The sequence below is a fragment of the Triplophysa rosa genome, linkage group LG3, assembly GCF_024868665.1.
Source record: "Triplophysa rosa linkage group LG3, Trosa_1v2, whole genome shotgun sequence".
Taxonomy (NCBI): Eukaryota; Metazoa; Chordata; class Actinopteri; order Cypriniformes; family Nemacheilidae; genus Triplophysa; species Triplophysa rosa.
This window is the reverse complement of record NC_079892.1, coordinates 13,984,079-14,056,167: the sequence shown is the minus strand read 5'-3', so window position 1 is coordinate 14,056,167 and position 72,089 is coordinate 13,984,079. Positions and strand designations below refer to the sequence as shown.

The following is a 72,089-nucleotide window of genomic DNA, read 5'->3' as shown; positions in this document are numbered from 1 at the left end:
TTTCTGTTTATATGTACAGTATATTCAGGAATACAAGTATGCTTAAAAGTTTAAGTGTATGAAACTTTGACCTGGGCAGTTCCAGCGTTATAGATGTGACATTTTTAGTCAATACCGGAAATATAAATTCTTAGAGAATGCATTTGTATTTATTCATGTACTTTTAAAAGGAATATGGACCGTTATGGATGTGACAATTCACTTACCTGACTATGGAAAAGTATGATTTAAAAACACACAAAAAATGCTTTAAAAACTTTGAGACTTCACATGAGTATGTAAACCACCAAATATTGACATCTGACCTATCAGTACGTGAAAGCCTTTAGTAAAAACTGGATTCTTTCATCTTAAGGTTGACAATGACATTTGCATGGAATTGCCCACCTGCAAATTTGTGTTTGCTGTCGTTGTTGTCTTTTAATATTTTTTTATCATTTTTAATATTTTCAGCTCATTAACATGACAAAATTGACCGATGACATCAAAGATCAGGCAGAGGACATGATGGATCAAATGAATCAGTCTAAAGACAGATTTGAGAAGGAAAAGACTAACACCAAGAAACTTCTAGAGAATATCAAGAACTACCTGACAGGTAATAAAAGTGCACTGTACATTTTTTTTAAGAACAATTAACAGGTTTTACAAGGCATTGCTACTTTTTTATAAATTATGTCAACACATCAAAATAAGTTAAGCAATTTCAACTTATTTTTCAAGTTATATCAACTCAATTTCAAGTTATATCAACTGGCCAAAACTGAAAAAAGCTGAAAGGACTTGTAAAGCCAAGTTACTTAAAAATTCAAGGCAGCAAATAATTTTTTGTAGTCTAACTGCGCATTTGGTGAAGTATATTTTGGTTAAGAGATTTACCCATAGAATGGCAAGTCTGTCATCATTTTTTAAGTCTCTAGAATTGTTTTCTTTGAAGTCACATTGTATTAAAGAAAATGTACATGCAGGGTTTGTGTCAATTTCTTTTTCAAAGACAGAATGGAGGTCTGATTGCACTGTACCTTAACAGATGAGCTGGTGAAGCCGGAGGACATTGAGAAACTGGCCAAAGCTGTGTTGTCAATTCAGCTGCCCAAGTCCCCTGATGACATCAAGAAGATGATCGAGGATATCAAGAACATCCTGGCAAACGTCACGGGCTTCAATGAAGATCTTGAACGCTTGGAGAAAGAAGCCAAAATAGCTGAAGACATGAAAGAGAGGGCGAAAGACATTTTGTGAGACCGTAGTAATCTCTTTTTTCAGTAGCAGTCAATATTTTTATAAAAATAAGCATGTGATCACCAGCTTTACGAAACTTTTTATTTATTGTTGTACAAAACAGAGACAGAACAAAGCCAATTGACGTGAAAGATATTGAGAAAGCGTTGAATGATACAGCCGAGCTTCACGAAAAGATTGTCAAAGATCTGGCCAAGGCAGAAGACAACAATGACATCATCAATGAAAAACTTAATGAAGTAATAAGTTCATTTTGCTCAAGACCGTGTGCATAATAACGCTAAATTGCATTCTTTTGTAGGTCAAAGTCTTAAAATTTCTCAATAAACCGATTTATAATGGCGTTTTCTCTTTTAACCAGACTACTCCTAAACTGGAAAGAATTGAGGATAATTTAAATTCAACCCGAACAAAAGAATTACTAGACGAAATGGAGGCCTTAAATGGCAAAACAGAAATGAACAGAGTTCAGGGGAAAGAGGCCAAGGATGCAGCCGATGTTGCCCTCAACAGCGCCGAAGACGCCAATAAGGTTAGCTTCATAAGAGCACGTAGGCTACATACATTTAGTGTAAATGTACATATTCAGTTTACTGTTTTGGCAGGATCTTGAGGAGCTGAAGGAGCAGTTTGAGAAATTAAAATCAAACAACAAGAACCAGAGCGTTAATGATGAGGCCAGTGAACGTCTGAAGAACATTACAATGGAGACAGAAAAGCTGGCTAAAGACGTTGAAGATAAAATGAAGCAAATTGAAGGTACAATATCAAAAATTCACATCGGCCACACAGTTCACCCAAAAATGAAAATTCTTTCATCATTTACTCATTTACTCTTTTCATTGCAAACCTGTACGACTTTATTTCTTCCGCAGAACACAAAAGAAGTTATTCTGAAGAATGATGGTAACTGAACAACGGTGGTACCCATTCACTTGCGTTGTATCATACAACAGAAGTGAATGGGTACCGCTATCGTTCAATTATTAACATTCTTCAAAATATCTTCTTTTGTGTTCTGCAGAAGAAAGAAAGTCGTACAGGTTTGAAATGACAAGAGGGTGAGTAAATGCTGACAGATTTTCATCTGTTTTGGCGCTTTAAAGTTAAAAATACTTTTTTATCACTGTCATGTCAGACTTGGAGAAGAGGATTCTAGATGCAGCCCAAAGAAAAGAAGAGAAGATGAAAGATTTGGAGGACCTCCAGAAGGAGGCAAACGATTTGAAGAACTTCATTGTTGACAAAGTGGAAAAATACGGGCTGTGCTCCACATAGAGGCTTCCCATCTTTAAAATTCAAGGAAGTTTTACCATTGGACAGTGCTGAAGGCAATGCTCTGCAAAGGATAAGGGGATCAGTTCCTTTACGGGTTGGCTTGCTGACTTTTTGCTTAAAATGTTTTGCAACAAACGGGTCCTCATCAACTACCAGGAATGGTTCTGTTTTAAACGACTACAGATGTTTAATATTCCATATTTAATATACACGTATAATTTCATTATACATTTTTTATTGTATTTAGTAACATCACAAACTAGAGGCAAGTTCTATTTTGAAATGTATGATCTTGCATGTCCACAGGGGGGCTCAAGAGATAAACCAAAAAAGCCCAACCCACAAAGCATACATGTTTTGTCTATGTTTAAGAAAGGCTCTGGTCCTTTGTGAAGCATGCAACTAGACTGAAAAATAGGATTTACATGGGCAAAGATGTTATATAATGCTTTTAAAGTTATTCCAAATTGTGTGTGCACTTTTTCCTCAATTTAGCATCATGCAAGAATAAGCAGCTCACCCAGGCGTTTAACATTTTGCTTGTTTTTGTTTGCTGCCTAATGAATAAGCTATGAAAACTTAAGGTTTCAGAGTGAAGCTTTACAGCTGCCTCAGTCAGTCAAGTTTACATAGGACGCCTGCTGCTTTTGGAATGTGTGCGTTTATCTCTCACAGGATGGCGTCTCTTTTGTGATGCGGTGTTAACAGCCTCTCCATTTACTTTTGACTTGCAAACCCAAAGGTATTTTACCGAGTTCTGTTGATCGTTACTTCATTGATCTCCCTGAGTGGATCTCCCACCCCCCTTCAGCTGCTTCAGTGCTGGGACACTTTTCGTCTGAGATGATTATAAAGTCACCAAAATCTAAGACAAAGGGAAACATCTAAAGCAGATAAAGCTATATAATGTGTGTGTCTACAACAATAAAATTGATTTTAGCCTTTTAGCGTGTCTTCTATTTTTTGAGAGGATTTCTTTACAGGGCCATATACAGTCTAGCCGACTGATTAGTTGACTGATTGTGTATTAGTTATGATAAACAGATTAGTTATGTCACCTCAGTCTGTCACTGATGACTTTACAGATAAAACTATAGATCAATGAATGTAAAGATGCGTTAAAGGATACTAGCAGGGGTTTTCTTCATTTAAAAACCCCTGCTGTTATAAAAGCTCACCACTGCAAAATATGTAATAGTAAAGAACATTTAAATCATTAAATTGTAATTATGTATAAACCAAAAACTCATCTGATGTACTTGCGTCTGAGCTCACAGGATACTCTGTTTTCTCTGCTTGCCAATTTGGATTATCACACTCATTTAGCTCCGTCTGGATAAGCACAATGTTCAGTTCCACACGAACCTCCTGCCCTTTGACTCACCTCCAACAGTCTCATTACTGAGGAATTCCACAGTAATTGTAGGCTGTTTAACTGATCACAGGTCAGTTCACTCCAGGTTGTAATTTTTGGAAGTAAGAATAACTGTTCACAAAACTGTTGTTAGCGTTTTGTAATCGTTTTCCGTGGGAAACTACACTTGAATATGTAAAAAAATGGGGTTTTTTGTCTTAGAAACAACAGAAACATAAAAACTAAGAGTATATGTGAATGTGAATGCATGAAAACGTATTTAAGTCCCATCTTTTTATCTGATACATCATTTGACTTTACTTACTGCCATACAACTTCATCCTTGTGGAAATTAACCATGGTTGTATGTAAGGATAGTTTAACTATGGTATCTGTTGTAAAAACATACACATTTAGCATTGTCTCAAAGAACCACAATCATACCATGATATCTGTGCTAAATAATGGTAATACAAATGGCAAAAATACCCTGATTTATATATACTTCACTGTAAAAAAATGCATTTTGTTATCTGAAGAATACAGGGCAAAAGACGACTACATTGTTTAAATTAAAGCTAACTTTAAATGTTGGTCTTAACACAGATTTGTTTTAGTCATTTGCGTTGAGGGGGTGGGGAAGAGTAGCCTACCTTTCCTCCATTTAATTCCGTTAAATTGCATGATGTCTCCACTGTATTCAAAAGTTGCAGTTTACTTACCATTTGTGAATATATGTCATTTAAATTGAAAAATGACGCATTTCAATCTAACTTGGCACGAAATTTACCTCAAGAAGAGCACCTTGATGAAATGGGGCGAGTCGACCGGTCGTTGTGCGCATGCGCGGAAGATGTACCGCTGCGCAGAAAAAGTTTCTCGGAACTCGAGCAGCTTCATTTACAGAGGTGAAGTCCGCTGTTGCTGACATCAGACTCACATCTGCAGTTTCCAGGAATACTGCACTGAATCTGGAAAATATGCTGTTACATCTCACATCTATTTTATGTAAGTTATTTTTTTTGTTCTGTTGAGGTAGTTTGCTGTTGTAGAGATTTGATGTGATGTAGTGAGCTCTTCTTTCGTTTTGAATGAACATCTAAAGTGCAGTTTCCATGTTGCTAAGAAAACGTTAAACGTTTCTTAAAAGTCTGAAATCTCTTTAAATAACTAGTTTGATCTCTTTCTTTTGAAAAAGAGCACGGGTTACCAAACTTTTGGTCAGCTAAACCCAGTGAGATATTTTAATTATTAAATTCTGCCCCATGTTTGTTAACTTCTCAGCATATAATGAATATAATTCGGTCGTTTGATGTTTGCTAGTAAAGCAATTGTTACTTTTTTAAGGGTCAGGGTTATTTTTTATTTTTTTTACAATTTACTTCAAAATACATTTTCATAACATTGACTGTTAATTTCTTATTTAACTTATATCAAAACATCTTATACTCTTTTGTTTAACTCATTTCTGTCACATTGCAAAAACCTATACTTTCCTCACAAACTGAGTCAATTGCATTTAATTTATGCAAACATGTATTTAACATTTCATATTGTGGTAGATCTTGAGCTGATCAAAAACTTTTAAGGGCTTTTGAATGCAAAGGCTATAATAATATAATGAATGTGTATATTCTTATTCCACACAGGTCTATGGTCATGGGCTCTTGCCGATGTACCTGGGTTTGGAGATGTTTGCACGGAAGGAAGCTGTTATCCAGCAACAGGAGATCTTCTCATTGGAAGAGCTCACCAACTGTCCGCCACCTCAACGTGTGGACTTCTGAGGCCTGAACCGTTCTGTATCGTCAGTCATTTGCAGGTAATGTTCAACATTCAAAGTCAAAGACATTCCTACATTTTGCATAAAAACATTTGTTAGTTACTTACTTTTGAATTAAATGTTTTGCAGCGGGATAACTACTTTTGGGGGTTATAAAAAGTTAAGGGCATTATTAAAGTCCCAGTGAAATAAAAAATAACAATGCCTATTTTTTCATAAAATATTGCAGCGTTTATTGTAAATAGTATATCAATGTGGGTCATTCTCTTTTTAAAATATGTGTGCCATCATAATCTATATATTTAAAATCTGAAAATGCACTTCCTTCCTGTAATGAAAATCCATCTTAAATGATGTATGTTAGACGGCTTTGGCGGAGCATCCGTTAAAGGGGTCATATGGCGCGAATACGTGTATTTCTGTGTCTTTGGTGTGTTATAAGTTGCCCATGCATGTATTAGACACGTACAATTGCAAAAATGTAAGTGTCAGAACAAAAGATGCATTCTATCTAAAAGAGAATGCTCACCCAGACCTGCCTGAAACGCCTCGTGTATCCATACCCAAACAAATCTGTCAGTTCGTGGTATGATTTGACTAAGACCGCCCAAATGTATACGCAAGTATTGTGAGCGTACCTGTTAGCACAATTTCTTTGGAACCTGATGTAAAAAATCCACGCGTTTCAGAGAGGCGGGGCATAGAGGAGATACAAACATGCACGGTATGTGAAAAATACAGCGTTTTTGAACCTTAAATCGTGTATACACATTGCATTACATATAAAATGCCGTGTCATATGACCCCTTTAATCCCTCCCCTTCAACTGTCAGTCTACTGCCAGTTCCATTTCAAAATGCAATGGCTGTTTTTTATACATCCAATCAAATCGCAGAGAAAGACGAAAGCCACGGCCACTATTTTTCTCATTAGAAATTCCATTTTACTCGGAAATGCGTCAAAATACTGAAGTAAAAAAACTATCGCAACTTCCGGTTCACGGTGACTTTAACATAAATCACAAAGGTTCATCGGACACCCATGTCAATATTGTTTGTTCTAGTAATTATATTATAATACCACAATTGATGTTTTATGTGTTAAAGGGTTGTTTCCTGTGTGTGGGATTTTTCCCAACACCCCCTAGGCTTTTATCTTGAACTTGCTGAAACAGCTTTAATGCAGCCGTTGTATTGCACGTGGGTGTTTTGGGAACATGAAAACTTTGTTTTTCTATGTTTGCCTGTGACCTTTGGATGTCTAGACTACATCCTTGTTGACAAAACCCTCTTTAATGTTGTACATAGTACGACTGGAAATGTTATATGAGCCCTCTGAATCTCCAAAGATCGGCCTGGATCGTGATAATCACTCACGCCAGACCATAACAGAGAGATAGCTGCTTTTTAGTTTTGACGTAGTTCGCCAAAGAATTTTACTTTACATCCTTGTATCAGTTTCTTTGATCAAGACTATATTGTGCTCTCTCTCCTTTTAACAATCGAATGATGACATCAAACCGACGTTTGTTTTAATGTATGAAGCTGCACACTACCCCACTAATCTCATTTCCCTTAAAAATAACTAAATTGCTTTAACAGGTTTTTAATTAAATGCCGAAACATTTAATTTGTACATCTGGACAGCACATGAGACTAACGCAGAGACTTTGAAACAGCTGCTTCATGTTAATCAGACCGCCATCTCAGCCTCGGCCATTCATTTTATGTGGCGAAATGTGTAATCGCAAGAAGGCAATTGACATTTTCTGCTTTTACCCTCTTCCATCTCAGGAACAGAAGAAGTGCTTTGTGTGCGATTCCAGGAAGTCCTACAATGAGAGCGCACGCCCAATCACTGGCCACAGAATTGAGAATGTCGTGACCACGTTCGCCCCTAACCGCCTCAAGACCTGGTGGCAGTCGGAAAATGGTGAGTTTTGTTTCGGTTTCAAACAAGACAACACTTTTCTTTTATTTCCTCCTTTTCTATTGTTCAGTCACAGATATAAAAAACTACAGCCACCTTAAAGTTCTCATGGGAAGATAGGAAGGCCTTGAAAGGTCTTATTAGAGGGAACTCTCTCGCCGTAGTTTGTGCGTAAGTTCCTCTATAATCAGACCAGTGGTTGGGCTTACAACTTCAAAGCAGTTGGCTAATCGCTGACCAGTTAAAATAATGACCCGTCTTTAATATGTGGAATGGTCATGTTTTTTCTCTTGAGAAAGGGTTTTCTACACGCCTTCAGGCTACTACCTGTCGAAGAGTCTATTATGCTGTGGAAAACAAAAGCATATTTTATTTGAGAAACCCAAGATTGGAAATATTTCGTTTGACCTGATCTGAAGACATTTGCTGTGATCTGAAGCCACAACATTTTGTGGTGAAACATTTTTTATCAATAGTTAGTTGATATGGGATTTCCAGGTGTCTAGCCAACAGGGTGTCGGTATCCCGTGATCAGCGCCGTTATCAGCGGGAGGAAACTAGGGTTGCTTTCTCAGACCCTGTAATGGTGGGGTTATAGGCCCATAACATTTTGACCAAGGCTTTCAGAATCATGCAGAAAATAACTGAAATTAAATGGACACTTACCCTGAAATTCACAAAATAATTCACTTTAGTTGCCGAAAGTGTTGACTAGGGGGGAGGGCGGTGGAATATTTGCTTTTAACGCCCCCACACGTTAAACCATCAGGCGTATGGTACACAATAGACAGAACACAACATTTGTAATATATTAATGGAACAAAATTATTTGGCATGTCAAGGAATATGTATTTTATTTATTATACAAAAAGCTCATCGAAAATAAAGCAAACAATAAGTGTAATTGTTATCGTTTCATGTAGTAATACATTCTCCTGGGCCTTGACTTAATATATTTTGTACATGTGTTGTGTAATTTTTTGCCAAGCCTCCTTAAATTCTTCTCAAAGCTGAGCTTCAGTTGACACTCCAAGAACAGCTATGCAACACAAATACAAACGTTTTTATACATTGTTAATAATAAAGGGAGGACATTAAGTTTCCAAGGCTTGAAATCACTTTTGGCCATAAATGTATGTATTTAATATTCAAAAAGAAAAAATGACAGCCAGCGAGATGAGAAAAATCTACATGAGCTGAGTGGTAGAAATTGAATGTTTAGGTAGAATTTAACATTTCTCACCCCACTGGGAGATATTTTTATATCAAGTATAAACTTGATTTTTTTTCTGAACGCTTTTTTGCTTCTCAAATAAATATATCTAAGAATGTTTAGGTATTTATGCTGGAAATAGGACAAAAAGTCTGTTTTTGTTAATTAGCCGAAATGACCTGTGAAACCAGACTGACTAATATATATATATAGAGTATATAGCTGTGTCGAATCTTTAAGCAACCAGTCCAGCTGTAACATGACATACAGTATGTTCCTCAATAAAACAAGCAGAGCAAAGGGAAATCCAGAGATTATTGCATCAGGGGAGTGTGAATGCACAGGGACAGGAAACGAGCGCAACCAGAGAATCCTGTGAATGTATAGTTGAGAGAGAAAGTTTTGTGTGGGAGGACATAGAAGCAGTAACTCATCAGCCAACTGGACCGGCAAGCCTGGGAATGACGGCAGCCTTCTGCTTACTAAAAGATATGCTCTGTTTATTGTCAGTGTAAGTTTATGGACCCAGAAAGCAGTTTTTTACTGAATAGCAGATGTTGAGTGTAACTGTATAGCATATACGATCCACAGTACAACTAGAGCATGTAATGTACAAGCTGCAGATGTTCATGTGAAAATCTTCCTTTTAGTGTTGTCAAAAATATCGATATTTCGATACGTATCGATACTGAAAACTCTGAAACGGTTCCAACGTCCCACGTATCAATACCATGCTGTTTCCCATGTTTACCATAGCGCTCTATGTATGTGCACTGATCAATAATTTCATCCACTCGTTTCATTTGCCTTGGTTAAACATTGTTTATGTTAGAAAGATGGCCAGTACAGAGTCTCCGCAACAGTTCTCTTGTTTAATGCACGCGTTTCTGTCTTTATTTGCGCTCATCAATGATTTCATCCACTCGTCTCATTCACTCCAGTTAAACGTTGTTAAAAGCCAAATAATTGTTTTAATCATATAAATGTAGGTATTAACATGAATGAGCAATACATTTGTTCAAGTATTTATTAAAGTCTTTAATCTCTTTTTTAATCTCTAAACTATTTATGTAAACTTTGGTCCATTAATACTGACAAATACAACTTTGATTTTAAATAGTAAATGTATTAGTAAAATTTACATTAGATTAACAATTAATAAAGAATGTAAATATATACCTCATTGTCTAGTCTTGTCCAATTTAACTATAAATAAAAGTAAAAAAATGTAGGGCCTTATTGTTAGGGCAGTTTTTTCCCCGTGGTATCGAATATCAATATTTTTTTTAGGTATTGAATCAAAGTTAGAAATTCCAGTATCGTGACAACACTACTTCCTTTACAGTTCTTTACAGTTTAACAGAATTCTCATAGATCAGAAAAAAACATGAAAAGATCTGAATTGTTTTTTTTAGACAGTTTATTTACCAAGTATACAAAGTGGACAACGTTGCCAAACTTTTCAGATGTTTCTCCTGAGAAAATTCCTGTAGAGTTTCAGAATAGATCTTGATTATTTTTCAAGTCTGCTATTAAGTCAAATATTTTAATGTAAATTCTAAAATCAAATTCTTTAAAAAAAAAATTATCTGAGCAAATCTAGCCATAGGTTTATAGTTCTGTCTTACTCAGTTGACGTTCCTTTTTATTTCCTCCCACTTCTTACATTTTAATTATTTTTTTCCATTTTAAAAATATATTCAGATTTTCGATATTTTACTTTTTCTTTGTCTCATACCTTTACCTTATATTTTTGTATAAGATTATACACTTACAGTATATAACTGTGTGTGACAAACAAAATCTTAAATCTTCAGCATCACTATTGGTCTATCTGTGTCTATTTAAATGTAGAAATAATAAGAATATGTTGCTACTTTAACGAAACACAACTGAACTCAGTTAAATCTCTTAAGACGCAAAAAGCACAACCTCTGGGCATAAAAATGTGGTTTTAGATGCTGTGTCTGAACTACAGTTTCTCAATCAGTTGAACTGACATTCTTTCAAATGTAACAACTGCAAAATATCTCTTGTAGGCTTATCTAGAAGAACAGAGGACAATTTGTGTCGGCCGAGAATCCGGTGTAGAGGCAAAATGTTAAAAGCACTCTTATTTTGCTTTGGATAAAAGTGTCTGCTAAGTGAATTAAAATAATGTCTATATCAGAATCAGAATCAGAAGAGCTTTTATTGCCAAGTGTGCTTGCACACACAAGGAATTTTCTTTGGTGTTGGAAGCTTCTAGTACAGACATTCAACACAATGACAATACAATATAATACGATTTACAGTCTAAAAGATTCTAAATTGTGCATATATAAAATAAAGACTATTTTACAGAAAATGGGGGATAATAACATATAAGAGACATTGTACAGGGTAGTATATAGTAGAATAAACATATTAACAGATTGTATGTACACTTGTGCAAATGGATAATTTAGTAAGTGGAGGTAGTATTATATACATGTATACATAAGATGTAGATATAATAAGGCACTATAGTGCACACTATAGGAGTAGTGGAAGTGGAATATTGCTCTTAAGGAGCAGTTATCTGTTTAGGAGGGATTATGTTAATGATAAAGAAAAATGTATGAATAGAATCTCAGCATTGGCATGAAGAAACGCTGCTCCGTGTCTTTAATCCATGTCTTTCCGTCAGGTGTGGAGAACGTCACAGTCCAGTTGAACCTTGAGGCCGAGTTCCACTTCACCCACCTCATCATGACCTTTAAGGTAAGTGTTGACGGGACACAGTCCTTTGGTGGTGTTGTGGTTATGGGGAAGGTGTCGGCACGGCCTCAAGCTGGGGTGAGATTTGAGGCCGTTAAGAGAGAATGTGTGTGTAACGGGGGAGTGGATTTGCTGGGGGAAGTGTTGTTTAGTGTGTGGAAGCTGTGGGAGGTCTGGTATAAACCCAGCTGTGCAGCCGACTGAGAGGGCTGGAATGCTTTGGATAAAAATTAGATTTCAGCAGGATCTCAATGTAGCAGTGCGGTTACAAGAAATCAGAAAGCACGTAATAAATGTACAGCGTCAAGAAAACTGTAAGACCCTTGTGATTACATTGATGACATTTTGTAATATGATGAAGTTTAAAATAAACTTTATTGCCATTTCACTCAAAAAAAAATTAACCCTGGGTTATTTTTAATCTTAATCTAATCCTGGATTACCTTGTTCCATGTTTCACACGGACGGTATTATGATATAGGGTTAGGAATTAATCGTAACTTTGTCTAAAAAGTGATCTAGACATGGGTTTAAAAAAATGTTAAAGGTGTCCTGAACTGGCCTTCTTAATTGGTTTATACTGTTGTATGAGGTCTACTTATGACATTCGCGAAGTAAATGGAATGGAATTGGAAGTAAATGCCCGCTTCTAAGATTGGATAGCAGTTTGCGTAGTAAACTTAGTTGGAGCCTTCTTTGAATTTGGTAAGACACGTAACGTAACATTATCAGGACATATCAAGCGAACTCTAACAAAGCAATAGTGACGCATAGTACAAATATGTTTTACTCACATAAGATTGATGCGCCATTCCTGTCGGATCCAATATTGATGGCACAGCACTGCTTTTTAATTATAGTCTCTCCGCAAATCCAGCATCAAACTGTGCCTTGTTCACAAAGGAATCCACGGAGAAATGAAGCGAACAAACGCTCAATGCTTTACTTATGTAAACTGGAACGTCTTTAAAAATAAACTTCAACCACGCATTACTAATGTCTAGGGATGGGTATCGTTAAGATTTTATCGATACCGATATCGATACTGCTTATTGATACCGGTACTTATCAATACTGTTATCGATACTACGCTCTATAATTTGATGCAAAAACACATGATGTGAAAAGATGTTAAACATTTTAAGTTTCTTTATTACAGCTAAGCTTTAGAACGGCAGTTTACAAATACTTCTGAGCAAACAGAAAATGCCACATAACAAAACGTGTGTGTGTTCTTTAGCATATCACTTAGCATGTGCATAGGAGCACATCATAATGTAATTCAACATATTTACTTTACATCACTATGGTTATTTGGCTGGTAGACCGTATTTCTTTTTTCCTGTCTGGTTTTAGGTCTACATAAATTTAAGTACTATTTTCTAAGCACGTAATATTTTTTTAAGTATATGTACTATTTTTTATCATTTTACTAGCACATTTACTTCAATTTACTAAAGTAAGTAAATATACTCCGTGGCCGAATTATTAAAAACAATGTTATAACTTGTTCTCAAATAAAGGACTTTTATTTTGACGGGTTTCAGCAAAGGGGTGTTTGACAGAAGCTTCCTCATTGTGAAACGCGGACGCTGAAAGCTCCACAAGCGCAACCATGCCACTCTTTCACTAAAAAACACGCAAAACAAGCAGATTACAAATACATCACGGAAATCATATGGCCCTAGATATCACACATATGTCAATCAAACTTCGGCCATTCGGACATCATTCAGGGATGGAAAATGACAGGCAGCAGCCTCTAATTCGCCATTTAACACCCGAATACACGGAGATAAAACAACGCAAGTATCGATAACACTATCGTTTGTCATGAATCTTATCGATACTCTGGTATCGACCCAATTATGTACCGGTCCAAAAAAGTGCAGGTTCTCAGTACCCATCCCTACTAATGTTGGAATCCAAAGGAAGGTTATGCAGCGACTGTGTTCTTCCACAACCAGGCACTGACTGAACACTATTTTGCGATCTTTAACGGCATGTTTATTGCTTGCTCGCTCTATCTGGTTCCAGTGGGTGGGGCTAGAGAAGTAGTCGTTGATATTCTTCTGTGGAGGCGGTTTCAACCTATCTATGATAGGTGCATTCCAGGACCTGCCTCAATAACAGTTGTAATTTCAGTAAGAAGGGCGCTTTCAGTTCTGATACTTACAGGATGTTCGCTTGAATACGATTCCCTCTTATATAACAAAAGCTCGGGTTAAAATTGATGTCTTAATTCATGACACCTTTAACCCAGGGTTAAGTGTGAAAGCCTTAAAGGTTTTGAAGTAGATCTATTGTTCATTTCTTTTCATGTACGTTTTATTAACGTTGCAACATTGCTTAAAACTTCTACATGTAGAAAATTCAATTTCTTTATGCTCACAACATCTTGTCTGCTTACTGCCTAGACCTTCCGGCCGGCTGCCATGGTGATCGAGCGTTCATCAGATTTTGCGAAGACGTGGCAGGTGTACCGATACTACGCCTATGACTGTGAGGCCAGCTTCCCTCGCGTCTCTCCAGGCCCAATGAAAAAAGTTGATGAGGTTATCTGCGATTCGCGCTACTCTGACATTGAACCTTCGACTGAGGGCGAGGTAAGCGTCTGAGAAATTAACCCAGTGTATTTTTCAATGTACTTTACTTTGGTATATTTCATAAGTACTGGAATTTCCACTGACACCTTTTTCTTCTGGATCTGCAGGTCATCTTTAGGGTTTTGGATCCAGTTTTCAGAATTGATGATCCGTACAGTCCCAGAATCCAAAGTATGCATAAAGATAAACAAACATATAAAGTACATATTTTTCAAAATCAAATGGCACTAATGGCCTCATAATCCAACTCCTATTATTTTTTGTTATATTATAGACATGTTAAAGATTACCAATCTGAGAGTGAAGTTTACTAAGCTCCACACTCTTGGGGACAACCTTCTGGACTCACGTATTGAGATCAAGGAGAAATACTACTACTCCATATAAGACATGGTGGTGAGGGGGAACTGTTTTTGCTATGGTCACGCGTCTGAATGCGCCCCCGTCGATGCAGCTGGAGAGGTCATGGATGGCATGGTGAGCTTTTCATGTACCATCCCTTGCATGCTTGTTGATGTTTCTGTGCAATATGTCTTATATTAGACTTCGACAAACATTTGATACTATATGTTTTCATTTATAGAGACGGTAATGTTTTATGGGTACTAGCGTTTTGATTTATGTCACAATTCAATGTTTTTTATGTGGATCTCTTTTGTGGCTTTTGTCTCACACACATTTGTCTTGGAAAGAAGTAGTTTGAACTCACATCACAGTATACCGCTAACTCAGTCTGGATCTGTTTCACATTAGTATGAAAGAATGCGGATTGCTCCATGGTTTCCTTTTGAGTAGTTTACAGTGTAAATATCCATGCAGTAGAGAAAATGCTTGTGTGTTTTGGTCGAGCATCATGTTCACATAGCCTTTCATTGTGTTTCTTTTATCATTGGTTGGTGCTTTTTGGACGATAGAAACAGAAATGAGATTCCTGTTTAGTCTGTGTTCACTTCTGTTTATAATCCGTCAGGACGAGATGCGTCTCGAGTCATTACCAATCTTTACCACAGTTATGATCAGAAATCTAGATCTCAAGCTCACGTTTATGCATACAATCTTATTCAAAGACACTGAATTGACCCAGGATCAGCTCTAGGTACAGTTCTGTGAATGCTCAGGCAGTGTCTACGTATGTACAGAATGTTTAATTTAGACCACATGCGTTCAGTATAAACACTTCCTGTTGCCATCTGGTTTGGAGGCCGGATGTGTAGATGGGTCTGAGCGATTGCATCGTTTGTCTGTGTTTCTCCTGTATGAGGAGGCTAATTTTCGCTAAATCTTTCCATGGTCAGGTTTATGAATCATGAGTTTATTTATTGTTTAGTTTTGAGGGACTTGAAATATCTCCAGTGTGTATTTGTTGGTGTATTCAAACATCCTGTTTCAAATATTTTACATTCAATCATTTGGCAGTACGTTGTGTGTTTCCAAGCCATCAAACCCATGACTTTGATGCCTTGGTGCCAACTACTATGAACATGAGTTGATTATTTTGTATCATTTTTAAATCTTGGTTATCATTATTATGTCTTCTTTTTTTGTAGGTCCACGGTCATTGTATGTGTAATCATAACACAATGGGTCTGAACTGTGAGCACTGTCAGGACTTTTATCATGACCTGCCCTGGCGGCCTGCAGAGGGACGCAACACCAACGCCTGTAAAAGTACGACTGACATTACAAAATGCTGCATTGCTGCAACACAAATCTGTTGCACGTGTTGTGTTTAGCATCTTTGAAACAGAACCAGCTCTGGTCACCATTTTCTTTGGAAAGATTTCACATATGACCTGCTTTAGGGAGGTTAATATCTTTTACTCTGTCCTCCATGACAAACGTGGACAAATATGTTGGATAGCTGCCGGATATGCTAGTTACACATTTTAAAAGAGTAGTTCACTTCAAAATTTGCCCACATTCACTTTCCATAGTAATTTTAATTTATGGAAAGTCAATGGGGGCAACAAACCTGAACTGCTCTAAATAGACATATTGTCATCAGGGACAAAAGATTCAATATGATGGCATCATAAATTTAATGTTTTTAGTACTGCAGTACATTTTTGTGTATCACGGCCCGTATTCACAAAACATTGTATCTTACCGCTAAGAGCTCTCCTAAACAGCTGTAAAAGTTTTTAGCTTTTCTCTTAAAACCTATTCTCAACTTTTACTAAGGAACAGAAAGAAATCTTAAGCTAATAGAAATGGCGGAGCTGACCTCGTTGCTATGGATGATGTCAGCAAGTTTACTGACTATGACCACAGTGATTGGCTGATAGAGGATGGGTCTGTCAGTCACTTATTCATAGGAATATTATAGAATGAGGTATCACGCTGACATATTTAAATTAAGATCTTAAAATAAAAATATAAAAATATATATGAAAATACTCATATTCAAATAAAATATTTAAAAATATAATTGCTGCCGTATTCAAATTAAGATGATAAAATATACAGTTAGAAAGTTAGTAAATATTAGTATGTTACTAATTAAACAAGTGAAGAGTTCATTTACAAAAACAGATAATTTTTATCAATTCTCATTTTTTTATTTTCAAAATGCATTTTTTTATTGTGCATTCCAATTAATATCAATCAAACAGTTTGTTTTTATTGTTTTTATTAAGTAACAATAACTTTAAAAAATACAGCTAACAAATACAATAAAACACAATAAACATATGATAACTCAATAAACATGATTTTTCAAATATTTAAAAAAGGAGTTATCTTTTGCAAATAAACTATACGTACTATGTTCATATATATAAAGTAGTACATGTTCAGCTTATTGTAAGCGTTTTGTTGTCTCATAAACAGTTTGCACATAGTCTTCATGGTTAAGCTCATTGTCATGAAATCTTTCCAAAATGTTTACGTTTCAAGGCAGACTGCCGGTGTTAAAGCCATTTTAGGATTGTTGTGAGTTGGTCTTAGTGAGTTAGGAGTCCTCTTCACTACCCCTAAGGTCTCACAGGTTTAGGAGCTAGTTTTAGTGCTAAATGCTTTGTGAAATACTCTTAGCACAAACATTTAGGAGTCTTAGAATTAGGACAGACACACCCATTAGTTTTAGGGGTTTCTCCTAAATCGGCAAGCTATGAGCTACTTTTAGACTTAAGCCGCGGTCAGACATAACTTTGAGCATGCAAATCGTTCGGACGGTGGTACGAAAATGGGAAGGGCCCGATTCCTCCATTTTTTACATTTCTGAACCAAGAGGTCGCGCGCTGTGACATTTTGATCTTCTATTGGCCTCACACGCTCTCGTGATGCGAATTCGCAGGTCTGAGTTCACCAAACTTGAACATTGCTACGCAGCGAAATATCGTTGGATGGGCTTGCGTTTCCGGTCTGTCGCATTCGCATGCGTATGAATGGAAGTCAATGGAGGGAAAACTCAAGTGTGACCGTGGCTTTAAGATGTTTTCTGAACATGGGCCCTGTATACAACCCTAGTTTTGAAACAAAGTTGATGTCGCTCAACTCTTTGTTGTTAGGGACTGTCTGCAAAAAACAACGTCGTCATTTTTCTTTACCAGAGGTAAAGAAATAAAGTTGCTAAACATAATTTTTCATTTTACTCTACTGTTATCGTTTTATCATTTCTAAAGTCAGCAACTTTTTGTTCTACAGTTGTTAGTGCATCTTAACCTTTTTCCTCGCTTCATTTACAGAGTGCAACTGTAACTTTCACTCGGACTCCTGTCATTTTGACATGGCCGTGTACCAGGCATCGGGCAACACGAGCGGCGGCGTGTGCGACGACTGTCAACACAACACCATGGGCCACAAGTGCCAGCAGTGCAAGCCCTTCTTCTACCAGCATCCGGAAAGGGACATCCGCGACCCCAACATCTGCGAGCGTACGTGCCACCTCTCATTTCCCCTGCCTTTCAGTTCCTCTGTCATCTTTTTCTTCCCGTTTCCTTCAGACGGACGCTTCTCCTCTACCTGTCTGGTCTAGTTTGTGATGTGAGGCTCCAGCTGTTCCTTTGTTCATCTCGCGGAGATTTGTGTGTTTGTGTATATGTGTGGGGGGGTAGAAACACCTGGGCTTTGAAGTGGTTCCTCACTGCACGGCTAAGCTCCGCCCTCTCTGCAAACACGCACGTCTACGGTTTCACACTCGCCTTTTGTTGTGGTGACCGAGGTTTTTTATCCCAAGCCCTTTGACCGCAGACGTAGAAATGCGGTTTTGGAATTCTAATGAAAACACTTCAGTTTGAATGATAATTCCTTTTTTCAAAGCTGAAATCTATAACTTTTTAAGATTGAAATTAAAAGACTTAAACATTACTGACAGAAAATTGTATACCAATTAAAACCATATACAGATATTCTACCTCCCAATCTTCTTCCATTAAAATCATGTACGAGAATTGCATGATGTAATGCATATGTTTTTAGTTCCGGATGACATTGATATAGCTCCATTTTTCTGTTCTCAGCTGTCCACACTTCCTTCCATTGTCTTTAAATGCGCTGCTTGGATTTTTCTTTCCAGCCTGTAACTGTGATCCCGTTGGCTCTCTCTACGGAGGAATCTGCGACGCGCTGACAGACGTGTCTTTCGGGCTGATCTCGGGTCAGTGCCGCTGTAAGCCCAATGTGGAAGGAGAGCGCTGTGACCAGTGCAAACAGGGCCATTACGGACTCAGTGAAGATCACTTGGGATGCCAGCGTAAGATTTTTTTTGCAGCAAAAATTGTTTATGTGAAAAGTGTTGCAGGATTGAAACAGTTTCAACAAATAAAAGTTTTGTTCTTGTTTACCCAGCATGCACTTGCAACTCTTTGGGAACAGTACCGGGCGGCAGTCCGTGCGATACAGACTTAGGAAACTGCTACTGTAAGCGTTTGGTCACCGGACAGAACTGCGATCAGTGCCTGGTGTGTGATTTACTTCAAACATGTTATTTTGTAAAAATTACTTTTTTATTTAAAGTTTTACAATTACAGTCTATCACATAAAAAAAATATGTTTTTATTCAGTTCAGTTGAATATCTGCTGCCAAATAAATCGTTTTTCTCCCAAAAGTAATCTTACGCCAATTAGAACTGATGTTTTTGCTTCTTGGGAGGTCTGTGACGAACACATTGGTGTTCAAAGAGCATGTTAACAAGTTCATCTCTCTCTTTAACACACAGCCGCAGCATTGGGGTCTCAGTAATGACATGGATGGGTGCCGGCCATGTGACTGCGATCACGGAGGTGCTCTCAATAACAAGTGAGTTCAATCATTCACTCCGTATGAAGTTTAGCTTTGTGCCCTCATTCACTTCATTATTGATGCTTACTGAGATAAACATCACTCCTGCTATTGTTCTTACGGATAAAACTTTAAACAAACCAAATTAAGAGATGTGATAAAACATACTGAACAACATAATTTCGCTGTGCTACTGAAACTTCGTATGTCTAAATTCGCTGTTTTTCAGGAAATGAAAAAAAAAACACTGTTTTAAATGAATTCCCACTGTGTTGTCTAAGTTGACGAGCACTTTTTAATACTTTTTTTGGTGAAATATTTGCAAAACCCAGTGACAAACAGGAAAGTGTGACTAATAATAATGATTTATGACTAAAATAAAAATAACGAAATATGGAGATACACTGTACAAGGTTTCAGAAGGACAGCAGCGATGGTTACAGTAACTATGGTTACTGCGCCCATAAAGGCCCGATTCACATTTCGTGTTTTTTCCACAGGCATATTCCTTATTTTAAATGTAGACGCGTGGCAGGCACTCGCAAATAGGGGGCGACGGCACGCACATTTTTCTAGGCGCGTTAGCGCCGCATCGAGATTAATGTAAATCGGAGGGTAAATGTAAATGCGTTTTCCGCGCATTTTTAGATGTGAATCGGGCCAAAAAGATCCCATAGTCTTACACTATGAAGGCAATGACCCAAGTCATTTACGGAGAACAAAACCACATCGTAAAACAACTTTTGTATAAAGAAGTGCTGTCATTTTCTTAGTGAAATGTTAAAATCTGCTTTCTTCTGGTAATTCTGCAGTCTTCTTTCAGTAAGTTGTATTGTACCGTTGAGAAACGGCTGGCAGGCATCCTGAAATAACAAAGAGAAGGATGTTTTTAGTCTCAAATGAAGCCTTGGCTGGTCTATAAGAAGTTTCATTCACATGGTTTTACAGAGACAAACTTTAACTGCAGTCCAGCAAACTGTTGGATTTAATTTCTCACAGGGTTTGAAGTTTAACAATGTGTGTCATTTTCGATCATCTTGAGCTACTATTCTACATTTTCTGGACAAACCATCTAAATCTCTTGATGCTTCTTTTTTCCAGTTGTTCTCCTCAAACTGGACAATGTCAGTGTCGCGAGCACATGTTCGGCAGACGCTGCGACCAGGTGGAGTCTGGTTTTTACTTCATTGCGTTGGACCACTACACTTATGAAGCAGAAGATGCCAAGTTTGGACCTGTAAGCATGATTGACTTTATAAAAGCTTACTTAGATTTATTCTGGACGAAGCAAAGACTTTTTTACTTCTCTCTGTAGGGTGTAACCGTTGTCCCGAGACCTCACCCTCAGGACAGATCTCCTTCTTGGACCGGTATTGGTTTTGTGAACGTTCCCGAAGGTGCCTATCTTGAATTCAGCATCGACAACATCCCCTACTCCATGGAGTATGACATCGTCATTCGCTACGAACCTCAGGTAAATTCCACTATTCATGTTATATGTAATGCACGCTAAAATGTTGTCATTGCTAACCTTTTGTTCCAATCCAGTAGGATTTTTTTCTAAAGATGCGGCGATGCTAATTTTCTCCACCGATAGCCGATTATTCAGAGTGATATCTGCCGATGCCGATACCAATACAGATTCTGAAGATGTTAATATTTAATATTAATTAAATTAATATTTATTTTATATTCTCTTATGATTGAAAGGATATATCGACCCTGACTATCGGCTGTTTTTAAACTATCGGCGGATAGTGTGAAATATAGACCGATACCGATTATTTGCCGATATATCGGTGCATCTTAAATTTTTTCCTTTTTGAAACAAAAAAATACAAATTTTGAAGATTGTGCTTAGTACTTCATTGTCATGAATCCAACATCCAACCTACATGTTAGTCAAAGCTCTTGTATGACTTTGGAAATGTGTAATATAGAATTAGGGTTGTTAAGAAAACACACTTGCGCCTCCTTTTTGAATCCTCAAGGCCTCAGTTCCTAGTCATTGGGAAACAGAAACCACACAATCTTCATTATTTCTGCAAGCTATTTATTTATTTACATTTTATAGCATATAAAAAGGCCTTACTGCTAAACTAAAGTCAGCTGGACAGACATGTTTCATCAGGCTTGTACTAAAACAGCATTACATCATCACATTACATCACATTCTTGTCGTCTTATGATACTCGCAGTTGCCAGAGCAGTGGGAGGAAGTGTTGATGACTGTCATTAGGCCTCGCGTCATCACCGCCGACAGCCGCTGTGCCAACACAATGCCTGATGATGACAACCAGATAGTGTCTCTGCATCCTGGATCCAGGTATGGGTTTCGTTTGACCTTTTACAGCCCATTTTACATCATTACATGTAGGATATGCACATTAGGCATTCCCAGAACACACTGCAGCGGTGAAAATATAATCTGAGATGACAAAACTAATGCTTTCATATTTTTTAACTCTATTCTTTTGGTTTTGCTCATCAGGTATGTGGTGCTGCCCCGGCCTGTGTGTTTCGAGGAGGGTTTGAACTACACCGTGCGCTTGAGTCTCTCTCTCTACTCGGCTCTCAGCGACATCCAATCTCCATACACGCTCATCGATTCTGTGAGTTACATCTAATGTCATATCAAATGAACGCCTTCTATTGCATTTCAATCCTAAAGTCATAATGAGTCCGTTTGGGTCCCTCCCCTCAGATCGTGCTCATGCCCCACTGCAAAAACCTGGACATTTTCTCTGGCTCTGGATCAGAGGGAGGGGATTTGATGACCAACAGCGCCTGGGAAACCTTCCAGCGGTACCGCTGTCTGGAGAGCAGCCAAGCCGTGGTGAAAACCCCCATGACTGATATCTGCAGAAATTACATCTTCAGCGTCTCGGCCCTTCTGCACCAGGGAGTTAAAGGTATGCACATGTATATGAATTACTTTACTCTTAAGAGTACTCTTTTGAGTTTGGCTGCTGAGGTGAGCACTTCTGCTATCGTTTATAATTAGGGATCGGAACAAATTCCTACCCTCAGTATTAAACTTCGATACATCATCGGTCCCTTAAAACTTGTGATACACAAGAATGATACATTAAAATAATGTGGTTTGTTGAGGAAAGGTGTGATAGTACTTGCTAGCACCCTAGCAAGACTCAAATTTTGATTTGCTAATGCTAATATTAATGCTAATCCTTTAATAATAATGCTAATCCATTAATATGGAAGCCTTGTTTTAAATGTTATATTTGTTAAGCAAGAATTAGTTAGTGCATCTTCTGAACGGTGCTTCCAATTTCACCTCCTGTAATTTCACACATCATCCGTTCACATCGCTCTGTTTGATCAAGTCACACACACACATATTCCCCCTGTCATCACTGCATGACACCGGCTACATTCTCTAACCACATAAGCATCCCAGTTCACCTTATTTGAAAGACGTGCCATCTTTATTCTGTCATCTTTCATTTGGGTTTCAGTCTTCTGTCAGGCAGTAGAGGGGCCTTCCTGACTCATGTCAGAGCTTGTAACACAGCCCCGGGTATAATTACACTACCTTATATGTTTCCTGTCTAACAGTCTCCCAACACGACACAAAGACAAGCAAAAGATGTGGCTGGAGGCATAAAGGATGCAAGCTTTTGCTAGTGTTAACACTACTGTATAAACATTCAGTTTTGGTAAAAGCAAACCCAATATTACAAAGATTCACTACTACACATATATTCCAAAGTACTAGTGTCCATTTTAAATAAGTCTAAATTTTAACCTATCTAAATGGTACATTTGTGGGGTATAAATAGAACAATGGTTGTTAAATGAGTTAGCCTAAAATTTTAATCATTAAACCAAGAGGAATGCAAGCCTAAGGTCATTGAAAGGCAAAATAAAATAATGATCTGTTACATTTTATTTATAAAGTTTGGTTTTAAAAATAAAGATGTGATTCTTTTGGCCGGCACCAACAACTTCTCAGAAGTTCACTTGGGTTTTTTGAGGTCTTCCAGGTTGAGATGTTTGTTAAGTCATTAGGCGAGACAGGTCATTGTGGGTTTAACGCTTGAGTGGCTTTGAGTTGAAGTTCAGTAAGTTAGTTTGATGTGATTTATGAGGCTAAAAGTTTACACAAGCTCTAACTCGCTGAACAGGAAGTAGTATAGATATGATATAGGGACGTACAAAGACGCAAAGTTTTATCACAAGGCCTTTTATTCACATCACAGGTTTCGACAAGATGTTGTCAAGGAAATGCCTGAAACGAAACCAGTCCTGTTCTACAACCAAGAGTAGAAAATAAAGCATAAAATAAAAGCCAAATTTTGGTAATGCCGCATAGCTAGACCTTGAAGTTGTCTTGTTCAAATACGCCATTGAATGCTAAAAAAATACCGGATGCACTAATATAGACATTTTATGGTGGTCACTAAAGTGACAATTTCTTCTGTTTGTTGTATAAAATAACATATGTACAGTTGAGATGTGTGTGTTTGAGCATTGCTTTATATTTCTTTCTTCTGTATCTCAGCGTGTCAGTGTGACCCTCAAGGGTCTCTTAGCACCGTCTGTGACCCGAGCGGCGGGAAGTGCCAATGTCGAACCAATGTAGTCGGCCGCAACTGCGACAAGTGCGCCCCAGCCACCTTCCTGTTTGGACCACAGGGCTGCCGGCGTGAGTTAAATGATTATCTTCATTATATTCATTACATTACATTCAATATTTTAATGCTCATTTAATGCACTTGATAGTAAACAGAGGATATATATTAAAAGAATATACCAGTATGGTAAAATGTGTTTGTTGTTCATTAGCCTGTGATTGTAGTCCTGAGGGATCCGTTCATGATTTCTGTCGCGAGGCCACTGGTCAGTGTGAGTGTATTCCTGGAGCGTATGGGCGGCAGTGTGATCACTGTCTGCCCAGACACTGGGGCTTCCCCAACTGTCGGCCCTGTACCTGCAACGGTCATGCCGAGCAGTGCGACCCCAACACCGGACAGTGTCTGTCCTGCAGAGGATACACCACCGGACACAACTGTGAGAGGTTAGTGACCAGCATCAAACTCATGTCTATGAACATGATTTTCAGATGTAAATATTGGTAATACTGCACAATAAAGTTGTATTTGTTTACATTAGTAAATGCAATAGCTAACATTAACTAACAATGAAGAATTTGTTTTTTCCAAATTTATTAATCTTTGTTAATGCCAATACAGTTCATGTTAGCTCATGGTGCATTAACTAATGTTAACAGTTACATCTTAGTAAATGCTGAAATTAACATGAACTAAGATTTATAAATGCTATAGAAGTATTGATCCGTGTTAGTTCATGTTAGCTAATGCATTAACTAGTCACGTCAAAAAATAATTGTGATATTAAATCGTGATTTTTAAACTGCGTTTATCGATATTGTGTTAATACTACACACTACACATGATAATATCCTCAATAATTCCTCAACCCATTTAAAATTTTGCCATAAGAGCCACAATAGTTTCAAACGTTCTGCCTGTAAATGTGACTGATAAAAAAAACGCAATCCCAACGATACCGTGATAATACCGTGGTTGGTTTTCGCAATATCAATATTATTATTATCATACCTTATTATCACAATATTTTATTGTGTAGTGGAAATCTGATATTTTGACAGCCCTAGCGAAATAATAATTATTTAATGAATTTATTTAATAAATAGTTTAATTAAATTGCTGAATATCATGATACTTTAAATATTTAAAGGTTAGATTGTAGCAGTATTTCTATCGTATTTTAATTGTTGCCTATTGGAAATTCTGATAATAATAACGATCACTATAACGAGTAACCTTTTTTTATAATTTACAGATGTTTGAATGGATACTACGGTGACCCTGTCCTGGGCTCTGGAGACCACTGCCGTCCCTGCATGTGCCCTGATGGACCCGACAGTGGGCGACAGTTCTCCAGCGCGTGCTATAAGAGTCTGGAGTCGGACCAGGTGTTCTGCGTCTGTAACAAGGGATATAAAGGTAACTAGCAGGCATCTCACTTGATTTATTTGAGCTTCTGTCAACACTGTAAAATACCATCATGACTCGCAAGAACTTGTTACACTAACATAGAATACAGTAATATTTTCCCCAGCCATATGTAAATTGCACTGTATGTAGAGAGGGCTGTCATTTTGTGACACGTATCAGAGGTTAATGTTCAAAGTGTTGCCGGCAGGTGCCAGGTGTGAAGAGTGCGCCCCCGGGTATTATGGAAACCCGCACGAGGTGGGCGGAGAGTGCCGGCCGTGTCAGTGCAACAACAACATTGACATGATGGACCCCGTGTCCTGCGATGCCCGCACGGGTACCTGTCTCAAATGCCTGTACCACACGGAGGGCGAGGGATGTGACCGTTGCAAGCTTGGTTACTACGGCAACGCCCTAAATCAGAGTTGTAGAAGTAAGTGTTTGGTCGCTAATATATATGTAGTATAACCACAAAATTGCCTCTAATGTCATAAATGTTTTCTTTTTGCTCAGAGTGCGTGTGTAACATTATGGGCACGGCTGCAGAGACGTGCCCCTCTCAGGGTAACTGCAACTGTGATTTAAGCAGCGGTCAATGCCAGTGTTTGCCCAATGTGGTGGGTCAGCGCTGCGATCAGTGCGCTCCTGACACCTGGAATATGGCCAGCAGGGAAGGCTGTGAGGTCTGCGACTGCGACCCCAATCATTCCTCAGGCACTTCCTGTAATGAGGTCAGACCCGACTCACACCTGTGTTTATGTCAGTTGTGTGTAAGCGTATGTTTTGTAAAAATGTGTAAACTGCATGTGTAGATGATTCATTTTTGTTTTCTCCTGTGCGCTGTAGATTACTGGCCAGTGCACTTGTAAACCCGGGTTTGGTGGCAGAAGCTGCAGGGAGTGCAGAGAACTCTTCTGGGGGAACCCAGAGGTCAAATGCCATGGTGAGTAAAGAAAGAATAAGAATATAACCAATGAATTATAATAACTGTAAATACAATAACACAAAATATTTGTATTTCTTTTATTTTTACCTTAAAGGAAAATAATATGCATTAAATGTTATCCATATGTGCCTCATTTAGTTACATTCGCAGTGTTGGGTGTAACTAGTTACTAAGTAATTAGTTACTGTAATAAAATTACTTTTCCCTTGAACAAGTAAAGTAAGGGATCACTTTATTTTTTTCTGTAATTTAATTACAGTTACTTCTGATGTAATTGAACTAAATACTTTGTGTACTATTATGTGTGTGCAATAGTGGAACTGACATCAAAATTCAAAGTCTAACTTAAAAATCCGTGCTTTAATGTATAATTCTCACATTTGTAATACTTTGGTCTGTTAATAATACTACTTTATGTTGTTTTATATTATTTATTTGAATGAACTAAAAGAGCCGTTTCATTTAGTCATTTAGCAGGTTGATGTAGGATATAGAAAGTAATGAGTAATAAGTAAGTAAATACTTTTTGGAGAGAGTAATTTGTACAGTAATCTAATTACACTATTGAATATGTAATTAGTAACTAGTAATTAATTACTTATTCAGAGTAACTTACCCAACACTGTACATTTGTTACATTTGTGTGATATCAGCCACGTCGACCACATTGCTATCGGTATCGACGAGGGATGTAACAATATTAAATGTAATATTACATCTCACGGTAAGATAATGCCTTTGTGTAAAGGTCACGGTACAATATTTATGACGGTATTTTAAATAAATGAAGGCTTGTAAATGTGCCATAAGTGTTTATTAAACAGTTCTTGAACACTGCAATGATGTACAAATTAACCATGTAATATCCTGTCCTCTTTTATTTATCCTCTAATCATAACTGTTGCTTAGAGGTATGGGATATAGGATGAGACGGGTCAAATGCCTTTTATAAAATTAAATAATGGCTGTAGCTGGTCCTTGACAAAGGTAATCTGATAGATAATCTATTTTTTATTGTTAGGCACGGAAGACCTATCATTTCATGTGACCACGATAATAGACAATTTCGCTATTGCGATACCACGAAATTAATAATATTGCTACATCCCTAGTATACCTAAAATATGGTATTTGAATATACAGTATATACAGCATATATACAGTATATATATATATACGTCGACCACTAAACCCGAAACTCAAACCTTAAAACCTGCAGGCAGCCCAATTTCACGGGAATGTGCAGTGGGAAAAGCCCTCAGCCCGGTCTCTTTGATTTGGCCCAGATGTGCGTGACCATGACGAGATCATGGGGGATCTGTCCAAGCCTTGCAATTTACTCTCTGCTCCCACAATGCACCTTTGTTTTCGTGGGCTTTCCCCTCTTCATGGGGCCGTTAGTGTCCGACGCAGGATCTTCCACAGAAGAGTCTTTGTCGCCTCTCTCAGACTGTCGTTGCTGGTGTCCAAAGCTCCATGAACATTTGATATCATTTTGCTGGTGTTCCTGGTTGGGCAACATCCTGTAGGATTACTTGCAAGGACAGTTCATCCAAAAATGAAAATCTATTATACAGATGCCTCCGTGTCATTACAAACCCGTATGACCTCTCTTATCAATCCAACGAAAACATACTATAACCTGGAAAATGTCAAAGAAGTAAAAGTGAATTTTCATTTTTGGATGAGCTATTTCAGATCTAACTTCAGACGTTTGGCCTTTAGCAGAGCAGGTTTTGGCTTTGAGCTGAAAAAGCTGTGCACTGACACAAATCTCTCCCCCCCACCCTTCGGTTTGTTTGGAGAGCCCTGCTGGAGCAGGAAGCCCCCTGTGTTCCTCTAGATCCAGTTACCCTTCTGTAACCTTTCTATTGACTCGCTCTCAATGACCTCTGCCTTCTTCTAACACAGGAATGAGCATTTGTTCAGCTAGAATTGTGTAAATGTGTGTTTTGTGGTCTCCTGATAAATACTAGCTTGACTGATAAAGTCTGAAGAAAGCCTCATCATTTTGCCCAAGTTTATCAGCTATTTCATAAGTTGTGCTGAAAGGAGTAGTTCACTTCAAAATGTGCCCCCATTCACTCACCATAGTCATTTTTATCCATACTATGGAAAGTCAATGGGGACAAATTTGTGAACTACTCTATTAAAGGGATAGTTCACCCAAAAATGAAAATCATTTACTTCAAACCTGTAAAAATGTTTTGTTCTCCTGAACACCAAGGATGATATATGGAAACATGTCAGTAACCAAACAGATCTAGCCCCCATTGACTCCCGTAGTATTTATTTTCCTACTATGGCAGTAAATGGGGGATGAGATCTGTTTTGGTTTCTGACATTCTTCCAAATATCTTCCTTTGTGAAATTTATACAGGTTTGGAACCCGAGGGTGAGTAAATGATGACAGAATTTTCATTTTCGGGTGGACTGTCCCTTTAAGTAAACTCAAGTAATTTGAAAGAACTTTTTATAATTTATAACCAGCAACGATTTTTACAGTTTTGCAGTTTTGTTCTTAAATAATAGGCTTTAACAGTAAAAGGTAACATTTACGTCATTTTTAGTTTAAGATCATCTTTTTTTTTGCAAGATACTTTGTAGAGTATTTCTCTGAAGTAGCTCTTATTTTAATTATATCATTAGAATTTTTAATAAAGCTATGCTTTAAGTAAACTATTTTTAAACTCAACTATTCCATATTCAACGCAAATTCGAATATGTTGAAATATACATATTTAATATGTTAATTATTAATTGTCCATGTGGTCATGGTTGATAGAGATTATAAATTTTGAATTAGTAAAGAGTTACTTTTAAGAAAAACTTTTTAGTGATTAAAGTGATAGTTCGCCCAAAAATGAAAATTCTGTCATCATTTACTCACCCTCTTGTCATTTCAAACATGTACGACTTTCTTCCTTCCGCAGAACACAAAAGAAGATATTTTGAAGAACGTTGTAAACCGAACAGCGACGACACCCATTCACTTGCGTTGCTTTTGTGTCCATACAATAGAAGTGAATGGGTGCCAGTGCTGTTCGGTTGCCAACTTTCTTCAAAATATTTTGAAGAAATACTTTTGTGTTCTGTCTGGTTGACAAGAGGGTGAGTAAACGATGACAGAATTTTCAGTTGAATTTAAATACAACATTGACGGTGTATTAGTAATAACTTACTATATTAAACTAACACAACACTGTATAATGGTGCTTTTACTTGCATGTTCTTCCCAAAATGCACAAATCAAGTTCAAGTGAATTTGTAGACACGTATAAAATGATCATGTCCGCCGAGCAGCCGTCCGCATGTTTTCTTACTGTTTAAACATATCTGGCAACTCTATCAGTGGGCAGAAGTAGGAATGCTTTCAAAGGCACAGCTTGTTAACACTGTCATGAATGTTAAACATCAATAAAATGGAGTGTGTAATTATAGCAGTAACTCTTGGGCTGTGGGATATTCCATCCCCCTTTCTCCACTCGTGTGTGTGAGGGTGTTAAAGATTTACATCCCCACGCCTCGCCTCGCCTTTTGTGTAAGTCTGTGTAAACAAGACTGAGTACACAAATGCATTGCATGTGTTTGTTTACATTCGGTCTTGCTCAGGTCATTTCAAATTCTCAGCAATTAAACAACAAAATGCGTATTTCAGACGGTAAAAGCCCATTTCAGACTTATTGGGGGACCGTTGTAAGCGCGTAAACTGCTACAAAATACTGCCCGTCACCAACACAATACCACTGAGCCTGTTGCGGTGTCCGGGGGTCACATTCACTACATTGTGTCGACAAGAAACTCCCCCGGTGCTGCCTGAGGCCTTCTGGATAATAGCAGGGATTAACCTCCGAGATAATTCCCTATCTCTACTGGCCTTTGGGAAGGAAAGCCCTCAGGTGAAGGAGTTTGTTTCCTGAGGAATGCGTGTGTGAGTAAACACTAGACTGGAATGTGTTTTAAGTGCGTGCGTATTGAATGTGTATGGTTATGTTTTCACACGCATTGATGTAAAGTTGCAGTCTGTAGATGTGTCCCAAATGAATACAGACATTTTGTTTCAGAAACCTAGTGAGACTAGGCTTCCTGACTTCCTGATGTGCTGTTTGCTAAGTGTCCTGTCAGTCATTTAGGGGCCGTTGGTGCCTTTTGTTCACCAAACACATCGACACGACACCAGTAATGCGGCGCTGAAGTGGGCAAACAATCCATCCTCGTCTACTCGTCTCCCCCCATTCTTTACTCACCCTTTCAGTCCTAACCTAATAAGGTCACATGAACTCAGAGAATGCAGGTGTTGTCAGAATGTGCCACGGTCATCGATCAGCTGCCCTAAAATGTGTTATACGAGCCCTTCCGTTCAGTTCTTTCAGATTTAAACGTCTGAAATCTCTTAACATACTTTTGAATACACTCATTTAAGGTATTCTTAAAAGGACAGTACACCCCAAAATAATCTGCCATCATGTATTCACACTCGTGTCCATCAAAACCTGTATATGACTCTTTCTTCAGTGGAACAGATATTTCGAGAAATGTCCATACAATGGTAGTCAATGTTGTTTGGTTCAAAATATCTTCTTTTGTGTTCTGCAAAAGAAAGAAAGTCATACAGGCTTTGAATGACAGGAGCGTGAATGAATGATGAAAGAATTTATTAACGTGGTCATCGTGTTTTATATTTTCAGCGTGCGACTGCGACCCAAGAGGCATCGCAGAGCAGCAGTGCAACAAGGTCACGGGTCACTGTGTGTGCGTGAAGGGCGTGTCCGGGCCCAGATGTGACACGTGCGCCCGCGGTTACTCCGGCGAGTTTCCACACTGCGAGCGCTGCCACCAGTGCTTCGCCGAATGGGACATAATCATCGGCGACCTCACTAACCAAACACACAGACTGGTCCAGAAAGTCAACACCATCAAAGCCAGCGGCATTACGGGACCCTACCAATCCACCATCAATAACGTTGAAAGCAGCGCCAACTCGATCCGCGACATCTTGGCCCAGAATCCAGCCACTGAACCTCTCACGGAAATCCAGGGGCTTCTCGAACAAGCCGCGTGAGTTGCCGCCATGCGTAGATCTTTTGTTTTGCCGTGCGTGTATTTATTCTGTTTGTATTCACATTCCTTCTCAAGTGCCTTGATGGCGGAAATGAACAAAAACCTGAATCTGACGGAGGAGAGCCTGTCCGAGATCTCCAATGACAACAACAGCACGTACACCAAGCTGAACTCTCTCAAAGAAGAAGCTGAGAAACTGAAACAGACTGTGAAGGACCTACAAGAACAGGTAGAGTTTGTGAAGAACTCGGACATTCGGGGTGAGCAACATCACAATGGAACTCTTACTGTAGAAACGTCTTCTAAAGATCATTTTAACCATGAATCCAATCTGTGTCTACAGGTGCCGGAGCCAGCGTGACTCGCTACTACCAGCAGTCTCAAGAAGAGGAGACTCGTGCGAACGCCTCCGTCAGCGACCCATACAACCTGGTCAATCGGTCCGCCGCCCTGCGGAGCGAGACAGAAGATCTGATGAATCAAACCAAAGAGGAGTTCAATCAAAGGCAGGAGGAGTTTTCCAAACAACTGGATGATCTGGCTGGACAGCTGGAGACTCTTGATTTGTCTGAGCTCAGCGAGAAGGTACAGCACTCGCCACCTTAACTTCAACTTCTTCAGCTATGAAAAAATCTAAAATTGAAATGCTTCATTTCCGGTTACAGACGTGCGGAAGGCCAGCTGGCTCGGAGAACTGTGTCGACTCTCCGTGCGGAGGCCTGAGCTGTGTGGATGCCGAGGGAAACAGGAAGTGTGGAGGAGAGGGTTGTGACGGTATCACCACGCTCGCCCACAACGCCTGGCAGAAAGCCAAAGACTTTGACCTGGAGATTAGCAGCGCTATGGAGGAAGTGGACAAGCTCTCCAAAATGGTGAGGATTCTGGGGCTCTTGATGTAATGCTTTTTTTAGCGATAAGCCTCCATTCACACGTTCTCGTTATGATTATAGACGGTACAGAATTCTACAGAAAATCTTTGCCCTGTCTTTAAAGAGTCCTTATTTTTCTGCGTTCAGGTGTCAGAAGCCAAAGTCAAAGCGGACGAGGCCAAGCTGAACGCCCAGGAAGTTCTGACCAAGACTAACGAGACCAAGCGGCGTGTGGACGGCAGCAACGAGGAGCTGCGTCAGCTCATCAAACAGATCCGAGACTTCCTCACTCGTAAGATCCGCTCGGGACGTTTGAACTATGTTTGTTGTATGAACGATCCCTTTCAAAACCCTTACACGTGAAATTCTGCTTATGCACCTGCAGAGGACGGAGCTGATCTGGAGAGCATTGAGGCGGTGGCCAATGAAGTTCTGGAGATGCAGGTGCCCACGACGCCAGCCCAGCTGCACAACCTGACGGAGGAGATCAGGGAGCGAGTGAGCAGCTTGTCAGACGTGGAGGACATCCTTAACCAGAGTGCGGCTGACATCATGCGAGCAGAGGCCCTGTTAGAACAAGCCCGCAAGGCCAGGTACCATACACATATCACATGATACGTCATGTAACATCAACCCCAATGTACAGCCGCGGAAAAAGTGAAGAGACCATTCCAAATGTGCATTCAGTCTGCATTGGTAGATGTATTGTGGTCATTCCAGTCCAGTGTTTGTTGAATTTCAACAGTGACATAAAGTCATCCAACAGCAATGTGAAAGACTGACAGCATGACAAGACACATGAAAACTGTGATGAAAATCAAGGTTATTGCATAAAAAATAATGTTTGAACTTTTCCTAAATACATGTAGAAATGTGACTGTCGTTTTGCTTAAAGGTGAATATGAACTTGTTTTCTTTGCAGTATTTGAGGTCTGGAAAAATACAGAGCATCTGTTCTGTTATTTTGACCTTTTCTGCAAATAAATGCAACTAAAAACCATTATTTTTATCTGAAATGCGAGAGAAATATTGTTAGTAGTTCACAGAATAAAATACAAATAATCATTTGACCTAAACACAAACCTATAAATAGTACAATTTAGAAAAACAGAAAATGGTCTTTAAAATGGTCTCTTGGTTCAGCTGTGTGATATAGGATGCACAGTGCTATAGAAATTATATGGCAGTGCCACCTAGTGGTCAGTTTGCTGAACAATCTCTGTAAATCTGACAGGAAAGATGCCACAGACGTCAAAGAAACAGCTGGAGTGGTAAAGGAGGCTTTGCAGTCAGCCGAACAAGCACAGACTTCTGTGACCGAGGCCTTAAAACGGGCCTCTGCCAACATCAAAGGAACACAATCATTGCTGGTCTCGGTGAGCATGCACGTCAGACTTCATTTAGTTATGAACGAATTACTGTTTATGAATGAATTTTATAAGTGAACGAAGCGTGTATGAAATGTAACTCAACGTCTGTAGTCTGAATGTACAGATTAACTATTTTTTCATTATTACTTTTACATCGACAGACAGATGCAACAGGGTTCTTATGTTTCTATTTCTATATTTTTATTTGGCTCTTTGGAGAACAGGTTGAATCAGAGACGTCCGATTCAGAGCTCAAGTTGAGTAACGCCACCCGAAGTCTCCTGCAGTTGGAAAGCGACGTCGCTCTGATGAGAGAAAAGGCTCTCAACACCTCCATCAGCGTTAACAGCACAGAGAAAACCACCGAGAGCATCAACCAACTGACCGAGCGGCTCAGAAAGGTGATGGTGTCATCCTTTAAATCTGTTTTTGCACATCAGACGTTTTTGTGTTGGGAACCTCCTGTAACCTTGTGTTGTGGTTGACTGTATGTTCAGGAACTGGATTCAGAGCTGAAAGATAAATACAGTACTGTAGAGGAGCTCATCACACAGAAAGCCGAAGGAGTGGCAGAAGCCAGAAAACAAGCAAAGGCGCTTCAACAGGAGGCTAAAGATCTGCTGCTACAAGCCAACGACAAACTTAAGCTTCTTAAAGGTACATAAACATAAAACGAGAGTTTTACCAATTTCACATTGATATATTCAGACTATATATCATCAGTGTAGAACAGTCCGTTTTTAAATATATATACATGCACATTCATAGATTTATTAATTTATGTACATTAAACATTTTAACATGTTTTGCTTTCTAGGGTCTGTCATGACTGTTTTCAATATAGTTTATTTGTTCACGGTCTTGAAATGAACTACATGTCTGTGTTTTTATTAGATCTTGAGAAGAGCTATGATGAGAATCAGAAGGTGTTGGAGGACAAAGCCAACGAGCTGGTGGAACTAGAGAAAGCTGTGAGGGATTTACTCCAAGAGATCAGTCACAAAGTTACTGTCTACAGCACCTGCCTGTTTTAACACTAAAACCAAACGTCTTTATTAGGGAAATAAATAGTATTACCTCTATGCCAGTTTTCTGAAAAGGTTTTATGAGCTTTATAATGTTGACCACAAGAGAATGTAATTTGGATTTTATGAACAGACCAAAGAGTGAATGTATGATATGCCCAAATGAACTATAGGACTGCAATTAAAACGACCTCAGTGTTTTAAAATGAAAAGACAATCAAATATCTTTTTTACTTTTATAGATATATGGACCAATTTCTAATATTCATGGAAGAACTGAATAAACTCATGTCAGCAATAATGAAGTGTCTATTGTTTTCAGTCTCTCAAAGCACAAATGTAGTCTTTGCGTTGCCGTGAAAGTTTAAAATATGGTAATAAAGATGCTGTTTTATTGTGTTGTGCAAGACACTTTAATCAGATCTTTTAAATAATAACAAAAGAATGAACACACATAAGAGACTTGTTTATTGAGAGTTTTTGTTACACTGTTGATTTTGTACTCAACTGTAACGCTATCTATGGATCTTAAATGAAAGCAGCCAGTAAAACCTGAGGAACAGAGGAACCATATTTACATAAAAACAGCAGCCCATAATGCCGCCACCCTACTGAGCAAGTAAAAACTCCCTACGATATGTAGGAAGATACCTTGGGAGGAACCAGACTCAGTGGGGGGAAGTAGCCCATCCTCCTCTGGCCGGCACATTTCGGACATACTGAATTTGTAAATATGGTTCCCTTTCTGTCGGTCTCTCGACGTTGTGTCGAGCCGACAGATGGTGTTCGTCCTTGAGAACCAATCGCTTCCGACTACTTAGAAAAGGCCAATGAAATTGGCAAATGAAATTTGCATGCCGGACTCCGCCCCTGGATATCTGGGTATAAAAGGGAGAGGGCGTGCCTCATTCATTCACCTTTTGTTCTTCGGAGCCTTCGCTCATGAATTGCAGACCTTCGCTACTACTTAGCAACACAGACTGCCGGTTCTACGATGTGGTGCAGCGGACTGTCCCTTCCTGCGGCGACTTGCCCTGGGCGTCTCGGCGGTTCCATAAGTGTTCGAGTTTTTTCTCTAAAAGAGCAAATTTCTCCAGCGTGGCTTGTCCCGCTGTTCTCGTGGGTGCAACACACTCATCGAGGAGGGGGACGGACACGAGGTCTGCTTCCAGTACGCTGGGGCAGCCCTTGTGGATACGTCCTGCCCGCACTGCGGGCAGTTGAAGATTCAGACGTTGCGTCACCACCTCGTCTGCTTCCCGTTCCGTGACAACAGTGGCTACGGCCCTGCCGTCCGCTACGGCGAGCAGCGAGGGTGATATGAGGATTACTGTGAGCACTAATCCGTCAGCCACCGGCTCACGGACCGTTCGCACCTCGTCTCGCTCGTCTGACCGTTCCCCGTGAGACGGTCCCACCGTCTCGTTCCTCAACCAAGTTTTCGGAAAAAGGTGCGTGATGATGAGATGTCCGTTGCAGCATCGGAGGGTAACTTACTGGCATCGGACTCAGACGATTCCTCGGAGCTCCCTCCCTCGGGGGGGTCGAGCCCAGGAAGAAGCGGACGTCGAAATGTCAGCCATGCTTTCCCGGGCCGCCGGCATTGGGTTGCAGTGCACCGCACTGCCTCTGACAACGCTCGCGGCTGGATACATGGTACCTTGGGTTTGAGAGCGGCTACAAGCCGCACTCGCCCCCAGTGCCGTGATTTCCCGGAAGTGCATGAGGAACTTAGTACGACCTGGAACGCCCCCTTTCGGCGCGTACACGTCAACTAGTTCCATCACCCTTTCTTCCCTCGATGGTGGGGCAGCTAGAGGATACGTCGATGTCCCCCAGGGGCTCGACCTAGACTCCCGTCCAAAGCATGTAGGTTTTTCGGCATCTTAGGTGTCGGGAGCTTACTCTGCTGTGGGCCAAGCTGTCCCCTCTCTCCACGCTATGGCCATCCTGCCATAGGCATTGAGAGAGCTCCACGAGGGTAAGACCGACCCAGCGCTTATGCAGGAACACCACGCAGCCACCGATCTCGCTCTACAGGCGACCAATGTGACTGCACGGACCCTGGGTCGGACGATGTCCACACTTGTGGTCCATGAGAAACTCCTCTGGCCGATCCTTGCGCAGATGAGTAACGCCGAGAAGGTCCGCTTTCTCGACGCACCCGTCTCGCAAGGGGGGGCTCATTGGTGTTACTGTCGAGCCGCTGCGGCCCCGCTCACCCCCCGCCCGTCGGGGGGCGCAAAACCCGCATGTGGCCTCCCCCGGAGGGTTCTCGACAGTAAAGAAGCAGTCCTCCGTGCCGCGACTCGGCCGCCTCGGCCGTCGAGTCCCGTGCACTGTCTGCTTCCCAGCAGCCCTGGTCCTCTTCGACGCCCTCCAGCTCTGGTGCCCCCCACTCAAGCAGCCCCCCCCTGGAGGAGACAGCGAAGAGGAGACCATCGCCCCATCAGCAGCCGCGGTGAAGCGGCCCTCATGGGAAGAACTCAGGGGGATTGAGGCTACCATTGGGCCCGACCCCAGCCACATCGCTGGGAAGTCGGATAGGGACGGATCCTGCCCCGTCTCTCCATCTGCTGGCCCCCTCCGGGGGGCTAGCACCCACTTACTCTCTAAAGAGAGTTTCCTCTCTCTCTGGGTTATCACAGCCGCTCCCACCCTCTGCACGACGGTGAACGGCAAACTCGACGTTGCGTCATGGCGAAGCGCAATGTCGAGTATAAACACCAGCCCTCAGCACTCTCAGTCAGACAGTGCATTGAGCTGGGCTGGAAATGGGGGGAAACGTGGGGGGGACAGAGACCAGGGAGTGTATTTTACACATTTCTTACGTACATAAAGTGGAGTTTCCTGCATCTATGGTTTAAAAATACAAAAATGTCCCCAATTACAGTCCCAAAGTGAATCTCGGCCATTTCCAGCACTGATTGTGTGACAAAACAATCACGTCTTTAAATTGAAGTTGAAAATAACGAGGGTGTACAACAGGGGGCGCTCATCGTTTACTTTTAGGATTAAAGAAAATAACTTTTCAATTCAGAATTACTAATATTAGCAAGCTTGTATGTATGCATATCCATGTATAGTGATCTTACATACAAATTGTGATCTAATAAAAATGTCTGATATAGCCGCATGTTTTGAAAGGTACCGAAAGTCGGACTACTGAAAATTGTATCATCTCAAATTTCAAGGAGACAGATTTAAAATGTATGCAAGTAAGTACAAAAGGGGTTATGTTCAGAATAACGAAACAGTTTCTGTTCCGTGAAAGTGTGTTGTTTGTTACGTCTTGGTTATGTGTTAGATTTATAAGTGGTCACTAGATGGCAGCATATTAAAACAACACGAGTGTCCCCGCCAGTAAAGCGCAACATTAATAAAGTCAATGTTACGGACAGACGTAAACAAGTCCTACTCAAGTAAGCTGTATTTGGCGGTTTGCACTGGGAAGACCTTTGAACTTTAACAACAAATTCACAATGTTTTAAAGACTGTTATTATATTTCTCTCTCTTGTTTTCCTGGTTTGCGCACACACGGTCTCAGGCCACATTTATATAGCACCACATGTAGCCTACTTCTTACAAAACATGCACGTTCACCTTCTTATTTTCCACATGTAACTATTATATATTTTTGCTCAAATAACAGTAAGTAACTGAACATTTCTGAGCAGGCTAATCGTAAACCTTTCTGAGTTTTATCGTTACTCGAGCAGAAGAGACATCAGGGAAAGGCTTATGCAAAGAAAATGTATGCCATGGTTGTATATAGGTTGTAATGTCTGTAAGGGGATAGATTTTAATTTTCATTAATATTTTTAGACTTTTGTGTAGTTCGTATATTTAAAAACGCATCTTAAATTGTATGTCTTAAATATTAACATAAAAAGACAAACAAGAAGCAGAGGGCATATGATATAAACGATCCACTGTATCTAAATTATGAATAACCTTCATATGGACGAAGCATCCCTGTGGCTTTCATGCGGAATTGAAGGGAGAGGCTGCGCGTTCACAAACCCTCCCTTCGCACTGTGCAGGCGGGAGCGCGCATTCAATTCTGTTCAAACTCAATCGCGAGGAGAAACCAGCCTCTGGACTCCACAGCATCACACGGACACTAAAATGTATCGTCTGCCGTCTGTCAACAAAAACAGTTGCGGCTTCCAACGGGATATAAATGGCTACATGATGTTTTTGGATAACTTGACGTCCGAACACTAAATATTCTTATTAAAATTTCGTCAAGTGTCGTGTTGACTCAAATCTGTGCGAGTGTTAGGATTATCACTTACAGGTAAGACGATATCGTGTAGTTAAAAGTCCTGTAAAGTTGTTAAGTGTGTGAGAATGTGTGATTTGTAAAATAAATTGTGAGATTATGTTTATCTGGAACTTTCAATCGATGCTTTCGTATTTCTGGTAAGGAAATATCCACAGTTAATACGATGTAAATGCAGATTAGTTTTAGACATTTGGAAAACGATGATGTTTTATGAAGCGGCGCGCAATTTCAGCACTCTGGACAGCGCACGAGGTCCAACAGTCGCTGCGCGTTCTCAAATCTGTGCGCGGCCGTCCGGTTACGCAGCGGGACGCTCGAGATCAAGATGCCCGATGTCGTTTTGATTCACCTCAGTTACTCAGTTACAAGTCCAACGAACAATTATGTCCACAAATAATAATAATAATTCACGTCCAAGTGTAGTTTTTAAATGTGTTCTCGTGAGAAAAAAAATGTATTAAATCGCTGATGCGTGTGCACGTCTGAATTTGCGTATTGTTTGCGTTGTTAAATTTGTTCTCTGAGTTACAGAAATACACAAAACAGTGTTTTTATTCTTCTTCAACTTTATGCATTGACAGGTGCTGAAAATGGCAACCAAATACCTGATGCTTATTGCCTTGGGGACCACAGTGTTCGTCAGCGTGCATGGTTGCCCTGGGCAGTGTGTGTGCACTGATAAATATAACCATCATTTCGCAGAATGCGCCTACAAAGACCTTCTGGAAGTACCTGTGGGATTGCCATTCAACGTTAGCACCCTGAGCCTTTCGGCGAACAAGATAAAAGTGCTGACACCAAAAACTTTCATAAACTTGACCCAGGTGAACTCTCTTTGGCTGGCACACAATGAAATCGTCACCGTGGAGAGGGGCACCTTGGCACCCATGATTCAGCTGAAGAATTTGGACATAAGCCACAACAAAATCGTCCATTTTCCATGGGAGGACTTGAGAAATCTCACCACTCTCCAGCTGTTTAAGATGAACAACAATGAGATGATCAGTATACCGAAGAACGCGTTCGCCAACCTGAAAGAGCTGCGCTCCATCCGCATTAACAACAACAAGTTTACCACCATCGTGCCGGGAACGTTTAATGCTCTGGCCTCCCTGTCTCACCTCCAAATCATGCACAACCCCTTCATCTGCTCATGCAACCTTGAATGGCTGAGGGACTGGATCAACATATCGTCAATCTCCATCCCTGAGCATGAAAACATTCTTTGTGATTCTCCTGCCCACCTCAAAGGTACCCAGGTCACCAGCATGCCCAAACTGGATTGCAAAGCCCCATCTGTGTCCATCACGTATCAGCCAAACATCGAAAACACCGAAATCTATGAGGGATATATGCTCGTCCTGAATTGCGAAACAAAAGGAAGCCCCAAACCAGATATCACCTGGGAGATATATTCAGGAAACCAACTCATCACATTCCCTCTGCCCCCCATAGTTGAAAGAAGAGAGGTGCCTATCAACGGGGCGCCCACAAACGCGAGGTTCCTCGTGTTTCAAAACGGCACCTTGATCATCCCCCGCATGAGTAAGAAGGAAGATGGAAATTACACTTGCTCGGCCACCAACGATGTGGGCAAAGACTCACGCTCGGTTCGGCTGGCCGTCACCGGCACGAAAAAGCACGCCACCAATTCCATTCTGGACACAAAAGCGCCCGGCAATTTACCTGACAAGTTCGGTTCCAAGAGCTCCAAAAACAGCGTGATCAGCATGTGGCCCAAATCCGAGGAGAAGACAAAGAGCATTCCAACCGGGACGTCCCTCATTACGGTGGATAAGGAACAAGTGGACGAAGGGACGGGCACTCTATCATTCGAAGGCAAATGTGGTATAAACGATGGCACACAGTACATCTCCAACCACGCTTTTAACCTCAGCCTGGATGAACTTAAACAATACACTTTTGATTTTGGGGTTATTGCGCTTGAGGTTTCCGAAACGGAGGCCAAAGTTCAACTCAACCCTTTCCAGATGGCCAACGCAAAATCGGTTCACCTCAACCAACAACAAGACCTGCAAACTGTGAATAAGGAGCCTTTCAGTCTCATCCAAACCTCCCCCAAAAAATCTCCTCTGGACATGCTGTACCTTTGTGTCAGTACCGGGAACGGACATTCAGTGGTGCAGTGGTCCAAGATCGAGGAGGGCATCAACGCCTATCGCTTTCGGGGACTAAACCCAGGCACGAATTACACCCTATGCCTCACCTACGGAGGCCAGGACTGTCAGGTCCAAGTGGTGTTCACCACCCGAAAAAAAATCCCGTCTCTGCTTATCATAGTGGTAGTTAGCATTTTTTTGTTGGCGTTGGCAACCGTACCCCTGCTGGGTGCCACGTGCTGTCACCTGTTGTACAAATATCAAGGCAAAACCTACAAGCTGATCATGAAAACCCAGAACCCGGATCAGATGGAGAAGCAGATAGCCACAGATTTCGACCCTAGGGCTTCTTTTGTGGGCTCGGAGAAAAACTTTAACCCGAGTGAGCTGGGAGAAGGGGAAGGAGATGTGGAGGAAGGAGACGGGGAAGGTGAGGAGGTCGAGGGCAGCGTGGTGACCGAGTCCATTCCCGAGTCCCAGTCCAAAACACAGGAGGAATTTGAGGTGGGATCCGAATACAGCGACAAGTTACCTCTCGGAGCCGAGGCTGTTAACATAAGTGCAGAAATTAACGGGAATTACAAACAGCCCCGTTGAGTTTCAAACATTTATTCGGAAGCACATTCTAATACTGATTATCGTCTCACGTAAAATACGCGCGCGCGCCCAATAAAGGTGCGCGTGTTCTTGTTACCTCACTAAGTTAGCAGTGTATACGATGAGTGTTCGTGCTTACAAATAATAATAGAGGGTTTGAGATCGATGGAATAGACATAATGGACTCACATGCTTCAAGAAAACCTCATAAACCACTGTAAGTCTACTCATAACTGCATAATCTTACATAGTTTTCAAAGTAGCAGGCATTTAAACGGTTGAGAATGCGTCACGAGCATTAAACTGTATGATACTGAGGGAAACACAACGCTTCTCACAGCATGTCCGTGTCTGGAACATAATCCAGGTCACCTTCATAAATTTCTTGTAATGTGGGATCCCGAAATGTGTGATTTTAACTATCTTTGCGAAGGGGTGCTTTTAAAATCTATAGCATTTACCGATTGACTGAACGTGTCCTTCCTTTGAGATTGACTACTTGTTCGTGGCATGTCACACAGAAGTATTTGTGTTTTGTTAGGGTACTATTATAGACTGTAGATATTCAGTGTCGATTTGTGATGTAAGCCAAGTAATCTGAAAAAGATGTTCTCTCTTTTTTATAAACATATGGTCCGTTTTTACCATCGGTCAATGCGACATCGCGTGTCCAGAAAATTGACGCATAGTGACTTGTTTTGTGTCTGACTGTCCAATGATGTTGTAAAAATACTTTAAACTTGAAAAAATTTTGATATGATTTTATGTACGTGATCTTAATAAAATATTGAACAAAGAAATGTGTTCGGATTTTGTTTGGTTTGCAAAGACAAGAGTTTTAATGAAATTACATGGTCTCCAACATGAACCACATTGTATGCAATTCTATATTATTCTAAGCTATAGCCTAATGTAAGATTAAAAAACAGTGAAAATATAAAAAGGAATAATTTTATAAATAATAAATATGCGACGGTCATTGGGCGTTGGCAAGGACAAACACCCTTTGAACGGAGCGCAGGTAAACACCTTTTTTCTGTCGTGCGTTTTATTTTGTGTTACTTAACAAAATATTTATTTAGTCTAATGCACGATTAATTTCGTTAATATTTCTATTTATAGAACGAAATATTATATATTCAAGCTTTAACACTTTAACGGCTATCCGCAATTTAACTCTTTAAATCCTCTTAAGTGCACGATTTTTGCGCATTTTTATTGCAAATGCATTTCTTTTTTCTTTAAGGCTAGTTTGAGGAATTAACGATTTTATTTGCTCTATAAAATTGTTGAGGAGAACAAAGGACTGACATGAAAATACTGCGGCATTTGTCCAAAAACACAGTATTCAGTAGGCTACTTTTCATTTTCTTCATGTTTCTTTTGTAACCTCAAACATTATACAAAATTAAACAAATGTTTTAGTGTAAAAACGCTGCGAAGGAAATATTTTGTTATTATTTCTTTATACACGGTAAAGAATAGAAATTAGTTATACAATTGATGTTACGCCTTACGTGACGCAGAAGCGAAATCTTTCTATATTCAAAACAGGGAGCATTTATATTCGCGTTTAGATGAATTTAATATTTATTAGGTAGCAGAACAAGATATCTAAGAGAGAAAAGAAACAAATCAAAATTAAGTGTCAAATGTAACAATGAAACAGACTGTACAGGCTACTTATTTTTTATAGAGATGAACAACTATAACGACAAAATTACAGTATTTAGCCATCATACAGTATATTTATAAGAACAGACACAGATCACACCATAATGGACGTTATTGGTTAAATCCGTTTGTTTTCTATATGAGAAGAACATTTTCATCACTTATAATCACAAAGAGTGCAAAAAATGATGCATTTTGAAGACCAATAATTCTCAAATTTGCGCCTGTACATTCATAAACAGTGCCATTAACCTCAAATCGAGCGGTTAGATGAGACTCCAGTGCTAAATTTCCTGATATGCTAAATTCAACAAACCTGGCTCACACACGAGACAAAAGACACAACACACGCATCCATCAATCGTGCAAGAGACCTGTTTCCTACAACCGCCAAAGTTCTTCCTGAGCCACCGAGCTGTATGTGCACTTCTCTGCTACGCCAAAGCAAACAATACTATCATGAATATCTGGCCAGCGGCCTTCATGTATTGAGAAGCTGGGGTGGGGATCAGTCCTCAGTTGGTGGCAGCGCTCTCAGTACCCTTGACAGGCTCCTTGATGCTGCCGTCCTTTTTGCTGCCTTCCTTGGTGGTCCGGCTGAGGGCTCCGTTGATGAAGCTCTCAGAACTTTGGCGTTGGAAGTGTTTCCTGGAGCCCACCAATGATGGGTTGTTGACCAGCGTGTAGAGGAGCTGCCAGTGCGCTCGTGCCCGCTTGCTGTTGGACACCTTATTTTGTTTCTTCTCTTGCACCAGTTGGATTCCTAAAAAATAGTAAATGGTTATGCATGCAAATCAGATCAAATGTTGTTTTTAAATGCATCCGTATGTCTGTAGGTGTTTGTTGGCTAATACATCAAGGTTTCTTTAATGCTGAATGAACATCATCTGCTGCTCATATCATCTCGCAAGGTCTATCAAAGAATTGCCGTGTCCTCCCTAACAGCTCTGACTTGAAAGGACAGACAAATATGAAGCTTTAATTTGATCTCCTTTCAGATATAAGAAGGACGGATGAGATATGTGTTACGGATTGATCAGCCTCGCCCGGTACGGGCTGTGAATTTATGAAGGTGTTCACACTATGAACCCAGGCGTGTACCGCGCGACGCATCTGATTGAGCACGAGCGGGCCGAGGAGAGTTATTGCACATCAGGGCCCAATTTATCCTGACAAATTTAATCATTGCGGGGACGCTGGCCTGCTGCGTGCATGGCAACGTGATGAGTCAATTATCTTAAAAACACGGCCAACAAACTGTCTGCACATGAAAATTCAAACATAGATGGATATCAATTCTGCCATCATTGATTCACCCTCATGTTGTTCAAAACCTGCATATGAGTCTTGATTCAATGGAGCACAAAAGAAGATCATTTGAGAAATGTCTCGGTGGTTTAGTGTTCATACGACGGAAGTCAATGGGGTTTATTGTTGTTTATTTACCGCCGTTCTTTAAAATATCTTCTTTTGTGTTCTGCTGAAGAAAGAAAGAAAATGATTCATTTTGGGTGAGCTATCCCTTTAAACTGATCTCTGCACTGCTCAAGAAACACAACCGCCGACCTTCTTCAGCATCTCGGATCCTCTGTGAGGAGAGGTTGTCATGTCCTCTGGTTTGCAGTAGCAGACCGCAGAAGGCCTTCATGACGGGATGAGACTGGCTGACCTCAATCTTCAGGTAATGAGCATAGCAGCGGTATCCTGCCGAGAGCACCACAGGGGTGTGAGACGAACAAAGAAAAGACAATCGACATCCATATAAGATTCAGGCTGAGTGATGCAAGTCTTCATTTTATCTGTAGTAGGAATCTATGATCCATCAGAAATACAGATACTTATTTTACATTTTAAAGGGATAGTCATCATTTACTCACCCTCTTGTCATTTCAAACCTGTATGACTTTTTTTCTTCCGCAGAACACAAAAGAAGATATTTTGAAGAATGTTGATAGCAGAAAACCATTGGTCCCCATTGACTTGCATTGGTTTTGTGTTCACACAATAGAAGTCAATGGGGACCAACGGTTTTTCGTTACCAACATTTTTCAAAATATCTTCTTTTGTGTTTTGCAGAAGAAAGATAATCCACACAGGTTTAAAATGACAACAGGGTGAGTTAATAATGACAGAATGTTCTTTTTGAAGGTGAATTATTCATTTTTACATACATATAGTGTTTATCATGTGTTTATTGTACCTGGATCAAACGCCTCAACATTGCGGTTCAGAAGACTGATATCCAATCGTCCAAAGTGGACTATGTTGTATAGGGCGGTGATGACCATTCTCCAGATGCCCACAACCACACCCACCATGACATTAACCAGAAAGAAAATATAGCTGAGCAGAAACAGACTCCCTCTGTGAAGACACAACAAAAGCATGTGCATTCTCTGATAACCTCATCAATGCGCTTTTCACTCAAAAATGCTCATTCTTTCATCTTCTACTAACCTTTATGTTATTTCAAACCTGTATGACTTTCTTTCTTCTGCAGAACACAAAAGAAGATATTTTGGAGAATGCTTGTAACCAAACAACACTTGCCCCCATTGACTTCCATTGTATGAACACAAAACCACTGAGACATTTCTCAAAATGTCTTCCTTTGTGTTGCACAGAAAAAAAGAGTCATATACCGGATTTGAATGAGATAAGGGTGAATAAATTTTGGGTGAACTGTCCATTTAACACATAAACTCATTACAGGAACAATGGCTGTGTTAAAGACAATGACCAGTAACAGAACTATGACACATTGTTAAGTTTACAGTATGTATGATTCCCAAACCTGTTGTTCAGATCTCGTGTTCCCGCGTCCTTCCTGATGAACAGAAACCTGGAAGTCACATGCTGGATCAGGGCAGCCAGGAACAGCGTCAACCAGAAGGGCCTTCAGCGAGGAGACAATAAAAGTGTGAAGCCATCAGAAGAGACACTTATCTAATTGCTTGGATTTATGGCTTTTTATGCAAAATGACCGATCTGAAAGGTTCAGTGCTGCACTCAAAGATATCCGTGGCGTACGGGGTCGTGACCCTGAAATCACATGTCATGAGGTCATCATCATCGTCCAAAGTGAAACTCACCACATTTTGCCAATAATGCGGAACAGTAATAGGTTCTTTCCGTACAGGATGGGAATGATGACCAGGAATACGGCAAACAGAATGCAGATGAAGAATACCAGAGTTTGAATCACCATACCTGCGCATGCCGGAAAGATGCAATGAGACATGTGGGGAACAAAATGTCAATTAAAACAGGCACATGAAACACCATGAAAATGACCTTAATCTGCAATCTGTAATCTCACCTAGACAGAGAAAAGCAGCCTGATAGCTGGTGAAGCCCATCCAGCAGACCAGGGCGGGTCGAGACGGCCTCACATTCCTCTGACAGTTAAAAACATTAAAGATGTCTCCTCTGTACAGTCCCTTTAGATTAGACCTACAGTAAAAACACAGATACACCATTCAGTGGTTAACAGACACGTATTATATGCGGAAACACGTGTAATGGTGGCGTCTCTTTATTAAGAAGGAATGGAGTTGAAATTGCATGTCATGGAGTCAACTGCTCATAATGAGATTTAAAGACTCAATTTAAAAAGTCATTATTTGAAATCTGCTGTTCCTGACTGTAATTACCTCACGCTCATTAGACTAGGAAATGATTTTTGCCTGCTTCACCTTCGGCTAACTCTTATTCCTAATAGCAGTAGTCATTTATGATCAAGAGAATATTGTTAGTAATGCATTTACATATGTGTGTGTAAATGTGAGGAGACAAGTGACAGCCAATAAAAAGCTGGAGATATGTGAGTGAGTCTTCCCATTTAGAAGCTCTTAATACAATAATTATCAGTGGGGTCTAAAATTGAAAATCATTCCGTGTTGCCAAATTAATTATTTATATTATAAACATAACAATTAAAGTGAATAAGTCACATGAATTTTAGAATGATTAAGTATTTAAAAAGAAAACCGTAAAATACTTTTGTACCCTAGTTTATATAAAATGTAATAATGCTATAGGCTGTAAAAAATGTAAAAAAGAGTTTCTGTAAATTAATAAATAAGTTGATATTTTGATATCATAAATTAGCATACACTGTCCATTCTTTTTCTTTAGGAATGCTGTTTTATGCGAACAAAAGTTATTTAAAAATACATTTTTGTATATGCAAAGGTTTTGATGACATTTCGCTGCTGTCCTTCTGAAACCTCCGTATTTTGTGATTTTTATGTTTTGCAATAAATCATTATTATTAGTCACATATAATTACTTGAAATAAAGAAAGACACTTTCAGGTAATTGAATGAAACGGTGCATTGTGATAGATTTGAGATATGTGAAAGAAGTATCTGTATAGTTGTGAGCATCACCTGTGCAGGACCATGGATCTCATGAGCATCATGAGGTTAACCAGGCAGGACAGGGTGACCGCTGACACGTAACACACTGAAAAACACACACCACAGTCACATGAGCTGAAGAGGTTAATGTCACACACGTGAACACGTTCATATGAACTTGACACACAACCTCAGCACTTTTTACCATTGACTGATTGAAAAACAAGTCCTGCTACAGTTCGGCGGTCTGCTTTGCTGACCTCTACATTATTCAGCCCTGTGTGTGGTGATTTACATGGGTATTTAAAGCCCAGTGAAAGTGGATGCACACAGAGTGGATGCTTCTTTATGTGATTGCATGGCATGCCGTAAACTGTATGCAGACCTCAGACTTTTCTCAGTCTAGATTAATGAAAGTATTTTATCAACAAACTCTTGTTACATGTCTGACATCAGCGCATTTGACATCAGGAGCAAAACAGCAACTTGTGATGCCAAAATGACTTTAATAGATCTTATGATTTTAGTTTTGTTATATTGTAATATTTTTACAATATAGTCCATGCAAGTTGAATTCTTATATAACTCACCTTCCACACACCACATATAGTACACTACAATCCTGACCACCTCCTGACGGTCGTCTGATAAAACGATGTTAAAACCGGCCAACATGAAGGCGATTTTATCATCCACTCCTCTACGGACGATGTGAAGAGTGGGCACAACTCCTGAGATCAGCAAGAGCGCCATCTGAGACATAGATGAGCATACGAGAGAATGAAAACTGCTTGGGAATGTTAAGGTACTACTTTTTCCATTTAAATAAACTAAACACACATTTATTCATCACTTTCAATAAAATAAACAAGCAAGTTTCTTCAAGTGTTTACCTGATAGAGAGCAATAAACGCCACAACCACAGATATTGCCAGTTTCAAAGGGAACCTAAAAACTGTAGAACAACCACAAATTATGAATTTGTTCATTCATTCATTCATTCATTCATTCATTCATTCATTCATTCACTCATTCATTCATTGATTCGTTTGTTCATTCATTCATTCACTTGTTCGTTTGTTCACTCCGAGCGGTAACCTTCCAGTCTCTCTCATGATACCAACACGGAAGTGACTTAAACTGCAATTCATCGACTGGCCACAAGAGACTGGTTTTAAAACAGAGCACAATCTCATTGAGCCCCATGTTAAAACTCCCAACTTCACAGCAGAAATTAACATGTTTACACCCATTTACAAAAAATGATTTTGGTCTATACAGCTAATTTTGCCCTTCATGACAACTGTGAGGGGGTGAATTGTTTTATAACTCATCCGTTAAAATAATATTAAGCCTTCAAGTTCCGCATAAGTAAGGGCGTGGTCACTTGAGTGACAGGTCATTTCAGCAACAAGGCACCTCAGCTCCACCCACATCCCGCCACTTTGCCCATTTTCGATTATCGGGGAGTGAAGCGCTGCTAAGTTGGCAACAGCCGACTCCGCCCACTTTAGGCTTCAAAAAAGAAAAAAGGTTTCCTCAGAAACCTACGGGTGACGTCACTGACACTATGTCCATGTTTTATACAGTCTATGGTTCACTTGTTCGCTCATTCATTCAGTCGTTTGATCATTCCTTCGTTCATTCATACACTCACTTATTTGTTAGTTTATTCTTTTGTTCGTTCATTCATTCACTCGTTTGTTTGTTCATTCATTCACTAGTTTGTTCACTCACTCACTCGTTCATTCATTCGTGTGTTCATTCAATCATTGACTCGTTCATTCATTCAGTCATTTACTTACTCATTTGTTCATTCATTCGTTCGTTTGTTCACTGGCTCGTTCATTCGTTCATTCATCCATTCACTTAATCAGTTGTTTATTCTTCCATTCATTCACTTATTAATTCGTTCATTCATTCACTCAATCATCCGTCCATTCATTACTCTTTTGTTTATTCTTTCATTCATTCACTCGTTCATTACTTCATTCAGTAATTCATTCATCCATTAAATTACTTGTTAGTTTATTCATTCATTCACTTGTTGATTCATTAACTTGTTTGTTCATTCATTAATTAATTAATTTGTTCATTCATTCACTCATTCATTCGTTCACTTCCTCGTTTGTTTGTTTGTTTATTTGTTCATTCATTCACTTAGTTGTTTGTTTGTTGGTTCACTCGTTGGCTTGTTCACTCATTCATTCATTCAATGTAACAAACATTTAAATGCCATAGTTACCATCCTCTGGTGTGTAGATGTAAGATTTAACAGCTTCTGTGAGTCTTTCAAACAGTTTCGGCTTTGATGTGCTCGAACTGAAAGGCAAGAGAAAACAACCAAAACATTTCTTTCATGTATTTCAAATCATACAAATCTGTAAAACTTGAAATCTAAGGCATATCTTAAGTTTATAGTGAAATATAGCTTCCCACTCATAATCCTTCTGATGTAAATGACATTTTAGTGTTACCTAAGTAGAATACAATGGAGACAAACATTAAAAAACATTACCATGTTGCTCATTTCCTAAGACCTTTCTGATATTTGCTTTGCTTTTGCATGAAGAAGATAAATATCTACCTCTTGGCACGGATGATTGCCATTTGCTATCTACAGCTCTTTGCATACTATTTCCATAAGCGTACGTGGAGTAAGTGTGGGCAACTGTCTATCAATGGAAGGGAGGAAGGAAGTTAGAGTCCATCTACACAACTACAGGCTGGTTATTGTATACAGTAGACCGCTTCACATACTGTAATGGGAAAAACCTCATCTTAACATTCCTGTGGAACTACACATCCATCCTACGGCTTCACAAACTGTTACCTTTACAAGATGTTCATCTATCTGTGGTGTGTTAGGCTGAATGAACAGAAAATCTCGGATGATGGATCACCTTAGGTTTCCCAAAGCTTTGGGTTATTCAATAACATCATCCACACCAGGAGGACTCACCTGCCTTTGGTGGGCTTTTTCTTCTTGAGAATTTTCTTGACATAATCTCTATAATAACTGCTGCTCAGGTCCTGCAAATAACATAAAGTCCTCAAATACAGTAGAGTAATACAGCTTAATAGTATGACAATTCAACTTAAAAAAAGGTTACAATAAACTTGATCTATTTGAGTTGGAGCTACATGAATGATTTCACCCAAACATATTTGTCATGGCGATTAAAGCTGAATAACAATCACATTGTGTTTTTGCTGTTGTGTAATGTGCACAGCGAGTCAAATACAACCCCACTGAGCTGCTTACAGCGATTAAACAACCGGAATGCAGGTGCCATGTTCACAAAACCTCCTCCGACCTTTCCAAGATTTCAACCCATAACTGCTTTAAGATGTAAAAGCAGTTTCCCCAAAATTATAAACATGTTGTATTTCTCATTATTTACTCACCCATAAGTCATTCAAAACGTGTCTTTATTCAGTGAAACACAAAAGGCAAATTTAGCGTTTATTTTTCAAACTTTGTGGCTTTGGTCACCATTCATTTCAATGGCATGGAAAAACCACAATAGAAGCTAAAACCCACAGACCCAAACTTTCTTTTTGGAAATATGGTCTCCTCTCACCTCAGAGGCATTGGTTGTCTCTGTACTCTGAAATCCTTTGAAGAGAAGCAGTGGATACTGGAAACTGAGGAAGGCCAGGCAGGCGATCTGAGGTAGACTGCTAAACAGTGTGTAATACTTATAGATCTGCCGATACAGAGAAAGAGCAGCACGATCAATGTCAAATAACATCAAATCTGTGTAATCATCAGTCCGTCTATACCCATATTACCCACAATTCCTTCCACTCGTCGTCTATGAAAATCAATCATAAACTTTCGCTAGGAATTTAAATTACAAACAAAACAAGGCTTTTTGTTTCGGCCTACAAAATAACGGCTGTCATCAAGAATCTATCCAGCCAGTTTGTCAATCTCTATCGGCTTGTTCCCTTCTTAGTGTGCAAAATCCATGCAGTAGGCAACACGAAAACCTTTATTTCAAAGGATATAAATAAAACCTTCATCGCTTTCTCTAGTTCTGACAAAACTAAAGTGATTAACTAAAGTGATTCGCCATGGGGAGTTCTCGAAGAAGCTGACTATTCATCTTGCAGATGAAAAGATAAGGTTAACAAAGCTAGGCTGAAACTGAAGAAGACGTCTTAAACAATATTTGTAAAGGAAATACCCATTGTTGTGAAAAAATCCATGTTGGAACTCATACCTGTGGCGTTTTGGGACAGTCCACCTTCTGCCAGACCAGAACCCCAAAGTGGGTCCATGATAACAGGCTGCCCAAGACGTAACCAACTTTGTTATGTAGCGTCCCGCACGCCAGCAGAGGATAATACAAAGTGGGGTAGTACAACAGGGCCAGAATCAACCAGAACTCTGGAATAATAAACAACAAAATAATAAATACATTTAATTTCAATCAAATTATTAACTTAATAGTAAATGTATATTTTACATTTTTGTTGGTAGCCCATTGTTTGTATGTTTGTAAATTTGTAATATCTTATACGACATTTAAAGAAAGTTCATTCAAAAATATTAATTTTCTAGCCGTTTCTAACCTTCTTTCTTCAGGACCACACGACAGAATTGTTAATTTTGGGTAAATTCTTCTTCTTGGTAGTCAGGTTCTTCTAAAATCAGGTCACTTAACTTTTGTATACAAGCGCATGCTAAATAGTTTACAAGAATTAGCTGCATCGCTTGATATTCTGAAGCAAAAAAATAACGTTAACATTAATGTAAAGTATTGTGTAAAATATGCATGATTCCATGCATTCACCATATTTTATAACCCCCCGCTTTTTATTATTTATTTTTTCTCCATATTTTTCTACTGCCTGTACTATGTACTGTTTATATTGTAAAGCTGCTTTGCAACATGCAAAACTATGAAAAATGCAATCGAAATCAATTTGAATTAAACTGAATAGACAAACGGTCAGAATTTTGAGAAATCATGGACCTTCCACATAAATAACCCTACATGATCAATTCCATTCATTAAAAGACCAAATACGTACATAATGAAAATGCAGCTTTATCTACTCTATTAAGGCTCTGCTCGACGATAATCCAATTACAAAACACAACTAGGAAGGACTAGCGTTTCAGAAGGGAAAAAAAGACCAGACAGGGTGTTATTTTTCATCCTCTTGTGTGAACTGAGTCCACGTTGGGCAGGTGCCATCTTGTGAATAGGGAGACTGTTCATTTGATAGCGCCGATGTGAATTTCCCAAACACTACGGTGGCCTGAAATCTTAGTAAAGGTTTCATCATTGAGTTACAGTGTGTGGAATACAATCCTTATTTTATCTCCACACAAACAAGAAGCAGCGGAATTTGTCTCCATGTGATATCGCTGCATGTGAAACAGCGCTGAGACCGTATTACAGAAACAATTCCCTTGGGAAAAGATGGGGTTAACTGACATTTTAGTGATGGGTCACAGCGCACTCCTTTAGATTTGAACCAGCAACCGTCTGGTCACCAGCGCTGAGCTTGACAATAGGTAATAGATTTCACCATTCCATCAAGCAATAAATCTACTTCTCGTACCTTTGTACACAACATCTTTGGTGAATGGTAGTGGATGGTGACTGAGGACCATCCCGACCAGCTTGCAGAAGAGAACACCGTACACAGCAACAGCGAGGCCCTTGTGTTGTGTGTGGTCTAAAAAGTTTACAGGACTACGGACAAAATGCACAGAAATGATTAAACACGTTTTCGAAATGAAAACAAAAAAAAAAGCTGAAAAAAATTGTGGTGGGCTGAATAAAACCGGCTGTAATCTTCACTTTTATTCAAAATGTATTTTTCATACAATGTTAATCAAAGTTTCTTTGTTAAAAATAGTGATCATTTTACCACTATTCTCTTTGATCATTACACAAAATGTTGGTACTGTATCTTTAAGACTGTAATATGCATATAACTTAAAGTACCTCTACACAGTATCAAGTTCAACATCTTTCATTTGAAAAGAGCAAGAAAGACGGCATGTTTTGTACGATGTGTTGCATCATGAGTAACGGACATAAATCAGACTCACCTGAGTAAACCCGTGACCCCCCTCTGATTATCACCCAACTTCTGCCGTCTCGCCAGGACAGCGAGGACCAGCATGACCACCAACTTTAAACACAAGAACAAGATGATTTGTCACTCTTCATGTCATTCCCATCATCCTTTAAACCACAGACCCATATCAAACTAGAGCGTAAGGGTCACACTCAGAGGACAGAGGTTGAGATCATTGACCTGTAGTGACCCCAAACACTTTTAGGAAGCGTGATGGCAGGTGCTGTTTTGAGACCACATGGGTCCATCACAGTCAATTAGCACTTGGCTGTTTTCATAAAAATCAAAGGAAAAGAGCCAAACAGAAAAAAAAACTTGTTTGTCAGTTTTAAATAAAGTGTTTTTAATAGAAAGAAATGAAGGAATTGATCCTCTGGTGTGGCCGCTACTTATCAGTTTAGCTCTGGGTGGTTGCTAGGAGGTTGTTAAGACGTTCTAAATATTTTCAACATACAAATAGATAAAAGTCGGAAATAATTACAAAGCATAGTAAGTTTATCTCACAGAACTCACAGATATGGCAGCAATGCATATGTGAAATAGGCCTTCGTCTGCTGTGGGGTCACACGGTAGGATAATTCTGAAAATTGCACAAACACACAGTATTTATTATAAGCTGGTGAGATCCAGGCCGATTACTCAGCCTGTACACACATTCCCATGCATCGGACCCTTACTAACAAGAGCACTTCAACCACTGAACCACCTCAAGCCCAGATTATTAATTTAAACCGATTGCTGTCCATAATGCGTCTGACGTAAAATACCAGCTCAATGAACCCGCTCGTGTCTCTAAGCAAACTGGATAGACTTACAGCTGCTATAGTTCACGGTAAAATAAATATTCAAACTGGTTTTGGTTTTGTGAGTAACAGAGGACGTATTGGACAACGCTGATGTGTGACGTTTCACCGTTTGATGTCTTGTAACTTAAAATCCAGCCGAAAAGTCTCTTGCATATGTGAAAAGTATCAGAGACGAGATCAAAGACATGATCTCCACATGAATTACAGTGATGGATGGGAATATCACTTTCAGCAAATATATGATCTGATGTGTTTGTACACCTGTAGACCTGGAACCATATAGTGTTCAGGGATAGCATTAGTTTAGATGAGCAGCAATAAAGATAAAATCGGATGACTTTGTTATCTAGGTGAAATCAAAATGAAGTTAAATAATTTATGAACACATGCATTACAGGGTAGTTGGACTTTTTTTGAAACTTTATTTTTACCATTAAACTATTTAGGAACTATTACGAATTATTTGGAATTGCAACATTGAATATTTATTCTTAAAAACTAAATATTATCTTTTTTTTAAAATAAATTTGCTATTTTTTTAACTAAAAAAAGTAAATAAAAAATAGTAAAGATGATGAAGTTACTTTTTTTACTTAAATATACACTTAAAAAGTGCAAAAAAGTGCAAATAAAATTCCATTTGTTACAAATATGACATTAAGTACTCCAGTAAGTATTATTTCCTTTTTAAATGTTTATTTAAATGTATAAATTCCTAAATACTGTACATTTTGCATCCTAAATTATAATTACCTGCAAATAAATCATACAATAATCATATCAAAATTTCAAAGCAACTTTATGCTGATAAATAGTATAAAATGAATGGCAACAAAGTTTCAAATATTAAGACATCCTCCAAAAAATCAATATAAAACAGAAAGTTAGTGTACTTACTCGACTGGAGGGTTGGTCGGCACAGCATTTTTGGACTCATCCGAGTAGTCATAGTAGTCGTTTTCAGCACTCATAGTGCCAGCCTATAGATCGAACAGATCGAAAGTGTCAATGAGCTCCAATGATCAAAAGAAGTCTTCCACACTCCTTTGGGACATAAACGAATGCTCTGGCTTCTCCAAACACAGTAATAGGGGCTAAAAAGTTTCCTCCAAAGTTTGTCAGTGCTGGTTTGTACTCTTCAGTGCCTAAAAGTGTCCTCGTTCAAAATCCCCCGTTTTGGTGCCCTATTACTGTCGCCGAGAGCTGTGAGATCCAACGTGACAAGTCCCTTTCTTCAGCATGCCAACCTAAAACGTCTTTATTTCAACTTGGATCTCCTTTTCAGCTGAGGAATTACCACCACAGAGTGAGAACGCAATAGAGAGAGAGAGAGAGAGGGGTGTGAAAGAAAACCAGAGAGAAGTGTTCCAGATATGGACGGCCGATCAGTCCCGCCACCTGTAGTTTTTAGGGATTATGTGGACCTCCAAAGGCTGGATTTATAAAACTGTGTGGAGGCTGGAAACATGTGGGCCGGAGTTAATGGAGGTGGAATCAGAGCTGCCTGCTCGTATATTCCACAGTGATAACAAGGAAATTCAGATGAGTTCACTTCCATTGCGGTATCAGGATGTGGAGATTCCCAATGATGATTCAACGTGTGAGATAGAAGGAAGTCATTTCCCTGAACTACACACTGACATGCATGTGATGAAGCAACAGGTTACACTACACTTGAATTAAAGAGACAAAAGAGTATTTTATTATAAAGGGCTGAGCGATATACTGTGGTAAATCTTTTAAAGTTTTGTCGACACTTGATAGATCTCAAACACGTTTTTCCTTTGCTGTAAAGTGTAGAATAATAAAGTGATTTTCTTACATCCTATTAAAATGGCTATATATACACTGTAAAAATGTAGACCTCATGTAGTTTTACTTTAGACAAAATGTTGCTCTCTATTTGTAAGTCTATATTAATGTCATCTACTGTTTATTAAATCATGCCCGTTTCTTATTCCTCACCTGTGTTGCCTCCTGTCGCCATTTTGATAATGACTATGTTTTATGCCAGTCTTGAGATGTAAAGTTGGAGTGAAATTGCCTATTGATCCCAGCTTTGGCACATTGATCTTAATTTTCAACAATATTCAATTTGACAATATTCATTAGGGATGTCACAATATCCGGTATTGTCAATAACCGTGAAATTAAAAAATCATTATAAAACTGTGTTTAGTCTATACAACAGTGATAATATTATAAATATTTCAGCACCCGTTTAAAGATTTGCCCAAAGAGCAACGATAACAAACTCTCATATAATCTATATTGAAATTTTAACTTTTAGTGTGATTTGTTGGGCAAAAAAGGAAAAAACATATAACAAACAAAACAAAGGAGAATTGACTGATAATATTATTTGTCCATTGTAACAATGCTCGTATAAAAGGAAGGAAGGAGGCGGGAACCGGCGAACATTAAATAAACTTTTAATAAAATAAACAAACAAAGCATAAACCAAAGTAAAGGGCCGGCAGACACCTCACGGTCGACTGCCGGCTACACAAACATAACTAAAACACATACAATGTCCAGGCCTGGGGCCATATGTATCAATGCTGCGTACGCACAACAACGATGCGTACGCCAGCTTTCACGCTCACGGTCGGATGTACTAACAGTGAAATTAACGTGAGAATGTGCGTTCCTCCACGACAACTTCATGTCAGGCATGAGTTTTTTTGTGCGTACGCACATTTACAGTTTTGTCCGTACGCAATGTTTTAGTATGGAATCAACGCAAGTCTTTGTACGTGAGGCCCCTGGTCCTCTCTCTTCGTACCTTCCTGTCGCTCCTCCTCTTATGCTTCCGGAGCTCCTCCGTGAGAGATGCGAGACCGGTGTAACGCACAGCTGACACTCATTATCACTAGCGCCACCAGCCTCGCGTCGTTCCCTCACGGCTCTCGTCCCGCCTCCCTCGTCACATCCATAAAAATAGATATTGTGATATATTGCTATGCGAATCCTTTTAGCAATGATAACCATGAAGTGAAAAATGTGATATCATGGGTTGGGTATTGTTTGAATTTGATCGATTCTCATTCTTCTTATCGATTTTGATTTTGATTCTTATTGATTCCCAGATTCGATTACACAGTTGAAGTAAAACATTCAGATATCAACCTTATTGTGCTTATCAGAATCAGAATCAGAATCAGAATCAGAATCAGAATCAGAATCAGAAGAGCTTTATTGCCAAGTGTGCTTGCACACACAAGGATTTTCTTTGGTGTTGGAAGCTTCTAGTACAGACATTCAACACAATGACAATACAATATAATACGATTTACAGTCTAAAAGATTCTAAATTTTGCATATATAAAATATTTTAATAATATAAAATAATATAATAATAATATAAAATATATATAATAATATAATATAAAATATTATTGACTGGTTTTTCAAAAATATATATATTTATGAGCACCGTTTTGCATAAAACCATGTTGTCTGATTTCTTACAATTTGTATTCCCATACAACATGGTTAAACTGTAGTTACTCTAATGAAACTATATGGTAAATTTGCGGTTCCTGTGCCTTACTGCGAATACTACAGTTAAATTATGTTTAATATTGTAAAAATATGGTTAATTTTCATAAGGGCTTTTATTGAGATATCAGCAGATCACAAGTTAACACATGCACATTTCAGGAATTGATAAGAGGAATTTAAATTGTATTCTTTTAGATTCTGATCCGATTCCCAACCTTTCGATTCGAATTGATTTTCAATTCCCAATCCTAATCATGACTGCCCTATTCCATATCTTCATCTCGATATCTTATATTCGATATATCGCCCAGCCATAATTATGACAAATAAATAATAAATAAAGGGACTTTAGATACGACTTTAGATAACTGTTAAACTGACATTCTAACCCTATAGTCTAACATGTTTCCAATAATGTATACAGTCTAAAATAGCGCTTCTAAAATCCTTAAACCCTCCGAATAGTCATTTTTAAGATTTGCTAAAAGAAAGTTGTAGAAAGAAATCTACTTAAATCGAAAGAGGAACCAGAGCTGCAATACCATGCCAGTAAGCAACTTGCCAGAACGCCCTAACTATCACATAGAGAAGTGCTTAAAAGCACCTTAGCAACCACCCTGGCAACCACAACAACACACTCTGACTTTTGCATAGTGAATAACACTCAAATTTCCTTAGAAAATATGCAAATCTTTGTATAAGATTGCTACTTTGCATCTTAGCAACTGGTTTTATACAAATCCTTTTTGTTGGAATAAAATAAGCATATAAATGCCTTGGATTAGATAGCATTGAAAGTATCTGGAATTGAGAGCGGACAGAAGATCAACATTTATTTCAGGCATTAGAAAATAGTAAAAAAGTTATTTGTCAAAAAAACTTTGGTTTTATGCACTACAAACTGACCACGCCCCCATGTGTGAACCCACCCCATTACTGGTGTGTGTGAACCTGGAGGTTTTTGCAACTTTTCGCGCAGCTTTAGGGCTGCCACATTGCTCTCATTACACAGGGATTACAGACGGTCAAATAAATGAAACTAAAAATCCTTTCCTAACAATGCTGAGAACATTTTCAAATCTCATTCATCCTTCGGTGAAAAGAATAGCAAGACTAGCAAATAAAAGTCTCTGAACAAAGAATGCTTTTGAAGAGCTTCGATTACATCATGGAAATGTGCCTAAAAGTTTATTTATATCAGGTTAGGAAGGGTGGATGGGTACTCTCTAGTATTTCAAAGAATAGGATGTACTATCTATTATCTATTCCAAAAAAAGACAATGCTTTAACTCTGTATTAGTTTTTATACATAAAAAGAGTACAGTCTCACACGATATACTTGTATTAATAGTCTAGGTAAGATTCACAATAGTTTACATGTTGAACGAAACAAATGACCCCAACAGAATCACACTACAAAGCCTCGTCTATGTAGACATGGACCTCCATTGTGGGACGCTTTTGAAGCGGTGTGCTCACATGATCTATTCTGGCTGAAATGGGATCTTGTCAGTGTCCACTGAAGCTCATAACAGAGATGCATCTGATTAAAGAGGCAACACCGCACAGCTAAGATGGATGCTGCATGTAATGACTTCATATCAACCACCATCAGTCAAGGACCCTGGGGAAAACCTCGTCTCCATGGAGCTTACGTGACTGGACCACTGACAGCGGAGCTTTTAAAGAAGGATAATGATGGTTAGGTGGCAACTCTCCAACTGCTGTAGTCAACAATTTACTGTATTACTTTACATGGGAAAAAGATGCAATTGATCAAAAATACCCTAAGTACGTGTACATAAGATAAAATATTCTTCAGTGATTTGAATAGATGGATGGATGGAAGACAAACCTTAATACAACCATAACCTCAACATTCTAGACAAAAGAAATATATTAATTTAATATTTTGGTTAGGATCTTCAGGCACTTTTTTGAAGTTACCTATAACAAACTATATCAAAACAAACTATGACGTCACTTCCTGTCAAGTTTACAGATAGTTCTAGCCATCTTGCCATAGTTCTGGAATATTATCATGATGTTGTTTTTTTCAGTCGTTGTTATTTATATGTATATTTAATTTCTATGTAACTTAAAATGTAATCTTAATTTCCCCTTATTAAGTTCTTTTTGTTTTTATTTGGATGTCTTGTTATAAGTGTTTATGTTATGTTTTTTGTAGTGTCAATAAAAAAAACGCAGATGCCATAGCATTAGTATATTTTTTATCGTCAAAAAGGTAAAAATCAGAAGTTAGATTGCTTAGAAAGAATATTTCTAGAATTATTAGAAAGAATAAACACCTTTCCTCACGATCCATCTTATCTACCTGCCATCGCTAACTGCGCTGCGCAGACCGATCCGAGAATGACATCTAAATGCCGCGAGAGCAAATCGCTCCGTTATTTACTATAGGCTTGTTCGAGCTCATGCGGCGCTTTGCAGACCGATCGGCGAGATTAGCCGCTTGCAGTAGAGGGAGGAGTTGAAAAAGGAGCAGTCAAGTCGGACACCTGGGGCATGTTTATGGGACTCCTTTTGTGCCAATAAGAATGAACGCAAACTTTTAAAAAACGAACAAAAATATACAATGAGAAAGAAAAAAAACACTTTGATAATGAAAACAATAAACTCAGTTGCAAGAATGTGACATGATTTCTTAACAATTTTCTAAGTTTCGTTTTTGCAAATAATAGTTTTGAATTCGCTGCTAGATTTTTCATTTGAGTTTTCGTTTACGCTTCTCAATTTTTCGTTCGCCTTTCTGGCACAAATCTTGAAAGCAAAAACTCAGTCCGAGAGCAGAGGCTTTGACGAGCGCGCGCGCGATTCTCTCTATGCTCTCGCAACTGCTCAACACTTGCTCGCTAGTTGAGTTGACTTCTGAGACTTTGGAGGAGGGACAATGCATGTTAAAAGTTACCAATCAAATGAGGTCTCCGCGCATTTGATTGGTAACTTTTAACATGTACTCACCTACATGCAGTCACCTACAGATTACATGTCTTACTACCGAATGATTAGTGTATTACCTTGCCTTAGCTATGTGTTAGTGTTTTAACAAGTGACATTTTGATTTCTTACATCTGTCAACAAAAATTATGCTATATAATATAGCAGTTAAACTTACATGTCATGTATGACCTATTTAAAACATACTATAATAATATAATTAAATGTCTCCTGTAGTCATTAAATTTGAGTTATCTAATATCTGTTTACTGGCATAGCCCATTTTAATATTTTCAAAACAAATAAAGCAAAACAAATAAATTATTTAAATTAAATTTTAGAGAGTACATCATATTGTAATTTATAATAACTTGTGCTTTGAGTTATAATGTTGTAGCCATTTATTAATTCTCATTTTATAACAATTTCATGAAAATTATTAACAATACAAAAGCAATTATGAATACACATACCAAACTATTTATTTCTAACTTCCTGTCAAGATGCCAAATATGTAAATCCAAAGCCAAGGGCATACATAACACTGGGCATACATAAAAAAGTATAGTGTTATGCCAAATTAAGACGTCTGTACAACGGGTAAGATACATGTCGGAGACTGTAGGTGAGTGCATGTTAAAAGTGACCAATCAAAGGATCAGAGAAGTCTGCCATTGTCCCGCCTCCAAAGTCTTAGAAGTCAAATCAACGAGCGAGCAAGTGTTGAGCAGTTGCGAGAGCATAGAGAGAATCGCGCGCGCGCTCGTCAAAGCCTCTGCTCGCGGACTGAGTTTTTACTCGCGGAGCAGAAATGCGAACGAGCGAGGATTCTTTTCCGCTTGCGGATACTGTTCTGCTCGCTCGCGGAGTTTAAATGCGCCCTCGCGGAGCAGCTTTCCGTGCGTAGTTATCATTATGCGCGTTTGCATAGCGCGTGCGAAAACAATGGGTGTGAGTTTTGGGTGCATTTAAACTCCATAATTTGTCTGCAGCTTTAAACTCAGAACACAGGTTTGTGATTATTGTTTACGGGTGCAAATCTCGACATTCAACTTCAGATATTTACTTTACGGGTTTTCACATTGGAGCTGCGAGTGTACATTTTAGCATACAAGTACAAATACTTAATTTACAAGTTTTCAATTTAAGATGTACAAGCTCTCAAGTTTTGCTACTGAAATACCTTCATAAATCAGCAGCAACATGTGTATAACCCACGCGGAATTAAAGAGACAGCTAGCACAATGGCAAGTAAAGTTGTTTACAAATGTGTCTGCTGCAGCTCAGTATACGCAACAATTGAAGATATTAGAAGAGATGTATTTTACAGTATTAAACACGCATTTATACCGATTTCATCAGGCTCCGAAAATTCTTCAAAAAGAACTCAAAGAATGGCCTTCTCAGCTTCCATAGTTCAACTCTTGCGTCATCACAACAGGGTGTTCAATCGCACCACCGTTTACGTTTAAAAAACGTTTTGCAACGTTTTGTCGGGGCTGAACGCAGCCCTGGAAAAAAGTCGGACACCTGCTGCTTGCCGTAGTGACGTTCGCACCGTGTTTCCTTTTCAAAGTGCGATCGAAGTGGATTAGAATAGTGGATTTGTCCAATAAACAAACGTTTAAATTAAAAAGTAGCAACCATAAACTCTTCATATTGCATATGTTATGTGCTGCTTAACACTGTGTGCCTAAAAATCATGGTAAACATAAGCATTATTAAATTACCAACGGAGTCTGTATTCATTTAATTTTTATTTTATTAAACAACACAAAATAACATGTTTATTATATTTGTCCGAACAGAGTTTTAGCTGTTTTAAAAACATGCATTAATAAGTATTAGTTGAACTGAAGGCGTTATAATAAACCCGAAACGCACGTGAACGTTGTCTAGCCAATCATGAAAAGCTATGCCGTCATCACAGCCTGGTGCAGCCGCTCCTGAGATGCTGCGCCGGCTGAGCAGGCCGACTGTTCTCGAAATGCTCTAGCGGTACTTTTTGATGCCACACGTGAAGGTCACGTGGCATCTGCGTCAGACAAAATTCTAACCGGCATGCACTGCTTCAAGTCAGATTTCGATAGATCTGCGCAGCATCAAGTCGAACAAGCCTATTTGACATCGTTCTCGCGACACTTGACGTCATACGCCGTTCAGTCCCCTTGAATCCGAATGCATCTTTTAGATAAATGTTTATGATTCAAGATTTCTCTAAGATAAATATCGCCTAAATGTCAACTTTTGGGCATTAAGTGTTGGAGAAGATTTTCTGACTGTTGAAGATCTGATGGTAATTACCTCAAGGGATTGATTATTAGCGAAACGTGAGTCATGGAGCTCTGTTTGTATAATGGAAACGCTTATTTGAGTGTTACTTAAAATGCAATGCAAATGATTTGGAAAGCAACTTACCCCGTGGCAGATTGGAAACGTGGGCACAACACCGTTTACTGACACACGTGACCTTTTCAGTCACTAATGGAGGATCATCTGCACACCTCCATCATCACCATTCACGAGGTAATCAATAATTGAATTATGCAAATTATTGACTGTTATGAAATATTTGATCGTTAACTGTCGCATTTATCTGACTTGTTGCAATTGCAACACTAAAATGTGTTATTTTCAAATGTCTGCGTATACAAACAACAACTTTTCAACTGGACACAAATACATTTTTGTATCCACCATTCATAGAACATGTATGTCAAGTAAAAATAAAGCCTTAAAATTATAATTCTCTTTTTAAAATGTTTTTTTTGTCATAGCCTATATATTTGGCCTAAACATCAAACATTGCATTACATGACTTAATTATTTATTTTTGTGTAAACACAGCTCATACCTTAGAAACGCTCTCATGGAAAATTTTCGTGGTTTTGAAACCTTGACTCTTTAAAACCTCGGTATACCTTGAAACCGGAATTCGGCCCATGCCTAGCCATGTTTGTAAAACATTATTTGTAAAGGACCCCTTTATATTGATTTATTTCAGCATTGCTGTCCTTTCTTATTACTTTGTTTATTTTTGTAGATTTATGTTATAGTGTTATCTTGCCAGAAAAGATAAAAACAGTTTGAAACATTTAATCATATTTCTAAAACGTTATCGAATGTCTCCACCTTACATAGATTTGTCACAGTATTGCTGTATTTTGCTGTGTTGTTATTTTTATTATTGTTTGCCAGAAACACATTTTAAAACATTTGCCATGTTTCCTAAAGACTATTTATGAATGACTTCTTACCTTGATATCAGGTGGTCCCCAATTTCTCCCACCTCGGGACCCTTTGCTCTGTAGAAATGCCTCGATATTGCGTAAGATCCTTCAGGAAAATGTATATATAATGTTTACGTGTATTGCAGACTTGGTTTAGCTATTTACAGCATTTCTATAAGCATGTGTTCAATGTTTTTAGAAAGGCTAAGGTGAACACTCCTTGCACTCTGTGCAGACTTTGACCTCCTTTTGCAGTGACCACAATATCTTTGTAATGAACTTGGGAAGAAAAAAGACACAAGGAAAGTGCTGTTGTGAGATAGGGCACCTCTTGGCAGAAGTTCAAAGCAACGGCCTTTGATCACTGATACGAAACATCGTCGTGAGAAATTGATACATGCTTTGCTCGGTGAATGAACTCACATGAACGCATAGTCAGAATTGGAATGCGAACGGCATAAACTTGGGATGTTTGCTTTATTTTATTGCTATATGCATGCATTGCACACATATTGAAACGTGCACAGTCCAAAGCATGATGGTTTATAGTGCCTTTAATTGTCCAGGAGACCAATAACCTTGCAACATTGGTTTAGTTTTAAAGCAAGAGGAATGGCATAATGTCTGTAGCTATAGCAACAGAACAAAACTCATACAATATATAGGCTCCTAGGCAGCACAAATCACTTGCATTTAACTGTGAATATTTGTAAGTTTTATATATGAATAATCTCATTCATACGGATGTGTACAAATTTATTGTCCAATAAACTGCTTTCTAGAGTGAGATGGTCCCTCCCCTGATACGACCTGTAATATTTAATGTGGTCTTTATTGCAAAATGTCACCACAAACCCATAACTCAAGGTTATATGTTGCGTTGTATGTTTTTTATAGGGTTCTGCATAAATGACCGAAACGATGACGTCTGTTTCACAGTAGAAGCCGTACAGGTGACAGATTCCGAAGTAGGTGGGGGATTCTTTGCCATACACCTACCAACCAGTGTTCCTCGTTTGAGGATCTCTACCGCTACAGTGGCATCATGGCCCTGCTTTGGGTCCAGACCGATTGCACTGAGGACGTCTGTTGTATTCTGTGGCCTTCCTTCAGACCAGACCTGCCCGGTTCAGAGCCATTGAGAGAGAGAGTTGCGCCATCGGAAGTTCAAAATTTTCGCGAGTCACGTTATTCATGAGCCTTCAGATAGCTCCAGGAAGTTATGTTATATCTGTAAATACTTTATTTCTTTCATTTTTTCATTCATTAAATGACTTGCGTCTTTAAATGGGTTAAAAGTTTACTTCAGTCTGTTTAGCCGCAGCTCCATGCGTTACTAGTAACTTCCGGGAACTATTGATAACCTCCATGAACTGCCATTGCTGTGAAAAACTGTTCCATTGGAGTCAACGGAGTTGACGCGACTCTCTCTCTCTCAATGGCCCTGGCCCGGTTGAACACTAGCACATCGGTTGAAAGGCGAGGAAAAGCACCCTGAACAGTTCATATATGGGGACCTTGGCCTTCCTGTGGCATCTGTAGTTGTGGAGCCATCAAAAGAAGAGTCTTATATGACTGTCTTTGAGAATTTACCGCAACATCCTGAACCTGGAGATGAAAAGCCCAATTTCCAACAACAAATAGTAAGTCAGATTTTATGCACATACCTTTACAATATGCATGTACAGGGGGTTATATTTAATAGGGGGGTATAATGATACACTTGGGCCACGATTCGATACGAAACACAACACTGGGTTCACGATTAGGATTGTATCACAATATTTTGAACAAAAGCATAATGGTCCATAAAACCTCAAATTCTAAATTTATTTCCAAAACCATTTTTTTAAAGGTCCAGTGTATGAAATTCAGTGGCATCTAATGGTGAGGTTGCGAATTGCAACCAACGGCTCACTCCACCGCTCTGTTTTGAAGCATTACAGCGGCTGACATAGAATTAAGGTGATGGCACATTTTCACTTCTTTGCCGAAGGTGATAACATATTTATAAAAGGCTCCTGACTGCGACCAAATCGTTTTTGAGACAGCACGAGCATTTTTTTACAAGTACTCGTGCATGTGTGAACTGCCAATTTTAAATTTTTTCTAGTTATATCTCATGTGAAAAGACGAGTAGATCGTGAGCCCACAAGTGTAGGCCTATGTGTGAGAAGGGGAGTCCGGAGCAGCGCGCCATGCGCGGCTGGGTGACTGATGTTTCTCGCTGTCGTCGCGTCGGTCACAGCTCAGCTCAGCTCACCAAGTTTACAGACACAACGTGAGCGCATTACTATACGATTCACTGTTTGCTGTGACGGGTTTTTTAAGCCTGAGGACGAACGATTTGATGGACGCTACTGATTTGGTTTGGTGTATTCAGAGTTTAAACAGTCTTTTCTTTACTTGGCACATAAAGCTTCTATGTTCTTTTTAACTGATGAGCAGAACCAAACCACTGTCACCTGCAGTTAAATGCATAGACAGGTAATATTTTAAAACCATTTTAACACATTTACACATATTTACATTTCTGTACAAATGTAAACGCATTTAAAGGAGACATCAGAGTAAAACCCCAGTTTTTCTGTGTTAAAGTGCTATAATCGGGTCCCCGGTGCATCTAGCAACCCAGAAAATGTGAAAAATAAGAACCCATTAAGTTTGTTTTCGTGTGCCTTTCCCTGCAAGCATGTGAGAAATCGAGCCGTTCAGATTTCGCTCCGATTGTGACGTCCAAAGCGGATTTTATTATAATGTTACCGCCCCTTAATCTGCATAGTTCCACCGACCGCGCTCCGCCATTGTTGTTTTCACAAGCGACAGCGGTGTACGTGACGCCATGGATAAAGTTCGTGGACAACATGCAATGTAGTCGCTGCACAGAGTCCAAACCTAGGAAGAGACAGGTGTGGATTTATTTTATTTTTAGTGGAAATCCATCAGAAACCATAAGTAAAAACCTGCTTGTTTGCGCGAATCACTTCAAACCGGAGTGCTTTATCAACCTGGGACAGTACAAGCAGGATTAGCTTCAAAGTTGTTCCTCAAGAGGGATCAAGACCGACTGAATGAGACAAAACTGCCGATGTAAGTAATGTTTATCAACAGTCTGAATTGATGTAAATGTACCGTATATATAGGAGGATAACATTAGCATGTGATAGCGAAGGGAGCTAAGTCAGTCAAGGGCTAAATAGAACATTCAAAGCCAGTGTTAAACTTACTGTATATAGGTGCAGATGGACACTTGGTGTTTAGCTGTATGAATGTTAATACATTATGTGCGTTAATATGTTTAGCTGCGGCAAGTTGTTTGTTTTGCTAATGAACAGGGGCGAACACTGGGGTTAGTTTCGTTTTAAACGTCTCAAATCATTCGCACTTAGGCTGAAAAATCTGTCACAGCAAACTAGCTCTCACGTTGTGTGTGTAACGTTATAAATTGTCAATGACAAGCGCTAAAATCCATGTAATTCCGCTGAGATCTGCAGTGGATTCCGTGGATTTTAGGTAAGCATACACGCACAACGTAAGCGCATTAGTATGCGCTGTTTGCTGTGACTGATTTTTTTGACTCCGGACAAATGATTTGAGACGTTTAAGACTAAACTAACCGCAGAGGAATTCAGGAAATATAATTTAGCTAAACCATTGCCACTACACGTGTGTTATGTTGACACGCCGGACAGAAGGGGGGTGGGGTTCACTGTAACTCATTATCAGTTAAAGAGACGCGCACCAAAACGGGTTGCTGTGAGCAGAGCTGTTTTTGACGAGGCATGAAGGGTTTTGTTTACACAGCCATTGAGTGTTTTTAAGCAATATATGTTCCAGACATTTCATGAAGACCCTAATAAATCATACCAACTTGTTGAAAGTGCTCGTCTGAGGAGACCTTTAAAATTGTTCCACAGAATTCTGCAGATTTTTCCAAAATTTTAGCACGGAATTAACAAAAAAGTCTGCAGATTCCGTGTGTCCCTGGTGTTGAGTAATGTCATATTCCTTTGAGTAAATGAAAATAAAACTGCATATCGTAATTTCTGTGAGTTAACACCATGTCTACCCCGGACGCGGCGCGATGCGATACGACAAAAGACTATAGAATGCATTAGAACCCATTGTCATTTTAAATTTTGTCCACACTGGATGCGGCACGACGCAACAATCCCATTAGAACAAGCTGTATGTCATGTCACATCGCGCCGGTCGCATGCAGTGTAGACACGGTGTAAGTCTATTTATTATCAAAGTATTTGTCAGTAATAGAGAAAATGTCAATAATTGCATTGCAGGCTGATTTAAGGTGTACCCCTAAAGCTACAGTGCTCCTAGAAAAAAAAACTTAGTCTGGAGCCCAGTTATATTCTTTTTATATAATATAATAATTTTTTTGCCACATTTTTTTCATAATATTGTATTTTAAGGACCCAGGCGATCCAGACATTACGGACAATGTGAACCCAACTTATCCAGATCAAGACGCTAAATCACACACTTCTAGTGAAAGTCTTCATTCCAAATTGATGGAAACATTCCCATCCCCCTTTCTCATTGGCCAGCCTATATTTTCCATAGAGGACACACCATTACATTATTTGCACACACATGTAAGTACCATTTTTTCTGTTTTCGACAGCATTTTATCTCTTAGTTGACATTTGAATGATTGTGCAGTACAAAAGACGCAATCAGGGTCTCCAAAGCAGATTAACCCTCATTGCCCCAACATTATAGTCTGACACCCTGAAATGTCCCGGGTCACGTGCCTAATTTGTGAGGTCGTCTCACCGCTTGCTCATTCTATTACCCTGCAGCAGTTGTAATCAATGAAGCCTGTGACACTCAATTAGGCCTTAACTGGATTGGTGTGTGTTCCTGTTGATGCACTCATTCCTGTGCTCAATTGAAGCGACAAGTCTGATTATTACTGTCGACAAGTGAAACGCACAGAGCTTGAAGCAGCTACTGCTTGTATTGGGATAATCACCCCTTACACACGTGTTTGTGAGTTTGTACATGATGTACAATTATAAAAGAAATATAGATTTTAAAAGCTGTTAGTTGTGGTTCTAAAATCTAATTGGATGTACAAATATATCGTCGCTGTCGGGCGGAATCCTCGTATCTCCAAAACCATTATTTTTCAGGAAATTAAAAAACTGCATATTTTTTGAGTTATTAAACATTGTATCGTTAAAGTTGGTATTATACCTTATATTGCTATCATATACTGTTGTGTTCCAACATTAACACAACATTTCCCCAAAACCATGTTTAATCGGAGATACAAGGTTTATGACTTGGGAGCAGGGAGATACGAGATTACGCTGTCATTGATAAGAATGGTACGGACACAGACGTCGCTGCTGCCAGCAGTGTTCATCAAAGTCTGCGGTCGCATTGAGTCTTTTGACAAGAGACAAGGCTTTAAGAGCTAATGAAAGCTAATGATTGTGGTTACATACATCTTCCTAAACTCTATTTTAAACGTTAGAGCTATGAAAAAAAAAAAACAAAAAAAAAAGTTAAACAGGCTGTCTAATATAGGCGGAAATTAATCTGCACGCAAATAAAGTCGGCAGTCGCGTTGAGCCTCTTGACAAGAGAAAAGGCTTCAATAGTTAACCAAAGCTAACGACTGTGGTTACATACATCTTCCTAAACTCTATTTTAAAGGTTTAAGAACTATAAGTGATGTAATACAAAAAACGATGAGCTGACTAGGCTGTCTAATAGGCGGAAATTAGCCGAATCTGCTCGCAAACTTGCCTTCGTGGCTCACGGGCTTCCTTCTGCACCGAAGCATTACAGCTATCGATTTTTAACAAAACAGACCTACTCAAATGTATCTAACCTAACTATTTTCACTAGTTATTGTCTAAAAAACTTTCAATCAGGAGACGTAATGCCGAGAGGCTCAAGCGGAGTGAAGAAGAGGTGGAGTTACGAGACTTCTCAGACAGTTGAAGTGTCCAATGGAGTTAAGAGATTTGCTCTCAAGCTATTTTCAACACTTTAGATTGGTTAATAATTTGTAAAAATAACAGACCCACATGGGGACTGACCAATAGCATCAATTTGTGAAAAAATATGAAATTGACCAAATTTGGACATAGGAGGTTTCCGCCCGACAGCGACGATATGCCAGTTATGTCATGTACATCAAGACCGAACAAACACAGGCAGTGGGATTTGTGTAGGATCACACTAAAGGGATTTATTTATAATATAATCAAATCATTTTTATAATAAAAGAATCATATAAATTGCCTGACCTTTTTATTTTATTTTAGTGTATATTTAGCACAAGTAAATTTTAGAGGTTAAATCGTTAATTACGATATATTGTAATATATCGGGACTAAACAATATATCGGTTTATTGCTAATAAACTGTACAAATTTTCACATATTTTAAAAATTTTGATTGTAACTGTCAGAAAATTCTAGAAATGTCTGTTGCACAGGGAAGGTGGGACGAAGCGATGATTGGTGACCAGGCTTCCCTTTCTGTTGGTCTCTCGACGTTGTGTCGAACCGACAGATGGGGTTCGTCCCTGAGAACCAATCGCTTCCGACTTCCGAGAAAAGGCCAATGAAAATTGGTGAATGAAATTTGCATGCCGGACTCCGCTCCCGGATATCCGGGTATAAAAGGGAGACGGCGTGCCTCATTCATTCACCTTTTGTTCTTCGGAGCCTTCGCTCATGATCAACAGACTTCGCTACAAGACTGCCAGCTCTACGACGTGGTGCAGCGGACTGTCCCTTCCTGCAGCGACTTCCCCTGGGCATCTCGGCGGTTCCAGAAGTGTTTGAGTTTTTTCTCTAAAAGAGCAAATTTCTCCAGCGTGGCATGTCCCGCTGTTCTCGTGGGTGCAACACACTCATCGAGGAGGGGGACGGACACGATGTCTGCGTCCAGTACGCTGGGGCAGATGTTGTGGATACGTCCTGCCCGCACTGCGGGCGGTTGACGATTCAGACGTTGCGTCACGGGTGGCTGTGTTCCCACGGGACTCAGCCACCACCTCGTCTGCTTCCCGTTCCGTGACGGCAGGACTACGGCGAGCAGCGAGGGTGATATGAGGATTATTGTGAGCGCTAATCCGTCAGCCACTGGCTCGCGGACCGTTCGCACCTCGTCTTGCTCGTCTGACCATTCCCCATGAGACGGTCCGCCGTCTTATTCCTCAATCACGTATCGGACACGGTACGTGATGATGAGATGTCTATTGCAGCATCGGAGGGTGACTTACTGGCATCAGACTCCGACGATTCCTTGAAGCTCCCTCCCTCGGGGGGTCGAGATCAGGAAGAAGCGGAAGTCGAAATGTCAGCCATGCTTTCCCGGGCCGCCGGCATTGGGTTGCGGTGCACCGCACTGCCTCTCCCAACGCTCGCGGCTGGATACACGGAACATCGGGCTTGAGAGCGGCTCCAAGCCGCACTCGCCCCCAGTGCCGTGTTTTCCCCCGGAAGTGCATGAGGAACCTAGTACGACCTGGAATGCCCCCTTCGGCGCGTACACGTCAACTAGTTCCATCACCCTTTCTTCCCTCGATGGTGGGGCAGCTAGAGGATACGTCGATGTCCCCCAGGGGCTCGACCTAGACTCCCGTCCAAAGCACGTAGGCTTTTCGGCATCTGAGGTGTCGAGAGCTTACTCTTCTGCGGGCCAAGCTGTCCCCTCTCTCCACGCTATGGCCTTCCTGCAGGCCAATGCTCGGAGAGAGCTCCACGAGGGTAAGACCGACCCAGCGCTTATGCAGGAACTCCGCGGCTTCACCGACCTCGCTCTC

General features: G+C 39.5%; 4 protein-coding genes across 6 annotated transcripts in view; 3 read left to right on the top strand and 1 right to left on the bottom strand.

Annotated features, from left to right (window-relative positions):
* Positions 1–3,455, top strand: part of lamb4 (laminin, beta 4) — a 22,506-nt gene extending 19,051 nt beyond the window's left edge. For all 3 annotated transcript variants that reach the window (XM_057330329.1, XM_057330330.1, XM_057330332.1), the window contains 6 exons: positions 454–598; positions 1,031–1,238; positions 1,346–1,481; positions 1,604–1,774; positions 1,848–2,001; positions 2,381–3,455. In XM_057330329.1, the coding sequence (XP_057186312.1) occupies positions 454–598; positions 1,031–1,238; positions 1,346–1,481; positions 1,604–1,774; positions 1,848–2,001; positions 2,381–2,520 (954 nt within the window). In that variant the 3' untranslated portion in view covers positions 2,521–3,455. The remainder of the gene's footprint in view (positions 1–453; positions 599–1,030; positions 1,239–1,345; positions 1,482–1,603; positions 1,775–1,847; positions 2,002–2,380) is intronic.
* Positions 3,456–14,424: 10,969 nt separating this feature from the next.
* On the top strand, positions 14,425–34,939 carry lamb1a (laminin, beta 1a). Its single transcript, XM_057330363.1, has 27 exons — positions 14,425–14,621; positions 15,692–15,812; positions 17,831–18,019; positions 18,661–18,837; positions 18,933–19,045; positions 19,304–19,383; positions 20,467–20,602; positions 20,681–20,839; positions 21,564–21,691; positions 21,857–21,977; positions 22,070–22,277; positions 23,888–24,031; positions 24,172–24,403; positions 25,213–25,376; positions 25,576–25,800; positions 25,881–26,098; positions 26,214–26,310; positions 31,002–31,371; positions 31,450–31,634; positions 31,718–31,959; positions 32,040–32,246; positions 32,391–32,535; positions 32,629–32,836; positions 33,478–33,619; positions 33,838–34,014; positions 34,111–34,270; positions 34,508–34,939. The coding sequence occupies exons 1-27, from the start codon at positions 14,535–14,537 to the stop codon at positions 34,645–34,647; spliced, it is 4,575 nt and encodes a 1,524-aa protein (XP_057186346.1). The 5' UTR covers positions 14,425–14,534; the 3' UTR covers positions 34,648–34,939.
* Positions 34,940–38,692: 3,753 nt separating this feature from the next.
* On the top strand, positions 38,693–42,438 carry islr2 (immunoglobulin superfamily containing leucine-rich repeat 2). Its single transcript, XM_057330539.1, has 2 exons — positions 38,693–38,939; positions 39,509–42,438. Exon 2 carries the CDS (start codon positions 39,518–39,520, stop codon positions 41,642–41,644), a length of 2,127 nt encoding a protein of 708 aa, XP_057186522.1. The 5' UTR covers positions 38,693–38,939; positions 39,509–39,517; the 3' UTR covers positions 41,645–42,438.
* Positions 42,439–43,216: 778 nt separating this feature from the next.
* stra6 (signaling receptor and transporter of retinol STRA6) lies at positions 43,217–55,985 on the bottom strand. Its single transcript, XM_057329658.1, has 17 exons — positions 55,488–55,985; positions 54,298–54,364; positions 53,756–53,838; positions 53,260–53,393; positions 51,909–52,075; positions 51,264–51,389; positions 50,642–50,712; positions 49,925–50,001; positions 48,573–48,634; positions 48,270–48,432; positions 47,710–47,785; positions 46,638–46,771; positions 46,411–46,528; positions 46,113–46,214; positions 45,519–45,682; positions 44,885–45,022; positions 43,217–44,081 (listed from the first exon to the last, which is right to left on the bottom strand). Exons 1-17 carry the CDS (start codon positions 55,559–55,561, stop codon positions 43,834–43,836), a joined length of 2,004 nt encoding a protein of 667 aa, XP_057185641.1. The 5' UTR covers positions 55,562–55,985; the 3' UTR covers positions 43,217–43,833.
* Positions 55,986–72,089: the final 16,104 nt, after the last annotated feature.

Coding starts and splice junctions, on each gene's coding strand:
- lamb1a (XM_057330363.1), top strand. CDS start 14,535: ATGGTGGTGAGGGGGAACTGTTTTTGCTATGGTCACGCGTCTGAATGC. Junction 26,311..31,001: donor CCCAGAGGTCAAATGCCATG/GTGAGTAAAGAA, acceptor TTATATTTTCAG/CGTGCGACTGCGACCCAAGA. Junction 31,960..32,039: donor TGTCTGAGCTCAGCGAGAAG/GTACAGCACTCG, acceptor TTCCGGTTACAG/ACGTGCGGAAGGCCAGCTGG.
- islr2 (XM_057330539.1), top strand. CDS start 39,518: ATGGCAACCAAATACCTGATGCTTATTGCCTTGGGGACCACAGTGTTC.
- stra6 (XM_057329658.1), bottom strand. CDS start 55,561: ATGAGTGCTGAAAACGACTACTATGACTACTCGGATGAGTCCAAAAAT. Junction 45,683..46,112: donor ACACGAGATCTGAACAACAG/GTTTGGGAATCA, acceptor GTGTCTTCACAG/AGGGAGTCTGTTTCTGCTCA. Junction 44,082..44,884: donor GATCCGAGATGCTGAAGAAG/GTCGGCGGTTGT, acceptor ACTATTTTTTAG/GAATCCAACTGGTGCAAGAG.